At 39.7% G+C, this 72,089-nt stretch overlaps 1 protein-coding gene and 1 long non-coding RNA gene across 2 annotated transcripts; both read right to left on the bottom strand.

Annotated features, from left to right (window-relative positions):
- Positions 1-16,678: 16,678 nt before the first annotated feature.
- Positions 16,679-20,952, bottom strand: LOC150039271 (uncharacterized). Its single transcript, XR_016534385.1, has 3 exons — positions 20,586-20,952; positions 17,389-17,468; positions 16,679-16,830 (listed from the first exon to the last, which is right to left on the bottom strand). It is a non-coding gene; the product is annotated as an uncharacterized LOC150039271 (long non-coding RNA).
- A 25,869-nt stretch (positions 20,953-46,821) lies between these two features.
- LOC150039270 (biliverdin reductase A-like) lies at positions 46,822-69,980 on the bottom strand. Its single transcript, XM_090327805.1, is given in 9 exon segments — positions 46,822-47,356; positions 47,359-47,423; positions 48,678-48,849; positions 50,391-50,498; positions 53,669-53,766; positions 55,421-55,540; positions 57,590-57,711; positions 62,679-62,711; positions 69,708-69,980. Coding segments are annotated over 9 exon segments (1,023 nt in total). The 5' UTR covers positions 69,822-69,980; the 3' UTR covers positions 46,822-47,165.
- Between the last annotated feature and the right edge of the window lie 2,109 nt (positions 69,981-72,089).

Here is a 72,089-nt window from a genome sequence, read left to right as displayed (position 1 = left end):
ACCTAAAATAAGTCTTCAGGAGATGAATAAGTCATGTCCATAGAATCCTCTTGTGTGGAATTCTTGCCATTATATGAAAGAACTCAGTGAGTATCTGGATCCTTCTTCTCGCTAATGACAGAGTGAAGATATAGCCAGCTGTTGATTAGCAATCAGACCCTTACCAGATATTGAATCTGTGAATGCCTTAGTTTTTTTATTTCTCAGGCAGAAGAGGCAGAGTTGAAGTTTTTCAGTTGATGGTGATTTTGTTATAGCACAATTCAAACTGACTTACACAACTGAAATTCCAAAGGAAATTCTCCATTTGATATAAAATCAAGAGTTCCTATCTTTCAAGTCTTGTCCTATAAGACTACTAATAATGTGGATAGTTTCTATTTTAAAGAAATATCAGTTAAGATGCCCATATTGTTATTAAGAATCTCAAGGAGAATTCACAGACAAAGCTGAGGTATTGCATCATAACGATGGCTTTCTGTTGAAATGCAAGACTGTATGAAAATTATCATCAGAAATGTGATGGAGAAATCTTTATACATGATTTTATTTCAATGAGTATGGGCAGGAGTAGAGAACTCTTCTCTGGTATTCAGTGTGGGGAATAACAGCTTCTTAGACTTTTGTTTGAGTTCTTACCAGGTAATTAGACATTGATGGAATATTATGTTTATGTTTTTACATAGAAGAATAAATTCCATTTAACCAACAATGATACCTAAATCATCTTTAACTAATATATCTTTTGAATTCTAAGTTTGAATTACTTATGGGGCTGAAAACTAATAGAGATGCACAGAAATGAAATTAAGAAGGTAACTTCTGAAGCCTGAGCCATCTTCTTTGAATAGACAGTGAGTGTACACACAAAAAAATTGAATAACAGAATAAGTGTCCTACTCAGTAGTGGACTTCACAAAATTAATGTCAATGGCAGTGGGCTTTCCCTTGTCCAGTATTTGATGGCTAAATCTAGTAACACTACCTGGCTTGTGGTAGCCAGTAAGTGTTTGACTAGAACAAATACTTGAATGGACCAAGGAAAGGAAGAGAGAGAAATACTAGTTCTAAAATATAATAAAAGCATAGTACAAAGTAGTGTCTGAATAATGTCATTTGCTGATAAATGAAGTTAATATTTTAATAGCTCAAGAAATAACTACTAAGAAGACTGAACAATTTAGTTAAGAGCACCCATCATGATGTCTGATACCACTAAATCCTAATAATTGTTAGCTACTAAAATCTGGTATGGTATTAAGTAAAGCAATTTCATACTAGATGGCTGTATGGTCAGACGCACAGATGGACAGATGGATAGACAGTCAGACAAACAGATAGACAGATATATAGATGTGGAAGTGAAGATAGACATTATAATTTAGGAAATAACAAAGCATCAAATTCTCATTATCATAGCTAATGAGCTGCCAGACATGGACCACTTGCTCATTTAAGTAACTTTGTTTCCTTTTTAATTCCATGATTTTCTTTTGAAATATGGCCTGTAATTATCTTTCACCAGTGCTATTATTTTGTACTGCATTATCACTTAGCTAGTTGCTTGAGTCCATTCTTTTCCATCAGTGACTTTTGTTTTAACTTAGTAAATATTAAATATATTCCTTCCAAATGTGCTGTGGATTGCCGCTTCTCAAATGTGCCTCTTTGTGTACAGATATTGGTAGGGCTGCATTAAAAAAAATCCATTCTTTGTTCTGGTAATAATGTTACACCTAGCCACTGTGGGTTGCCATACAATGCAGCTGGGAAATCATTTTAGTATATGGTATTTGTTCTCACACACTTGCCTGTCACTTGGAATAGACACTTGTCTTTGATTTCATGTCATTTATCACATTTATTTATTTATTTCACAGTGATATAAATTATACACTTTGAGTATAGTTTAGAGGACCCATCTCTATGGGCACTGAGAACATTTGACTCAAAGTCACAAATCAGAAGAATATTGGATTCTCATAAGAGAGATGAGATGGCTCCATGTTATTTGAACAGATAATGATGAGAGCAATTGTAGCTATACTAAATACCAAATGAAAAGAAGCAGAATGGAGTGCTTTAAGCAAAAATAGGGTTAAGAGAGAATTCACAAAACATGAAACCAAAAATAAGAAAAAGCTGCACAGAAATGAGTGTTGAGTTGTGCCATGACAGCTCAAAGTGGAGAAGAGAAGAGGAGAAAGAGCATCTGATAAATATAAAAAGAAAGTACAGTGAGTAAAATGAGAACAAAGGCAAGAGAGCATAAGACAAGAGACAATGAGACCATGTTTAAAAAAAAGCTATGATGGAAATATCATGTGGTGATGTTAAAAGATTTGGGAGAAATTAAATTGGAAACAAACTTGCAGGAGTTATTTAAATATATAGACCCTCAACACTAATACATCATTTTCTTCTATGATTTAGACAATGACCCTAAGAGAAACATTTTTATTATTTTTAATTTTATTTTATTACAATAAAATCAGGTTAGATTAGTTGACCCTCAATTAGTTGACACAATATTAGAAAGTATCTGTGTAGAGATGTAAATGCAGGTACATCCCTAAATCTGACATTCCCTTCACTATTCCCCTTAATTATATGAAAATATGAAAAGATTAGTCAGTACCATCTGATTGAAAATGATACTCTGTTCTGCATGATGTTAAGAAAATGAAACTTTTTTTGGCAAGGTAATACCATTGAGTGGATGAAAACTGAATTATCCCTTGAGTAGAAGAGATTGATTAATATATAATGTGTACATTGTCTTTAATAAAATAGTGGGTTTTTTTCATTCTGTTACTTTACCAATGAGCAATTCTTGTATAGATTTTAACCTAAAATTCTCTGAGAATATTCTAAGCTTCTCTATGTCATTATAACACTGAAAGAGTACTTTTTTAAAAAACTTTTTCCATTGGTTTCACATTTCTTTTTTCCATTGAATTATTATAATTCAATATTATAATAATATTTAATTGTCCCTCTTTCACAGATATGTGAAAGCAAACAGAAGAATCTGCCCATTATACTTCTACTGTTGGGCTAAGCTTGGTGTCTTGATTAACAGAGACCAGCAGCTTCTAGCTGCCAGGTCATTCTCCGAGACACTCAACACAGTTTGCAACTGGTGGTGCAATTTAGCAATTATGACAAGGGATGAAAAGATAATTGAGAATTTAGTATATTTGGATTCTGTTTGCAAAGGTGCAATTTCTGAGGAATCCCAAGCTCACTCATTGTACTTGATCCTTTAGGATAAGCCAATTAATACTCATTTACTCTTGGGGCCAGGGGTTTAGCCTAGTGGTAGAATGCTTGCCTAGCATGCATGAAGTCCTGGATACCACATACATAGAAAAATCCAGATGTGGTGCTGTGGCTCATGTGGTAGAGCTCTAGCCTTCAGAAAGCCTAAGAATAGGGCTCAGGTCCCAAATTCAAGCCAGAACTGGCAAAAAAAATATTCATTTACTTTTTAATTCCAACTACTATATCCTCTATGGCATTTATCTTGGCTAATGACTAATGTGAGATAAAATAACAGTGCAGCAGAAAATTGGTCACAATCCTGATTTGAGGCCCTATCAACCTAGATTCTATTCTCCAGAGCTAAGGAAGGGTTACCTTGACACTGAAAAAAGGCTAATATCCCATAATATGTTACAGAATAGTCTGAATTATGGCTTTCTTCTGTTCTCCCTCTGGCAGTATGGGAAAGGTTTCATTTGGCCTCCTTCAATTTCCAAGAGGATTAAAGTAAAAATTATATAGTCAAGGGAACCATCGGTGGCAATAGAACAGAGTTAGTTAACCTTGACTAAAGTTAATTTAGCCATTGGAAATAGTAACAGTTTGGGGTATGAAAGACAGATGTCATTTCATACTATTCTTTATCAAATGTCTTTTCACCAGCTATAATGTGTTAATAATTAGCCTCTGATTTTTGAGGTAAAAGCTAAAGAACTTATCAAATGAAATATAATACAAATTGTACACATCACTCTGTTTCTTTGAAATTTTTTGAAGTTTATATGGTCAGTGTCAAGGATGAGCTTGCTGGTCTAAAGAAAATTCAGAAAATTCAGAAACATTTTGTTTTACAGTATTTTTGAGTTATAATAAGCACATTGAAATTATCTTACATTACCTTACTATTATAATGTTTGTGTTTCTGTTTTTATTTTTGTTTTTTTGCAGTCGTGGGACTCTGGGCCTGGGCCCTGTCCCTAAGCTCTTCAGCTCAAGGTTACCATTCTACCCCTTGAGCCACAGCACTTCTTCTGATTTTCTGGTGGCTAATTGGAAATAAGCATCTCATGGATTTTAGTGCCTGGGCTGGCTTCTATGAACCGTGATTCTCAGATCTCAGCCTCATGAGTAGCTAGGATTACAGGCATGAGCCACTGCATCCGGCTACTATTATACTTTTTTCTTTTCTTTCCTTTTCTTTCTTTCTTTCTTTCTTTCTTTCTTTCTTTCTTTCTTCCTTTCTTTCTCTCTTTCTTCTCTTCTTCGTCTTCTTCTTCTTCTTCTTCTTCTTCTTCTTCTTCTTCTTCTTCTTTCTTCTTTCTTCTCCTTCTTCTTCTCCTCCTTCTCCTCCTTCTTCTATTCTCCTTCTCCTCCTCCTTCTTCTTCTCCTTCCCCTTCTTTTTCTTCTTCTTCCTCCTCCTCCTCTTCCTTCTCCTCCTTCTCCTCTTCCTTCTCCTCCTCCTCCTTTTCCTCCTCCTCCTTCTCTTCTTCTTCTTCCCTTCCCCCTTCTTTTTCTTCCTCCTCCTCCTCCTTTTCTCCTTCTTCTTCTCCTTCTCCTTCTTCTTCCTTCTTCCTTCTTCCTTCTTTGTGGGTCATGGGACTTGAAATCAGCATGGGCTCTTTCCCTGAGCTCTTCAGCTCAAGGCTACCACTCTACTCCTGTGCCTTGGCCCTGTCACTGAGCTCTTTAGCTTAAGGCTACCACACTACCCTTGAGCCAAGGCCCACTTCCTGTTCTCTAGAGCTTAATTTGAGATAAGAGTCTCAGGTCTTTTTGTGCTGGGGCTGGCTTTGAACCTTTATCCTCATATCTCAGCCTCCTGAGTAGCTAATATACTTTTCTAAGAAGGGCAAAGATCTTATTACGTTTGATTTGGGCTAATAATAAACTCATCTGATTATGCACTATTCCTCAATAAACCAGACACAGTTAACATTTAGATGCAATATTATATACATTGTCAAATACTACTGATAAACAGTTATAGAATAACCTCTCTACATTTTCTTGAAATGTCTAAGTATATACACATACATTCACCCTGTATATACTCACACGCATCTATATATGTGCCTAACCAATTTATTTTTATACATTTACATTTGTAAATCAAAAGTAGAGAAGACATTGTAAGTTAGACTGGAAAGGGGATGAATGTGATAGGATTGTTTGACTCTTTGTATTGAGCTTAATTCAGGTCAAGTCAATTAACCACAGTGGGTTCCTTCTTGAACTCCTTTTTTGCAAATCCAGCCCAGGGTTGAAACTTATTGTTTGCATTAAGTACAATTGTTCAAAGGCTTCTGAGAAACTTCTGTTGTCCTCTGTAAATGAATATAGTAGTTCAGTACATTTGTGCTCAAAGGGGCATGGTGCTACAATTACACATTGTAACTATAATCCTTTAATTTTAATGTGTCTGTCAAAGATGCAAGCACAACTGTTGGGAGGCTCCAATCTTGTGTGAACAATATCAACCAAATGAAATGTTTAAATTTGAATTAATTGAGGAACAGTTTTTCTTCCATTACTTATTTTTCCAGAGAAGAGTAATGTCAAGACATTTCAATCAGATTCCCAATGAATGTCACCTTCTGCGGATAGGCTGCCTCCCTGAGATGAAGGGACAGTCAGGAAGTTACACAGGGATATAAGCCCAGGGCCAGGGAATGGCTGACATAATTTCTTCCTATAAAAGAAAATTAAAGGCTGGTGGGATGATGCCTCGAAATGAAGAAGCAATGGGAGAACCCTGTTGTGAATTTTTGGTATTAAGAGACAAAAGATGTCATCTATTTTGTGTGATCTACTTGTGTTGTTAGAAGAGTCAAGTGAGATAAAATATCTAAAAGCCCTTGAAAAAGTGTGGAAGGTGATATAAGAACACAGGGGTCCCTGTGTGGCCTACATAGAAGCTAAGATCTCTGATTAGTGTAGAAGCTGACCCCTGGGTAACCGAGAATCTGAGCCATCATCCAACTTTGATAATGCAGTGGTTAGTGGAAGGACTAATTTTCTTTTTTATTAAGTGAGACAAAAGCTTTTTAAAATTTAAAATTATAGTCATATTTTTGGGGGGAAAATAGTGATCCGTCAAATTGTTCTGGTCAGTACAGTCATTAAAAAAAGGAATTTGGAATCTGATTGATAGCTTTTATTTAGAAAGTGATTTCCTGGCCACACTGTGGAATCTTTGTCAAGCTGAATGATCTGGACCCATGTAAGGTATTCAATATGTGATGCAGTTACAGGTATGAAACCAATGGACATAATATCTAGTATTTACCATGTGCCTGGAAATAAATATGAGGACAACTTTAGTTCCCTTTTCTACAATAATAGAGGTCAGCATCTTGCTTAGTTTTGGACTCCTATAGGAAAATATCAAAGATTGGTTCATTTATTTTGAAAAAGACAGGTCCAAGATGAAAGCAGCCTCCTCTGTTACCTAGTGCTTTCTCTCCACACTGTCACAGGGCTGGAGGCAGAAAGGCAAGCCAGGAGGAATGTTATTTGCTCAAGTGTCAGAAGAAACATGCCATACTTCTTTTCTGTAAACCTTTAAATATAATAGCACTAGTTCATTTATGAGTTTGAAGAGCTCACCTGAGAACAGGGTTGATTTGGGGATTATTGCCCAACCACAACTTCTGGGGACACACTCAGAAGAGAAAAGCAGTAAGTGATGACCCGTGTGTGTTGTCTGAAGAATGGGGTCACATGCATGCATAGAAACAATGTTTCAGGCCGATGGTGGATGTCTGGAGGTAGGACTTAGATATGGGCTTTCAATTGTCCTTAAGAATCAAGCAGTGCTGAATCCTACCAAAGTTGACACCTACTAATTTTGAGAAAAGTCACAAGGAAAGCTTGTGTTTTCTATGAATTGATGTTGAACAGGAGAGTGCAGGAGTCTTAAGTCAAGACAAGCTAGACAAGTACATAGAAGTTTTCATAATAATGTTATGCTTTGTGTTATTATTTGCTTTATTATGTTTATGCCAACATCCACAGAGAGACTCTCTGTTATTGCAGATTCTTCCAAGGTATAGGATTCCAAAGATTTAGTGCTCCTGGTTGTAATTTAATGTGTTTGGTATGATTGTCATCACAGTCGATGTGGTATAAGACACTGAATTGGAGATATAAAAAAACAACTTATTTAAAACTTTTAAACCAGACTAACACAGTCAGCTAAACACTAGTAGAGAAACAAAAAAAATAGAAAAATTAAGTATGATCCTTCCTGTTCACTCAGCAAAAAAGAATTGAATGTATTTTTTAGTATATGTAAGCAAAATGTTTTATTTTATTTTTGGCATAGTTTAATGTTTTTTTCATAAATTTTTATAATGATGGGGAAGTATATTTAGGTTAAAAATGTCAACTAGGCATTAATTTAAAAACCTTATCCTTTTCAAAGAATAAACTACTAAGATTAAGATAGTAGAAAAATATTAATAATGTGGTATATTGAGAAGTAAAGAGATCATAATTAACAAACACAGAAAAATAATGAAGGCACTGTGTGTGTGTGTGTGTGTGTGTGTGTGTGTGTGTGTGTGTGTGTGTGTGTATGGTGGAAGATACCTCATGAAAGAAGAAATATATATTTATAGCAATGGGAACTGAACTGTTCTCTTCAGATGCCCAGAGGTAATACATTACATGAGCAAGGTGTGAGTATGAAATTTTCTACTTTTGAAGCTTTATCAATTATCAAGGCCCTTCTGTGTTACTATAGGTCTACAAACACCTTTCGAAATTCTGTTTATGACTGTGCAAATTTGTTAGCAGTTGACTTTTCCTGCTTTCCCAGGCTTCAATAACCTTTAATTATATACGAGGGCTTCATTTAGTTGTTGCGAATATTCTAGTAGGTGATTTCTAAGCTCTAAATTAAAGTCCCTAGATTTTTCCAGAGTTGTTGATCAGTGAAAGTATGGTTTTAGATGTATCAACACAAATCTTATCTTCTGGAATTTCATTGTTGGACAACTGATGTACAAGCCAGCATACTAGCCTAGCTCTTAATAGTCTTGTGGTCTTATTATCCATTCTAGGGTATTCTACAAGATGTCAGCACTTGAATCCTCTAGGAATATTTAAATAATGTAATATTTGGACATAGGCCAATAGTTCATTCCTTTTCCATAGAACAATAATCCTTGGCCAATGGGTCCAGAATTTAGACAGGATCAATTTTTAAAAGGATCCCACGTAAGAGGTAATCCTAGGTATTTTTACTTGTTCTCATTCTTCCCAATTTGTTTCTGTAGATCCCAGGTACACTAACCAACTTCTGGTCTATATTTGTTACCCTGTGGATGCTTGTTAGTGGCAATCTGTTTTCTCACATGCTCCACTGGGATTAATAACCTTGGCATGCCTAATAAACCACTTCCTTAGGAAAGTCTTCTGACGCTTTGGAGTGTAGTAGACCTTGTTGTACTCTTCCACATGGTTATCTGTTTCTACTTTACTGTAATGTCTGGAATTGCAGGTCTTTTAAAAAACTATATACACATTTTTTTCTTGCTAGAAGGTAATCCTCTTAATAGCAAAAAATATACATGTTATGCTGGCACTTCAATGCCTAGCAATCATTGTTCAAAAATAAACAAATCCATAGGCCTTTGATGATGGAGCCTAGAGGAGTTACCCATGGAAAAATCTGGTGCCATCTGCAGGTGCTGTGAGAAAGTGAGAGGGGCGTGATGTCCTCTCTCAGAGGCTCCTGAGAGGAAAATCCTTTGAAACTAGCCAAGGATTTAATATTGGTAGAGCATTTGTATTCACAGCACAGACTCCTCTCACAGATTGTTTTTTTTACTGTTATTATAAAGGTGATGTAAATTGAGATTATAGTTACATAAATCAGATAGTGAGTACATTTCTTTTGGACAGTCTCACCCTTTTCTTCACTCTCTCTCAGTTTTTTCCTCCCACCCCCACCCACAAGTTGTCTAGTTCATTTTCAACGTAGTGTTTAGTGATTACCACTGCTGCACTGGTTCACTTCCTTACCCTCCCAATGACATATAAATGAACATATGACAAAAAGAAGAGAAAACTTACAACAGCGACAAAGAAAAGAATCTCTAGTTTCCATTTCTTGGAGCTCACTTAGATAAAAACTTGATGTGCTCAGAGATACATAGGCCATGGTACCTTTGTGTTCTGTTCTTAAGTCTATCTGCCTTTGTCTCACTGTGTGGGAATGACTTGAGTCTTGTCCCAGTGTACTTTAGACCTAGCTTCCCCATGTGAGATACAAGTTGTGTCGTTTGGGTCTCTGAACTTGCCTAACCTCCATTAACATGATTTGTTCTAGGTCTATTCATTTCTCCACATCTATTGCTGATTCTAAGAAGGCTGTCTAACTTTGAGCTAAGCCACTTAGTGGTTTTGACTCTGGCCACTGTAATCTTTTTACCACCTTACCTTGCATCCCTACCCTAGTATCTTATTTTAGTGATCAGGGGTCAAGAAAAGCAAAGTGAAAAGAGGGCACAGGAAGTAGAATGGAGACAGCAGATCAGGTCCTGCTCATCACTACAGATTTTCTTTCTCCTTGGCATGGCTTCATACCTTTTTTCCAGCTTTACAGGCTGTGGCTGGCTACAGGAAAATAAGGCTTTCCTCTAGATAACATTTTCTAGTCTTATTTTGATATTTTTATGAACATCGTATTAAATTATCTAGGGACATGCAAGCCTATTCTTCCTATAAGGGCTTGTGAAACCTGTACTATGAATCATTATATCTAATTTTCTTTCAAATCTACAGGCTTTTTATCAAAATTTATCAATTTTATTAATATCACTTGTAATGTACAAGAGTCATGGCAAACCTAAGAACTTTTTAACCATATCATGATTATCTTAAGAGTCTCCTTGTTGGGTGCTGGTGGCTCATTCATACCTGTAATCCTAGCTACTTAGGAGCCTAAGATCTGAGGATGGCTGTTCAAAGCCAGCCCAGGCACTACAGTCCATGAGACCCTTATCTCCAATTATCCACAAGAAAACCAGAAGTGGGCTGTGGCTCAAGTGGTAGAGCACTAGCCTTGAGCTGAAGAGCTCAGGGACAGTGCCCAGGCCCAGAATTCAAACCCTAATAGTAAAAAGGGAAAAAAAATAGTCTCCTATTTTTTTAATTTTTTGTATCAATGCTGGTCTTGGGCTTTGAACTCAGGGCATGTGCTCAGTCCTTGAGCTTTTTTGCTCAAGACTAGCACAGTACCATGTGAGCCACAGCTCCAGTTCATTTTTTTTTAGAGAATGGAAAATACGAGTCTCATGAGAATTTTCTGTCCTGTCTGGTTTCAAACCATGATCCTCAGATCTCACTTCCTGACCAACTACAGGCAACAGTGCCTGGCTAGGTCTTCTGTTCTTATATAAATCAGAGCGTAATAGATTACTTTTTTACCACACCTGAAATTCTTTTGCAAAACTAAGTGCTCAGCAATCTATTTTCTGAAATAAGATGCACATTAATGATAGACAATTCTAACCTAGTTGGCTAGGGATTATGAGCTATATACCTGATTATAGAGATTTAAATGTAATCAATTTTAATAGCCTCAAGAAAATCTGTAATATTTTCTAGAAGCTAACGTCCCAGTGGTGTGATACTTTATCTCTAGGCAAAGGATGAAGAGGGAAGCATTTGTCAACTAGATAGGATATTCTCTTCTATAGGATACCCAGAGTTCATTGCCCCTGGCTTCTTTCTAGATCGATCCCATTGTTCTAAATGAATGATGCTGTCACAGCTGTGAAGAATGACTAGGAGTTTTGTAGTCAGGACTGGATATAATGGAAGTGCCCTAGCAGCTTCCTGGGCTCCAGCAGGGCAGCAAGATTAAATTTGAGCTCGAGTTTTGAAATGATAAAAAAGCTGTTTGACTGCATTTTCAATATGTTTATCAGGAGAAAGCTGTAAATATGAGATAACTCCTACAAGAAATTTAGAAGTTGAAATGAGCATCTAACAGTCTGAAAGGAATCTGCTGCCGTTGAACATTACTCATGTTTCTATTGCCGAGCACCAACACTGCACTTTTCCTCCCAGAATTATTTTTAACTAGCTTGGAAGTCATCCAGGTTTAACTCCTCTCCAAAGCAATTCTGTAAATGTGAGAGAGGCTAGCTAGGTTCTGATTCAAAAGACAGGTGTACCTGGATGTCTTTTGTATAGCTGTGAATATCGACAGGATGGTTCTCACTTATCATTCTGCAGTGGAACAGCTTAAGTGTGAAATGCAGTTCCTTCCAAAGGTGATGAAACCAGCAAGGCAGCTCAAAGGTAAAGCCATGCTAATGCACACATGCTTATTTTACTTTTTTCTCTCCTCAGAAAATATTCAGGTAATAAAATGAAAGCTTTAAGATGGGAGACATTAGAGACAGCAGTACATATTCAGTAGGAATGACAGTTCAAATTTAACATGGAAAACATGTTCAATACACCAGTGCAAAATAAATACAAGATAAGCCACATATAACTTCATTTGAAACGTGCCATGAAATAAATTGGCTATTACCAACTCATGGTTTATCAAGAAAGAAAAAAATGACTATACATTAACGAATGAAGAAAAATAGGTGGAATCTGATCTAACAATTATTTCTGATGGTCCTTTGCTTCTTATTTAAAGAAAAAAAGCTAAATTCCATTATGTCTTTTTCATCTGCTATCACATTGATATTTTAAATATTCAAACATTATAGCATTCTCACTTATAGGAATATTACAGACTTCATAGGAAACTTAGACATTTGACTAAGTATGTTTAAATAATGGGACACCAAAATAGATTATATATTTAGTATATTGAATATATGCTACAATGAATATATATATATGTGTGTGTGTATGTTTATTGTTTGTGAACATTGCTTTTAAAATAAATGTTCATCTTGAGTAATGTTTTCAAAAGAGTTTGTTTACCAAGTGGGAAATCTCCAATTTATTCAATTTTTAGGACAGTTTCAAGAATATACTGTTAATTAAGACCAGTCCCAGTGTAAAACCTCACATACCATCCTTACCATAAACTACTCAATCACCTGATTAATTTATTATTACTGTTGATACTATCTGTCTGGTTCAATGCAATCCACTGAAAGGATTGGATTTATTCACTAATTTCTATGAATAAAATAGAGCTTAAAGGAACACCTGTCAGGCATGATGGCACATACCTGAATCCCAGATATCCAGTTGATTAAGACAGGAGGTTCTTTTAAGCCCAGGAATCAACTGGAAGCCATTCTGAATAACAGAAAGAGACTCTTTAAAAAAACAAAAGAAGAGATGGAAAGAAGAGAAAGAGGAGGAGGAGGAGAGGAAGAAGAAGAAAGTTGGAAGAGGTGGAAGCAGAGGCAGAAAGAATAGGATGAATTAAATAAGAAATTAGATTTGGGAGTAGAGCTGTGGCTCAAGCTTCTTGATCTATCCTTGAGCAAAAAAAAAAAGCACAGGGACAGACCCATGTCCTGAGATCAAAGTCAAGGAACATCCCTCACTTACACACACACACACACACACACACACACACACACACACACACACGCACACACACACACACACATGCACACACACTAGAAGTTTATGTTATTAACACTGTAAATCAAGCAGGCTTGAAAAAACAAAATGTGACTTTTAAATTTTCTATTGAGCTGGACCTGTGGGCTCACACCTGTAATACTAGCTTCTCAGGAGTCTGAGGATCAAGGTTCAAAGCCAGCCTGGGCACAAAAGGATCTGAGACTCTTAGCTCCAATTACCCTCTAGAAAAGTATGAAATGGGGCTTGGCTCAATGGTAGGTTGATAGATGGTAGGCTGAAGAGCTCATGGACAACACCCAGGTCCAGAGGTCAAGTTCCACAACCTGGATATCTTTATCAAAATACCATTTTATTGCACATTAGAAATTATTTACCTATGAGTTATAATAGAATTATGCTAGGAATCATCATTTCACAGGAGGTTTGTGTTTGATAGACACATATGTGATGAATAAATGTTCCTCATAAGTTATCATTTTAGTAACAACACAAATCATTTTCATTTTCAAATGAAACCAATCCCTATGAGAAGGCTTTCACAAAATTGTATGACACAATTTGAAATTACCTTTATTTTTCCTCCTTTCTGGAAATTGATTATTGCACCACAATTTTCCCATTCCTTGAGCTGCCATCTGGATATTTCAGACTTTGTGGTCCAGAAGTCAATCAACCTAATGCACGACTGTAGCCATCTGGAGAAAATCCTCACCTGCAGCGTAAAACATGATTAATTTCTTGACAGGTACACTTGAGTCTTCCTCTTGTCCCCCTAGTCTATCCTCACTCTTCGGAGTTTTGTGTGCTTTTCTTTCATCATCTACATGGAAGAGCCACTGTTCATAAAACTGTCCTTGTGAAGATTTATCTCTTATTATTAGTTTGCTGTGCTGCAAAATCTACCTTATGTACAAATAAATGAAATGAGCAATCTGAACTGTAATAAAGAGATTTAACACAATATTTGAGAATATTGATTGAGACTGTTGGTCTTTGTTTTCTTCTTTTAATTTTTTTTCTCATTTTAGTGTAGATTTAGGCATCTCTTTACTATACCTTTTTACAACTGGGGAGTGGAGGGAATTAACTTGGTTTGATAGAGGCATTAGACAAAAAAAATAGGGAATTCTGGAGAAGAAATTAATGACAATTTTCAAAATTTAGGAAATAATTATAACTTGGATAATAAATAAATATTACTTTTATATGGTACGTTGCATAAAGACAGTCCTATTCACCAAGTAAAACATATTGGTTATGGTATATTCTGGTGAATTTATCTGTGGATAAATAGGTAAAATATCAATACATGAATGCATGATTTCATCCTAAGGGATGTTTTGTGGAAAAATGTATGAAATACTGGTTAAAATTCATTAGTCTGAAAAAATAGAGGTTAAATCATCATAAATTCAGTAAGTCTATATGTGTATAGATTACACAGAGAAAAATAACCATGTCTGTTATACTATATAATTCTGTGGAGCTTGTGAATTGGCTATGCTTGTAGTTTTCTCAGATGTTTCTTGTTGTCTGTGCTATAAGCCATACAGGATACAATTGAAAAAAAATACTTTTAAGTGTGAAGTACCCTTCGTGACAAATATATTTGGTGACAGTTTTAACTGTAGAATGATTCACAAAGGTGACTTCTAGGATGGCTTCATGTTAATAGAAAAATAAGTTCCATGCACAGTATGTTTGAGAAGCACTGACCTAGTGGCTTTCCTCATATTTTAGTGCTTGTGCAAAATGGTAGTGGACATGGTGAGTTTTCTTTTGTTTTTGTTTTTTTTTTCTTTTTCTGTTTTGCCAGTCGTAGGGCTTGAACTCGTGGCCTGGGCACTGTCCCTGAGTAATTCAGCTCAAAGCTAGTGCTCTACCACTTGGGCCACAGCACCATTGACTTGGTAAGTTTCTAAGAATGTGTCCTTTTCTAAAAGTCATGAAACCAGGTGGTGCTTTTTTTCAAGATAATATTAGGCTTTCTTTTTCTGTGGTGTAGGCTTTTTAAAACTAGATTAAAGAATTCTGGAAATGTAGTTATCATTTTCCATCACTGGTTATACAGTTGAAGACATTATTAGCAATTATTTGTTTTATGTTAACTATTTGTCAGATATATCACAATCCAAACATGACCAAGTCTTGAGATCCTTTGAGAGATTCTGTAGAAATGATTGAGCAGTCAGTATGCAAATTCTAAGTGGAAGATGTATAACTGTAATATCAAGCAGAATTAGGTAGGTAGGTAGGTAGGTAGGTAGGGAGCAAAAATCGTGTTCTCCTCCCTTCAGGGTTTAATGACTTACTGGAGGCATTCAATCATTGAAGAGGCACCGAAGAAAGTTTCTTTAATTTTTTTGAACCTAAGAATCCTAATCTCTGCAATTGTCCTAACAACTGCCATCCTTACTTTTTTTTTCTTGTGTCAGTTGTGGTGCTTGAATTCTAGGCCTGGGTGCTGTCCCTGAAATCTTCACCTCAAGGCTAAAACTCGAACCCTTGAGCCACAGCACCACTTCCAATTATCTGGTGGTTAATTGGAAATAAGAATCTCATGGGGGGCCTAGTGGTAGTTTTGCCTAGTGGTAGAGTGCTTGCCTAGCTTGCACAAAGACCCAGGTTTGATTCCTTAGTACCACATACTTAGAAAAAGCCAGAAGTGGTGCTGAGGCTCAAGTGGTAGAGCTCTAGCCTTGAGAAAAATCCAAGGACAGTGCTCAGGCCCTGAGCATAAGCCCAGGACTGGCAAAAACAAAACAAAAAAAACCCACACACACAATTAAAATATCTGGGGCCGGGAGTTTGGCCTTGTGGTAGAGTGCTTGTCTAGCATGCATGAAGACCCGGGTTTGCTTCCTCAGTACCACATATGTAGCAAAAAAAAAAGCCAGAAGTGGTGCTGTGGCTCAAGCGATAGAGCCCTAGCCTTGAGAAAATCGAGGGACAGTGCTCAGGCCCTGAGCCCAAGCCCAGGACTTGCAAAAAAAAGAAAAAAAAATCTCGTGGGCTTTCAAGCCTGGGCTGGCTTTGAACTATGATCCTCAGATCTTAGCCTCCTGAACTAGGATTAGAGGTGTGAGCTACTGTTGCCTTCCTTTCCCTTTGGAAAAAGATGACAATAATACATTTGGAGATAATTTTATGTGTTTGAAGATCTGGAAAGTAATAGTAATAACTATAATATATATGAATATATGTATATATGCATATATGTAATATATATATAAATATATATATTATAAAGGATGGTAGTAAGGCAAGGAAAAAAAGAAACCTGGACTGATAAAAAAAATGATGAGAGAAAAACTTTTCTCTGTGTATTTTCATACGAAAGAAAACCTTATAGATGTTAGAAATGCCCCTTATTCCAAAAAAATTCTTTTGCAATACCAGTTATGATGAATAACTTTGAGACAGTTTACCTATAGGAAGAAGTGCTTATTTAGCACTAATTTAGTGAGATTTGGGCTTTAAATAGCCATCTTTAGTTAGGACCAGGTTTTATTCTTCTCTGTAATATACTGGAAGGGGTAGGTTTGGACAATTTGAGAGATGATTTTTAGCTTGAGTCTTGCTCTTCAGGTACCTTTTAGTTTAAGCATCAAAATACAAATTTATTCTTGAATATTTTTTCTCTAAAGAGACTGAAAGATCAATACATTTTGTCAATCTTTGCTTTTTAATTCCAAGATCTACCCAACAAATTGACATACAGGGAGAATAAAATCTGTTTTCTGCTAGCCCTTAGTTAATGGTATCTGCAATAGGAGGATTCCAAGGACTTTTCAAGTTGGTGCTGTTATTATTCGTATAGCAAGGTCACAGAAACTTTGAGCTTAATAGCAGGTAAAAGATGGCTTAAACTTAGGAGTCCCAGGGAACCTTTGATCTTACCTTTTATCTCCCCTGAAGTCTTCTTTTATTCTTTGTTTGGCTCCACCATTTACCAACTATCTTGTCCGGGAAAAATTGCCATTGGCCTGGCAAAGGACACAGTCAAGTCGATACTGATTTTATATAAATTAAATAAAAGGGTTGTGCTTCATCTCTTTGACAACTAAATTACATGAGGCTCACCGGAATATCAGAGCTTGTTACATTCCCAAAAAGCTGCATAGGAGGAGCAATGTCATTTGATGCTATTAATGGCTTAAATGCCTTCAGGTTTGGTCATTCCTTTGGATCTACTTCTAACTTTACCAAACCAAAATGTTTAAGCATGAAGAAGTCATTGTAAAGACATACTCAAGGATACTTTAGAAAATGTGAGGAAACAATGATTCTTTTAAATGATAAGTACTGCCTGTATTTGTTAATCACAGAATGTACCTACTATCTGTGTAACTGGTATACCAAAGAAAGCAGAAAAAAATGACTGGAAGAATGCCATGTAGAGTTTAGAGCACAGGCTGTTTTTCTTTGATATAAGGAAAACAAGAATATAATATACTATGGACAGGACATACCATGTATTACTTTCCTGCTTTTTTATATAAAAATGTCCACAAACATATCTTAAAGCAATACCAATATATTACCGCACTCTCAGAAGTCTGGGTACAGTGTGTCTAAGGTGGGTCCTTTCTTGGTACCAAGATGGTGGCAAAGCTGTTCCATCCTGGAGATGAGGAGTGGATATTAGTTTGTGTCGTCATTCAGCTTATGATTAAATTTAATTCCTTTCAGGCCCTAAGGTCTACTTAAACCTTGAGGTCTACACTCTTGTTGGCAATCATCAGTAGCTGCATATTACTTTCCCTCCTTTCTTTTCATGTCCTTTCTCATACCTGCCCTCATGAACAAGTCAACATCCTCTTATACTTTACATCTCTCTGATTCCATAGCCTTCTGAATCTCTCTGAACTCCACAAACATTTCTCTGTTTTGTGCCATTAGGTGGATCCCACTAGAGTGGGATCCTCTTCTTATTTTCACATCCATAATATTAACTACATCTTCAAGTGACTTTCATCACAAAAAGTTATATTCATAGGAACCCAGGACTCAAGTAGTAGAGTGCTAGCCTTGAGCTGAAGAGCTCAGGGACAGAACCTAGGCCGAGAGTTTATGCCCATGACCAACCAAAAAAAAATAGTCTGCACAAAATAGAGATTTCAAGGGCCTGGAATTTGGCCTTTTGGTAGAGTGCTTGCCTAGCATGCATGAAGCCAGCATGATATAGAAAAAGCCGGAAGTAGTGCTGTGGTTCAAGTGGTAAAGCTCTAGCCTTGAGAAAGCCCAAGGACAGTGCTTAGGCCCTGAGTAAAAGGACTGGCAAAATAAAAAGACATTTCAAGAGCTGCATAAGGGCAGCTATATTAGGATCCAAGGGGACCAGTATACTCTTAGGGAGCAGATGGTATAAAAGCTCCACAGTGTTGACTAATATTTACAATGTCTCAGAACTCTTGAAAACTATCATATTTAGAATATTTTATTAGTCAAAGTTGACTTTCACTTTTTGTACAACTTTTACTTTTTTCATATATTTTTTATTGTAATTAATAGAAGGGTTACATGATATTTGCCAGATAGATGGTGCATTAATTCCCATACACTGATACATGTCTTGGTCCCCTATAACTTTTACTTTTTATTAATTACAATTTACCATTAATTAAGTAATTATAGTTATTGCTAGGAGAAAAAATGCAAGCAATTGGTCTATGTATGTCCCACTTCCTTTCCCAAAAGAAAACATCTTTAACTAATCTCCTGTGAATTTGGTATCTGGTAAATAGATTACTGACTTTGGCTACAAGCAAAAGACTTGTTGCTCTCCTTAAAAGGATGTCACTGGGTGAGGATTAACTGTAGTGAAGACAGCATGAATATAAAGCAAGGATATTTGTGTATATCCTTTGCGCACTGCCACCAGATGGCATGTCAAATGTTTATCTGAAACCCTTAATAGCTATAACCTTGAAGTCACTTAGTAAAGGTGGAAAATAAGTAATTTGATTCCTTCTAGATGGATTTGAAAAATCTAATACTCACAGCTATTGGAGATAACACAATCACATACTTAGAAATTCAAGTACAACATGGACATAAAGATATATTCTAAGTTAGACACTGGTGATTCATAATTGTAATCTTTGCTCCATTGGGGGCTGAGTTCTAAGGATCATGGTTCATAGCCAGCCCAGGCATAAAAGTCTATAAAACTCATCTGAAACTAACAACCCAAAGGTAAAAAGCAGAACTGGGGTCTACGTGGTAGCCTTGAATAAAAAAGCTAAGAGAAAGCATCCAGGCTAAGTTCAAGACCTAGTATTTGCACACACACACACACACACACACACACTAAAAATAATAAATTATTAGGCACATTATAGATTTTGCCTGTACCGAGAGGAAATGTTCCTAACTCAATATGTTGGTAAATAATTCCAGTCTCTCTCATACAATGGTAAAATCAGAGCCACTTTTTGAAGCAGTGAAAATGCCTGGTGTAATTTCAATAGTTATAAATCAAAATTAAGCCTAGAAAACTGGACTCATAAATAAGTGCAGAGACTCCAGCTGGTTTTATTCTAAAGGCACTCTCAGATCCATTTGCATGAAGCTGACATGAGTATGGGAAAAGGGAATTCTATTTTAGTACAATCAGTTAGGAGCAGTCCCCAGGATTTAAATTTCCTAATAGGGAAATATACAGCAATTAATTTTTAAAGATTGAATTACTAAATGGAGAAATACAAGTTCTTATTTGCCCTTTGATGATTGTTTCTGTTCTGTGGAAAATTTCTAGGATTATAGATGAAGATTGAGGATAAGGAATTCTTTCATTCAACCACAAAGTCAGTAAGACAAAGCATGTAACCTACATTTTCTTCTAATCAAATCTGCTGTTTCTTTGATGAAATTGGTTTGGTGGGCTTTTTCTCAGCTTGAACTTAACCACATAAAATGAAACTTCATAGATTCTGACTCTAAATTCTAAAGATTAGAGAAAAATTAACCATCCTGACTTTTCTGTTTTAACCAGACTGCTCTAAGACTTAGAATGAATTACTTCAGTAAACAAACTGAGAAGATTGTGAAAGACCACAAAAACAAATAATTTCAAGAATTTTTGTTGTTTATATCAAATGTCTTATCTGTGGCAGTTAATGTAGAGGTTCACCCAGTTAGTTCCAATTGTATATTAACTTTTCCAATGAAAGAGAAAAACGACTCAAAGAAGTAAAATAACTAACCTAGCTGACACAACATGTAAATGTAGGAGACAAAGTTAGGAAATCCAGTCCCCTTTCAAATTCCTAGTATCTTTTGTTTTTCTTAGTCAACTATATGAATATTAGGAGTGTCATTGTATTTATGTAGCCATTTATATGTTTATACCTGATGTCTCCTACTTAAAAGTACTATAAAATCTTTACTCAATACACACTTTTATTTTTATTCCTCAAAGTCTAAAATGCAATGCCATAAAATACACTTTTTTTTGCCAGTCCTGGGCTTGAGCTCAGGGCCTGAGCACTGTCCTTGGCCTTTCTCAAGGCTAGAGCTCTACCACTTGAGCCTCAGCATCACTTCCAGCTTTTTTGTATGTATGTGGTACCAAGGAATCAAACCCAGGTCTTTGCTCATGCTAGGCAAGCACTTTAACCACTAGGCCAAACTCCCGGCCCATGAAATACACTTTTAAGTTACTATTATATCTGCACTTTTAGAAATAAGCAAACTATATCAAGTTGAGTTAATAATGCAAAAATTTGATCCTACTTACTGTCCTTTTCCTTTTCCATATTTTCCTTTGGTAGTTAATGGTAGTAGAACTATTTTTTTAAGTTGTAGAAATATCACAGTTCATTTACTCAGCATGTATTTCTGGAGCACAAACCATTATGATGTTCTGTTTGTAGTCATGTGTTTGCTTATTTGCTGATTTATTTTGCCCTTTGTACCAAGTGTAGATAGGAAGAAATGCAACAGTCCCCCCACAATGAGCAGAAGGGACATGATTGTATCCTGAAGAGAACCTAGAAGAAGCAAGGAGGCAGCCAAAACAGGCTAGTTAATACCCAACTCTCAATGCCAGATATGGCTATATTTTGCCAGCTCTAATCTTGATACCTCCTATGTAATTGGTTAGGTAGAATTAGTTTAGGTAGATTTTTTTTTATTACCAGGTATTTGCTCTTTACCATATCCTCATTCAGTGTTTTCTTACTTTAACTTTATTCCTTGGGGCTTTATCTATTCCTTATTCAGATGTTTTTACTCTTTTGGATGGATTTTTGTTGTTTTAATGTTTGTTTTTGTTTTTGTGCTGGTCCTGAACTCATGGATTAGGTGCTGTCCCAGGGGCTTATTGCTCAAGGCTTGTGCTCTACCGCTTGAACCACAGCTCCATTTTTGAATTTTTGGTGGTTAATTGGTGATAGGAGTCTCCTGGACTTTCCTGCTTGGGTAGACTTCAACTGCAATCCTCAGATGTCAGACTCCTGAATAATTAGCAAATAACTAGCATTACAGGCATGAACCACCAGTGCCCAGCTGGATTGCCTTTTAAATGTGCATTTTCCTGTGATGAAAGAAGCCGTTCACATAGCCTACAACATAGTCTGTGGGAGCTATTGCTTTCAGGACATGCAGCAAGCTAATGTTTATTTCCCTTACCTTGTTTGTTATTTTCCATTTCAATGTTTCAATACTAGTAGCAGAGGCACAGATGACTTAACATTTCCCACTTATGAAACCCCTTTACAGAGTTTTATCTCTTCCAGATCGAGCATTTAAAATTAACTATGAGACTTTTCTATTGTCCTTGATTGGAATGCTGGTTCAGTATTCACAAAATGAACATTTTGGCTGGCAGCTGAAGAAACAATGATTGATCATGGTACTTTCAAGTTGTACTAACATGAAAGAGCTGACTGATGAGAAGGGATGAGAGTATTTGTCTAAGTACTGCCCCAGTAGAGTAACTCACAGTACCCAAAGAATATAGAAGGAACAGAGAAAAGGAAACAAACAAACAAAAAAACCCTCCCCTTAATGCTTAATATCAGGTCATTATTGCTGACACATTTGATGAGATGGGGAAAATAGGCTTTTTGTTAATGTGTTATAAAATAAATAGGAACGACATAGTGGCAGATGAAAGCTTTTGCTTCTCTCCATTTTATCGCTTTTAAATGTGGCTTTTCACATTCTGATTAGAATTTTAAACATGCATGGGAATTAAGAAGATATGGAATTTATGAAAAAATGATCTCCACCAAGTAGTTTCTTAGGCAGATTGGAATGCTTTGACCTTGAAAAGATAAATCCAGAACAAGTTAAAAACAGTGCATTATATTGCTGTGAACATATACAACTCCTAGCGTGGTGTATATCACAGATTAACAATAAAATAGAACAATCAGAAGATGAGGATGAGACTGACTTTCAAAACATGATTTACTAATGCAATTTTGAATGATCCCAACTGTATTTTGTTCCATTTATGAAAGAGATCTTGCCTTTCCTAATAAAGATCATTCAGATATAAGATAACCAAAAAGCAAATTTTTCTAAGTTCGGCTTATTTATGTTCTAGTAAAAGTAAAGGAAATTAGTAAGGATTAGGATTTCCAGTAAGGATTTGCTAGTTTTCTTTCTTGTTAGTTTCTAAAGCCTTCCCAAATGAGTATGAGATAAAAATTGAAAGCTTTATAGATGAGTTTGGGTAACCTCCCAATAGAATGCTTCAGTTGATGCGCAAGAAAATTCATCTATTTTCAAATAGGAAAGACCTTCAAGGATGTGCCTTGAAAGTAGTCCTCAGTTTGTTCCTGGGTTCTTATTAAGGCTGATTATAACTATAACAGGCTGGTGATATGCTATGAAGACCAGTGTCGTAAAGAGAACCAATGAACTGACTGATGCAATCCTGATCATGAAAAAAGAGAGAAAAGAAGTATCACACATTTTCACAGTGCCATCTTGGAATAACACTGCTTTATTCCTTTATATTGCTCTGTACATAGAAGGTTGGGGGGGTGGCTTATATTTAGACCTTATTATTTATACTTTCTTTTTGCCAGTCCCGGGACTCGAACTCAGGGCCTGAGTGCTGTCCTTGGGCTCTCTCAATACTAATGCTCTACCACTTTCTGGCTTTTTCTGTATATGTGGTATTGAGGAATTAAACCGAGGTTTTGGTGCAGGCTAGGCAATCATTCTAGCACTAGGCCAAAACTCCCAGCCCTTTTTAGACCTTACTAAAGAACTAAAATGAAGGCTTCAACAATCTTTCATTTTCTTCAAACCTAATTTTTTTTTAAAAAAAGCTCCTGTGTATTTGGATGGCTAACAAAATATTTTATGGGATAACAGGTCACTGTGAACCTGTCATGGTGGGTGAGCCTATAAATCTGATTTTGAGAAAAAGCATTTCCATTTACATGGCATCAGAGTATTGAAACTAGTTCTGTGCTCCTGAGCCCCTCTTCCTCAAATCCAACATTTCACTCCTTTCTTTATTTACTCTTGAGTTGAAAATCTTTACACCTAAAGATTACTGAGGGTGTGAATTAAGCAAGGCCGGGCTTCCCTTTCATCTTTGCATTTATAAATCTCTCTCTATATATCTACCTACAAAGATAGCACCGCTATTAGAGATTCCTTTCCTGCCTCCATCTGAAATGTAGTTATTGACTTTTGAAGTATTAAAAGAAAATGCCTTTAGAAAAGTGTCTTCGCAGAACCGTGAAGTTATTGAGATGGTATTGTAAATTTTCCAACCCAGCTTAATCCATCACATAATCTGTTGTGTCCAATAAGAGAACAGATATTTCAGATGGGTCTTTGGAATCACCATAGGTAAGTGGTCTGTGTGATCAGAGGGCAAAGAATGGAGAACAAGGTGGTTAATATTCATGTTCATACATGAAATCACCAGTGAAAATATTAACATTTTAAGTTTGATCTGTAACGTTCTTTTTCTTTAGTAATTAGAATTAAAGTTAGGATCTCCTCCTGCATTCCAGGCAAATGTTGTGGAGTTCATATTCACAACTATTTTTGTACTTGCTTTTTGAGACAAAGTCCAATTAAGTTGCTTAGCTTAGCCTCAAATTTGTAATCCTTGTGACCCAGCCTCCCTATTAGCCAAGATTACAGAATCAAGCAACCATACCAGTACTGTCCATTTAAATAACAAATTATGATTTTCTTTTCCGAATCTTATTTTTATTATGTTTAAGTGGCTTTGCAAAGAAGTTGTCATTCTACGAAGCAGTTTATGGATACAATGGCTTTGAACCAACTCCACCCCTTTTATCATTCTTCCTATCTCTCCCAAGGCTACCCTGTCCCTCCATTTCATTAACTTGTAGGATATGTACTGAATTTTAAGACTTCATACTCCCGTCTGAAATACAGTTTTCAAATGCGTATTCAGATCTAGTTTGTGCTATAAGATGATACTAGAGCTATGAGTGCTTCAGTGTATGTACATGCCTTATTTATACATAAATACATTTTTTTTAAATGCCAGTTCTGTGTGAATGTGCACATGCTAGTATGGAAGTCTGAATTCAAAGCCCTGCACTCTCACTTGGCTTTTTCCCTTGAGGCTGGCAACCTTCTGCTATACTTTGGCTTCTGGCTTTTTGCTCATTAATTGGTGATAGGAATCTCTTGGCTTTCTCTGCCCTGGTTGGCTTCAAATAATGATCCTTAAAATCAGCTTCCATAGTAGCTAAGATTACAGGAATGAGCCATGAGTATTTGGTATCAGTGGTAGTTATTTGATATACATTGTAGTCCCATCCCAGCCTACTCAGTATGACACTATGAAGATAATTGCTCATGATATTTCTAAGCAAAGAAAGAAGTCCAGAGATGTAAAAAATATTTCCCTTTTCCTAACTTACATCATCTTTGGTCCAAGGCTTTGGTGGCCTGATAATAAAATACATTGGGAAATCATTCTGTTGTGTTATCCCTGGGTATTTTTTTAAGCTCAATACATAAAAAGTACCAACTGACATATGTTTTATGGCTATATCACTCATACCATAGACACTTCTATGAATACTTTTATATTTTGGAATGTTCCATTTTATAATGCTCATGCTTTACATTATGCTTTGCATTTCAGGCTAGGTACAGATACTTGCTAATTGTGCAAGAAAGCTAATTGTGCAAGTTAGAAACTTAGATATGACCTAAATCTTGATGTAAAAGTGACATGTTCACCTCACAGCATTCTGTTTGCAGTTTGTTCTTTGGAATATGAGTTGATAAAAGGGTTTAGATTTTTTAATTGCTATCCTTTTATTCCCTTCTTTCAAAATAATTGTTTTATAGATAAAAGTCTTGCATATAACTCATTTTTCTACTTTAGACTCTCCTCTAGGCACTTTTCAAGACCATAGAAATGTAAAGTGTTTCCTTCTTTCCTACCTAGGATCTTCAAAATGAAAGTGACCATATAGTAGTAAAAATCAACACAGTAAAAACAAAAACCCACAAAAATAAACAAAAATTAAAAAAAATTCTAAAAGGGTAAGCCAAATAATTCTGGCTCTTCAGCTCAAGGCCACCACCCAACCCTTGAGCCAAGCACCACTCACCCCCATTTTCTAGAGGTTAATTGGAGATAAGAGTCTCAGATTCTTTTGTGCCCAGGCTGGCTTTGAACTTTGATCCTCAGATCTCAGCCACCTGAATAGCTACGATTACAGGCGTGAGCTACCTCAAACCTGGTTTTGCTTATCTTTTTAAAACTGAGACTTCTGTAGAGAAATATTTTAATACTAAATACTGATATGTTTGACCCATTCAAATAGCCATTTCCACTGTCTTAATTCCAGAGTTGGTTTATTTATTTATTTATTTATTTTTCTACAAAAATAGGTTCTACTTATCCCAAATAACTTTCAAAATTAAAAAAAAAACACTCCACATATAAGTCAGGTGTTTAAATTATCAGCTCCCACTCTGAACCTTACTGATTCCATTAGCATGGCATTCTAATTGACTTGGTTATCTAGTTTCCTAGACCACAACAGATTAGAAACAGTAAAGAAGTAAAGCGTAGAGACACAGTGACAGCAGAAATGACAGCTGACATTGCAAAACAAGAGAAAAATAATGTGGGCATAGAACTATATAGCCACATTGTGCAGTAATGGATGCTCACAAAGATGAGCCCTAAATCATTAATTAAGGGGATTCAACAGATAATATTATGTTTAGAGAGCTTTCTAAGTGAAAGAAGGAAGTAATTACATGTCATAGAGATTCTTATCTAATGTTTCTTCTTGAAACTGATAAAAGCTGAAAAAATACAATTCTCTAGACTAGTCCAGCAAAATGAAGTGTTAGTAATCCCATCACTAAATTATTCTACTGAGTTTCTAACAACTTGGTCCTAGTTTCCATTTTTACTGGATTTTAGTAGCTGCCTTGTTAGAAGAAAAAAGAAACCAAAAGCAATTCTGAAGAAAGTTATTTTCTCATCCTACACAATGCTAACAACATAATGATTCTGAATAGAAGGAATGGAGAAGGCACATACCAATGACCTAATTATGGAGTTGTGGAAAGTCTTGCATTCTCATTTTAACCCGGACTAAAAAAAGGACCAGTAGAAAGGTTGAATACAGAGTTTCAATTTTACCAAACTCAACAAAATCTGCAAATATTAATTCTCATTTAGATGCATAGTACTGAAGAGGCCATGACCTAATCAACCCATCATTCCAATACATCTCGAAAGAGAGAAAGTCTTTGTTTCACCAACTTAGTGGCAGCCCCTACCAGTGACCAATAAGTCTATTATCTTCTCCCTGGGGAGGGAAGAGGGATATGGAGGGTGTAGTAAGTGCTTTCTAAGAAATTGCATTTGAGAGTATGGACTTGTTGGATGTTGACTTTTATGTGTCCTTTTAATGTGTTTTTATGTAACATTTTACAGATTACTTTTTTAAAATATTGTTTCCATTTATTAAAGAAGATAACAGCCGTATTTTGCAGAAGGACAGAGGACTGGGAACAAGTGAGATAGGTTTTATTTTCTGAGTTATGTGATAATATGTTGCAGAGACATGATTCTTTTTCCAAATATATATTGTAATATTAATTTCTACCAAAGAAACTCCTGCTAGAATGGCTTGAGAAATGTGAGGAAGATGTGCTATAATTTCTGCTTACAGATTTTAAGTACTTGCATGCTGTAATGCTGTAATTTAGAACAGTGGAACTTGACCAACAAAGCATTACATCTTCAGGGAACCTATGTGAACATGAATGTATTACTGGAATTTACATGAGCATCCTGAAATGTTCTAACTCCACTTGGTGTAAAAAGGACCTTATCTTTAATGTTGCCTGTTTGCTTTTGATTTGTCTGGCTATCGCCTGCCAAGAGGCTGTATAGCTTTAAAAGAATAATTTGTTAATAGGATTTTATTTAATCTAAGCATTTTTATTTCAGGTATGGCTCTTGTAATAGAAATAAATGGACTGAGACATCACAGAATGTTAAAGTGGGTCAGGGTCAACCTGTGTTTTTTCTCAGAGCTGTCTGTTTGAAATGCTTGCTCTTCTCCACTTTTGTATCTACCTGTTTCATAAATTACTATAATATAGTTTGATTCTGTTGAACCAACCCCTAAAGAAACCAGTTAAATATTATTTTAGAAAAAGACATAAATGGTTAGTAATATAAAGAAAGGTTCTGTGAATCAAAGACCCTACAGATAATGTAGATGAGGTAAGGAGATTTGATGTATAATGTTAAGTGTGGTAAAGTTTGTAAATCAGAGAATGTCAACTCCCTTGAATTCACCATGGGAAACCAGTGCAGTTCAAGAATGCAGACTCAACATGCCTACATGCTTTATTTTTATTTTATAAATGCTTTTCACTTTCTTCATTCTCCCCCATTTTCCCCTTTGGCTATACTGAGATTTGAACTCAGGGCTTTGTATTTTAGTTAGATTATTACTCAGCTAACATTTATCGGGACATAGTTGCAATTTCCATGCTGATTTCCAGCTGTAATGTAACAGTGACCACATCTAGTAATTCAAATTCCTATAAAAGTCATTGACTTAACATTAAGTCACTTGCTGTTATTAGTGATAGAAGTGTCATGGCTGCCAAATGCACTTATTACTATTAAGTAGTTTATCAAAACAAACTTCCCTTTTTCCCTTGTACTTCAAGATTTGGGGGCTTAAACTTTAAGGTAGGAAACTACTAACCACAGTAAAATTTATCCAACATCCAACAGACTGGAAGTGATTAATATGAGAATATTGCTTTTAGACTGGAATTTATACATTTGGGCTCAATGCATTATTGTCTTACTAATATTTACTAAAATGCATTTAGTACATAGAATGATGTTCTATGCCTGACCAAAGAATAGATACTTATTCATAAGCCTGTCTTTCATGGCTTGATTCTGTAGAGTGATCTTTAATTGTACACTGGCATAACTATATCTCAGTTCACTTTTGCTTGACCTCCAAGTAGAACACATTGTTCAGCTCAATGTTTAGACTGACTGGCAAAACAAGATAATGAGAATAGACAAGTTCTTGTGTTTAGTATCAATTTTTTTTAAAGTGATCATCATTCTATTTGTACTTAATCTTGTCTCTAATGCAAGTAATCTGTACATCATAGACATGAGACATTTTGATAAAAAAGTAAAGAATCAAATAGATTTGTGTATTATTCTTACTATTAGTTTCATAAATTTCAAATAAAGGCAAATCATGTACAAACTTATTTCCTTGAGAGACCAGCTTCTCTGGTTTTAATGTCTTAGATGTAAGCTCATGAATAACTTCTTTGGGGTTACAATACACAGTCATAGAGAAATAAGGGTATTCTTGGGCTCACTTCATGTAAAGACAGAGTGGATGTTTGTAGGTACTTATTTGAAAATAAAGTATTCTCAAGTGAAGTAACCTCCTTCATCCTCAGGCAGATCTCAGTGAGCTACTAGGCCACAGCTGATAATCATTTGGCTATAATTGCTGCTGGGCCATTGTAGAATTGAATAGCATAAATTGAATCTTAACAGAGTATACTTTTTCTTCCCATTGCTTGCTTCATCTACTCTTTTAAAGTAGCTTTAACTAAATTCATCCCCCAAAAGGCAAATTCCATACTCTATCACAAACTATTTTGATAAAGCTGTGCTAATTTCTTCTCTATAAGATGTCTGTCTCTTTGAGGGTGAATATTACCTTGAGTGCTATTCTATATACGCTATTATTTTTCTTTTATTGTCAGTCCTGGGGCTTGAACTCAGGCCTGAGTACTCTCATTGGCCTTTCTCAAGGCTAGAACTCTACCACTTGAGCCACTTCACTATGCTGGCTTTTTCTATGTATGTGGTACTGAGGAATCGAAGCCCGGTCTTCATGCATGCTAGGCCAGCACTCTAGTACTAGGCCAAACACCCGGCCCAGTCTACATTATTTTTGACTCCAAAATATCTTACCTTGTTGTTGTTTAGTTCTTTTTATTTTTTTCATAAATTTATTATTGTAATTAATAGAAGGGTTACATTATATTTGCCAGATAGATGGTGCATTAATTCCCATACATTGATACCCTTTCATATGTCTTGGCTCCCATTTCGTTCTTTTTAAAATATTCAATACAAATACAACTTTCCTACCCCCTTAAAATGCTAGAGTGTGTGGTGTGGCTAATGAATTTGAGAAAAAAAATCATGTAATTTAAAAATGTTAAGTATGGGCCAGGAGTTTGGCCTAGTAGGAGAGTGCTTGCCTAGCATGCACAAAGACCTGGGTTCGATTCCTTGGTACCACATACATAGAATAAATAGTCAGAAGATAGAGCTCTAGCCTTGAGAAAGTCCAAGGGCAGTGGTCAGGCCCTGAGCTCGAGCCCAAGACTGGCCTAAATAAATAAATAAATAAAATGTTTAAGTATGTATGTAATTCAGAACTGTATGTAGTCATTAGAGGCACTATAATTAGGTACTTAATGTCCTGTTTCAAACAGATAATGCTATGTTAAATTTTCTTAAACTTAAGTTTAAAAAGAAAGTCATTGTGATCCTAAGGTGACCTGTAGAAATAATATAACCTAAAGAGTAGAATTCTATCATTTTCTTTTTTTTTTTTGGCCAGTCCTGGGCTTGAGCGCAGGGCCTGAACACTGTCCTTGGACTTTCTCAAGGCTAGAGCTCTACCACTTGAGCCTCAGCACCATTTCTAGCTTTTTTTTTCTATGTATGTGGTATTGAAGAATCGAACCCTGGTGTTCGTGCATGCTAGGCAAGCACTCTACCAGTAGGCCAAACTCCCAGCCCCAAATTCTATCATTTTCAACCTTGAAATGCAGGGAAATTACTTCAACTTTATGAGATTCATTTCTTCATATATATTTCCTTAAACAGTAAAATGAAGATAATTTTCTTTACCTTTTAGAATTTTATGAAGATTGTGAAAGTACAGAAGAGAAAACTCCATGGCTTACTGCCATTAGTTTTAATCATCAATAATAAGTATTCTAACTGATTGCAGTATGTAGACTTTGTATGAAGGAAGTTTGTAATCACTCATGACATAAAACCACACTAAAACCTTAATTTGGGGAGAGGCAAAACACTTTATATTTTGTTTGTTTATCATTTATTATTTTATTCATATTGATTATATCATTTTTATTTATTATTTATTTTGATTTTCTTAAATATAGAATTTAGCTTTCTTCCTTCCTTATTCTATATTCTCAACAAAAAAATACTTCTTTTTAATTTTTAATTCTATATAGCCTGGTTATCTCCTGGCTTAATCCTGACCATCCAAGGGAGAAACAATCTAAGCTTCTCTCTGGAAGTCTTCCTAGGGAGAGGTCTACCAAAGCTCAAGACCAGTTATCATCTGCATCTATACTGATTGTCTAGCACATCGTTTCTTTATAACTTTGTGACTTCTAATTTTCATTCATCTTGCTTTATACTTGCACATTTACTCTTCCCTTGGCTTTCCTCTCTCCCAATGGCCCTATTCATCTGATGATTCATATTGGTGCTAAATTGGAAAACGGAAGAGTATTGCCTATTTAGTATCACTTAAAAATGTCTCCACATTGTTATATGATCCTATGTGATATAAAAGATACGTGGGAAGGCTGATGTGGCTCGTACTGGTAGGGTACTAGCCTTTAGCAAAAACTGTTCAAGGACTGTGCCCAGCCCTGAGTTCAATATCATGATGGACTTCTGTGACTAGAGCTGTATAATTACTGTCATGAAGATCCAAATTTAAAAGATGCTAAGAAATTGAAAACAAATTGATTTTTTAAAGCCAGATTCAGAGAGACTCACATGTTTTCTCTCTTGACTTACCTGGTAGTGAGAGCTAGAATTTTAAAAACGCACTATGATGTTTATGCATGTAGATATAAGCAAACTGGCTGAAGGATGGTATAGTTAGGAGAGAAATCCAAAGGTATGACTCCTATGAAGAAACTGCTGCACAAAATGAATACCAGGAAACAGAAACTTTTTTGTGGGGGAAGTTCAATAATGGGGAGCCACATAATAGAGAGAAAGCAGGTGAAAAAAGGTTTTAATCATATCCAATACATATTCTGTGGAACTGAGTTATGTAGCCTGAGAATAAGTGTAGATCTGAGAAAATGGAAGAGAATGAAGGAAGGAGTACCACTGAGCCAGATATATATTATTCATAATCTGACATGGAATTACAATCTCATTGTACAACTCCTTAATAATAAAAGCTAAAAAAATACATTTGCCAACTTTGGTCTTTGGTGTGGATGGCTAAAAAAATTTGTAAGAGTTGCTTCTAGTTGAAATATGGAAAATGAACATGTCCTAGCCCCTCAAAGCATCACCTTATGACTTTTGCCATTGGTATTAGAGCTGTGTGTGCCTCATTATTACAAGGTTGTCATTTAGACTAATAAAATCCTTTGTAAAGATCATCATTGACAACCATGAAACTCATCTATATTCTGCAAGGAAGAACACTTTTCAAGTGAAATAGAATGAAAATTGTGATGCAGGTGTACGCATTTGTGCTGTATTAATCTAAACAATACTTGATCAGAATGTGTTGGTGAACATGCTCAACAAATGTGTTCCACCAAACAAAACAACAGATGCAGAGCTGAGAATGGTGACTTGTTAAAATTAGACTCATTGGGTAGAAAAGAAAGTGGAATGCTCTAAATAAATACCATCAGCATTTCAGGGAATGGAAGCAAATTATCCTGATAATATCTCTGACCTTTTCTCAATTGACATCTTTAAAAATTGTATTTTGGGTGCTAGATAAGGTGGGAGAATAAAAAGTACAAATAAAATTTTACCATGATCATTTTTATAATAGTTCCTCTTCCTATCAGCTGTTTCCAATGTATTTTTCACATATAGGCTATTTTTTCAAATGTAAAAGTTCACTAATAATATTTCTTTCATGATATACTTCAACTGAAAGAAAGAGTGGACATACACATGGGAATAGAAAGAGTAGAGAAGGAAACTTTTCCCAAATATTTCCCTGTGAAAAGGAATACCCATTTTTGTCTTATGTTTGGACTGATTTCCATGAAAATATACATGACCTGAGATGATTATAAGATGTAAGGGGAACAGTAGTCTCTTTTTTTATGGCCTTGAAAACTACATTCAAGTACTCTGGTGTTAGCCAAGTGAGGTTTAAAAAAATCAATTAATTAAGTGAAAGTTCTCCAAACGAATTCAATTAAGTAAATCGATTGTCTGTGTGACTGAATTAGGCCTGTAAATTTCATCAAAATGGTAGACTTTTTAACAGAAAACTTTCTAATTGACAAAAGAGTTACAATGTTAGGGAACAGGAAAGCCAGATTCAGACATTAGTGTATTCAACTTAAAATATTGCATCTGACTTGCTTCACGGTCTTCCAAACATGCCCTAGTTAAATTATAGAAGAAATATCAATTACTCATGAATGATCACATATTCATTCATGTCTCAAGGTTTTCTAAAATGAAGCGTTATTTACTGAATCAAACCTATGTAATATGTCATGACCGTTAGTACCTGATCTCAAGCAATGATTCAATGTTTTCACATGTAGTATTAAAATATATTAGTGAATAATTAATGAACCAGGGACTTGTAAATAGCTTCTGTTTTCTTTTCACCTCACAAAGCTTATGTGGTTTTCCAAGATTCAACACAAAACCCATCAGATTCAGGCACAATTTTCTGTGTTTTTTGAGAGCTTTTTGCATATCATCATCATTTTTCTCTTTAATTAGTACAATAATAATTATGCTAGAGAAAATATTTAATGGTTACTATGCATAAGGCACATAGTAACACATTATCACAGTCCATATCTTTTTGTCTGTAATTTTCATAGCAACTTGGGAAGTAGACAGAACATCACATTGTATAGATGAGAAAAATAGGGGCTCACCAGGTATAATTACATTATTAAAGTTACACAAGAGTGAAACTGAGAGTCAATCCCAATAGTCTACATTAAGGCCTATACTTATACTATTTTCTTCTTAGGGACCATTCTCTCATTACTTTGCTTTAATGCATATTTTGTCTTCTTGATTATATCTTAAGTTTGAGTAACTCAGTCTGAGCAGAATCTTCATAGAGCTAGCCACAGTACAGATTAACATTTACATATCTTCTTAGCTAACATTCCTCCATTTGATTTTTGTTGTTAATAGTTACTAAAGTTCAGGTTTATTAAAGAGTAATGTGCTTATCTAACAATGATGATAAAGTAATTCATGGTTCAATTATCCTTTCTGCATCTCCTGTGGATTGACCTCAAGTTCTCCTGGATGCTCATACACATAAACTCTACCATTGATGGAATTTTGAGATGATGGAAAATATCACCTTATTTACACTGCATAGTAATAGCTTAAGTTAACATAGTTTCATCTTGTTTTAAAGGAATCTTCTAGTTTGTTATCATTTCACTGGCCAAGTGCAAATGCTGAAATCTTTTTTTCCAAATTATGCTGCTTATTTATGCAGACAAACCACATCTAGTTGCTTTCTTGTTTGTTTTCCAAACAGTAGTAGTCTAGCACAACAAATGACATCACACACTTCAGATCTGTCAGTGTTTCTGTAATTGACTGGTAGCCCAAAATACTTGAACATCTTTTAAAATTGAAGAGCAATGCCAATCAGTTTGAAAATTTGTTGAATTCCTCATATTTGTGGTTTATGTGATTGATGATTTATTGCAATTCTTTTTTCTATGTTTTATTCTCTTACTGTTAAGAATATCTGCCGCTGAAGCTATTATCTTCCCTTCAAATATACCCGTCTTTGTTTTCATTGAGAAGGCTCCAGAGCCACCCAACCTAAGATCACCTTATTCCCTTTGAAATGGCTATGAGTTCACAATGTGTTCCTATTTCTGCTCCCAAGCCCTCTCAAATGTCCGTCCTCATCTCCATTCCATTATTGCTGTAACAGACCTAGCATTCCTCTTTACCTTAGTCTCCAAGCTTGCCTCCCTGACTTCTATTAACTTCCTTTACATTTTCTACTTATTAAAACTTCATCGGAGCTATGGAACGCTATTTAATTCATGTGTTCCTGTATAAGAGTTCCTGATACTCGTTGGTTTGCCGTCTACCTATCCTCTACAGTACTTCCCCTTACCATCCTCCATATCTAATCCCTGCTCCAGGCATGCAAATTGTACTTAGCAGTTCTTCATCGTTGCCACGTTGGCGAAGCCTCATTTTGTTGTTAATTAGGCCGCAATTGTCTAAAAAGAAGAAATCACCCTTACTTTATTCTACCTTTCTCTTTCCTGACACCATCACCAAAGATCACCAAAGGTGCCTTATTCTTGTTTGAATGGTTTTATCCCTCATTTCTGTCACCTATCAGGCTTCTATTCCATTCCATACTCTGCTGTTTTTTTTTCTAGTAGAACATTTCTTGAAATGTTCGGTCCAGAGCCGCGGCCACAGCGACCCCTGCAAGCACGGCCTGAGGGCAGGTAAGGACCCCAGCGTGGCCCCGCGGGCTGGGACTGCCAACCCCGCTCCTGGAGGCGCTAGGCCTGGACAAACTGCTCCGGGAAGGCGACTCCGCGATCGCAGCTCTACACCGGCCTTTTCTTGCCTTACTACCGTCCCTTATAATATATATATATATATTTATATATATTACATATATGCATATATACATATATTCATATATATTATAGTTATTACTATTACTTCCCAGATCTTCAAACACATAAAATTATCTCCAAATGTATTATTGTCATCTTTTTCCAAAGGGAAAGGAAGGCAACAGTAGCTCACACCTCTAATCCTAGTTCAGGAGGCTAAGATCTGAGGATCATAGTTCAAAGCCAGCCCAGGCTTGAAAGCCCACGAGATTTTTTTTTTCTTTTTCTTTTTTTTTTTCTGCAAGTCCTGGGCTTGGGATCAGGGCCTGAGCACTGTCCCTCGATTTTCTCAAGGCTAGGGATCTACCACTTGAGCCACAGCACCACTTCTGGCTTTTTTTTTTTTGCTACATATGTGGTACTGAGGAAGCAAACCCGGGTCTTCATGCATGCTAGACAAGCACTCTACCACAAGGCCAAACTCCCGGCCCCAGATATTTTAATTGTGTGTGTGGGTTTTTTTTGTTTTGTTTTTGCCAGTCCTGGGCTTATGCTCAGGGCCTGAGCACTGTCCTTGGATTTTTCTCAAGGCTAGAGCTCTACCACTTGAGCCTCAGCACCACTTCTGGCTTTTTCTAAGTATGTGGTACTAAGGAATCAAACCTGGGTCTTTGTGCAAGCTAGGCAAGCACTCTACCACTAGGCAAAACTACCACTAGGCCCCCCATGAGATTCTTATTTCCAATTAACCACCAGATAATTGGAAGTGGTGCTGTGGCTCAAGGGTTCGAGTTTTAGCCTTGAGGTGAAGATTTCAGGGACAGCACCCAGGCCTAGAATTCAAGCACCACAACTGACACAAGAAAAAAAAAGTAAGGATGGCAGTTGTTAGGACAATTGCAGAGATTAGGATTCTTAGGTTCAAAAAAATTAAAGAAACTTTCTTCGGTGCCTCTTCAATGATTGAATGCCTCCAGTAAGTCATTAAACCCTGAAGGGAGGAGAACACGATTTTTGCTCCCTACCTACCTACCTACCTACCTACCTAATTCTGCTTGATATTACAGTTATACATCTTCCACTTAGAATTTGCATACTGACTGCTCAATCATTTCTACAGAATCTCTCAAAGGATCTCAAGACTTGGTCATGTTTGGATTGTGATATATCTGACAAATAGTTAACATAAAACAAATAATTGCTAATAATGTCTTCAACTGTATAACCAGTGATGGAAAATGATAACTACATTTCCAGAATTCTTTAATCTAGTTTTAAAAAGCCTACACCACAGAAAAAGAAAGCCTAATATTATCTTGAAAAAAAGCACCACCTGGTTTCATGACTTTTAGAAAAGGACACATTCTTAGAAACTTACCAAGTCAATGGTGCTGTGGCCCAAGTGGTAGAGCACTAGCTTTGAGCTGAATTACTCAGGGACAGTGCCCAGGCCACGAGTTCAAGCCCTACGACTGGCAAAACAGAAAAAGAAAAAAAAAACAAAAACAAAAGAAAACTCACCATGTCCACTACCATTTTGCACAAGCACTAAAATATGAGGAAAGCCACTAGGTCAGTGCTTCTCAAACATACTGTGCATGGAACTTATTTTTCTATTAACATGAAGCCATCCTAGAAGTCACCTTTGTGAATCATTCTACAGTTAAAACTGTCACCAAATATATTTGTCACGAAGGGTACTTCACACTTAAAAGTATTTTTTTTCAATTGTATCCTGTATGGCTTATAGCACAGACAACAAGAAACATCTGAGAAAACTACAAGCATAGCCAATTCACAAGCTCCACAGAATTATATAGTATAACAGACATGGTTATTTTTCTCTGTGTAATCTATACACATATAGACTTACTGAATTTATGATGATTTAACCTCTATTTTTTCAGACTAATGAATTTTAACCAGTATTTCATACATTTTTCCACAAAACATCCCTTAGGATGAAATCATGCATTCATGTATTGATATTTTACCTATTTATCCACAGATAAATTCACCAGAATATACCATAACCAATATGTTTTACTTGGTGAATAGGACTGTCTTTATGCAACGTACCATATAAAAGTAATATTTATTTATTATCCAAGTTATAATTATTTCCTAAATTTTGAAAATTGTCATTAATTTCTTCTCCAGAATTCCTATTTTTTTGTCTAATGCCTCTATCAAACCAAGTTAATTCCCTCCACTCCCCAGTTGTAAAAAGGTATAGTAAAGAGATGCCTAAATCTACACTAAAATGAGAAAAAAATTTAAAAGAAGAAAACAAAGACCAACAGTCTCAATCAATATTCTCAAATATTGTGTTAAATCTCTTTATTACAGTTCAGATTGCTCATTTCATTTATTTGTACATAAGGTAGATTTTGCAGCACAGCAAACTAATAATAAGAGATAAATCTTCACAAGGACAGTTTTATGAACAGTGGCTCTTCCATGTAGATGATGAAAGAAAAGCACACAAAACTCCGAAGAGTGAGGATAGACTAGGGGGACAAGAGGAAGACTCAAGTGTACCTGTCAAGAAATTAATCATGTTTTACGCTGCAGGTGAGGATTTTCTCCAGATGGCTACAGTCGTGCATTAGGTTGATTGACTTCTGGACCACAAAGTCTGAAATATCCAGATGGCAGCTCAAGGAATGGGAAAATTGTGGTGCAATAATCAATTTCCAGAAAGGAGGAAAAATAAAGGTAATTTCAAATTGTGTCATACAATTTTGTGAAAGCCTTCTCATAGGGATTGGTTTCATTTGAAAATGAAAATGATTTGTGTTGTTACTAAAATGATAACTTATGAGGAACATTTATTCATCACATATGTGTCTATAAAACACAAACCTCCTGTGAAATGATGATTCCTAGCATAATTCTATTATAACTCATAGGTAAATAATTTCTAATGTGCAATAAAATGGTATTTTGATAAAGATATCCAGGTTGTGGAACTTGACCTCTGGACCTGGGTGTTGTCCATGAGCTCTTCAGCCTACCATCTATCAACCTACCATTGAGCCAAGCCCCATTTCATACTTTTCTAGAGGGTAATTGGAGCTAAGAGTCTCAGATCCTTTTGTGCCCAGGCTGGCTTTGAACCTTGATCCTCAGACTCCTGAGAAGCTAGTATTACAGGTGTGAGCCCACAGGTCCAGCTCAATAGAAAATTTAAAAGTCACATTTTGTTTTTTCAAGCCTGCTTGATTTACAGTGTTAATAACATAAACTTCTAGTGTGTGTGCATGTGTGTGTGTGTGTGTGCGTGTGTGTGTGTGTGTGTGTGTGTGTGTGTGTGTGTGTGTGTGTGTAAGTGAGGGATGTTCCTTGACTTTGATCTCAGGACATGGGTCTGTCCCTGTGCTTTTTTTTTTGCTCAAGGATAGATCAAGAAGCTTGAGCCACAGCTCTACTCCCAAATCTAATTTCTTATTTAATTCATCCTATTCTTTCTGCCTCTGCTTCCACCTCTTCCAACTTTCTTCTTCTTCCTCTCCTCCTCCTCCTCTTTCTCTTCTTTCCATCTCTTCTTTTGTTATTTTAAAGAGTCTCTTTCTGTTATTCAGAATGGCTTCCAGTTGATTCCTGGGCTTAAAAGAACCTCCTGTCTTAATCAACTGGATATCTGGGATTCAGGTATGTGCCATCATGCCTGACAGGTGTTCCTTTAAGCTCTATTTTATTCATAGAAATTAGTGAATAAATCCAATCCTTTCAGTGGATTGCATTGAACCAGACAGATAGTATCAACAGTAATAATAAATTAATCAGGTGATTGAGTAGTTTATGGTAAGGATGGTATGTGAGGTTTTACACTGGGACTGGTCTTAATTAACAGTATATTCTTGAAACTGTCCTAAAAATTGAATAAATTGGAGATTTCCCACTTGGTAAACAAACTCTTTTGAAAACATTACTCAAGATGAACATTTATTTTAAAAGCAATGTTCACAAACAATAAACATACACACACACATATATATATATTCATTGTAGCATATATTCAATATACTAAATATATAATCTATTTTGGTGTCCCATTATTTAAACATACTTAGTCAAATGTCTAAGTTTCCTATGAAGTCTGTAATATTCCTATAAGTGAGAATGCTATAATGTTTGAATATTTAAAATATCAATGTGATAGCAGATGAAAAAGACACAATGGAATTTAGCTTTTTTTCTTTAAATAAGAAGCAAAGGACCATCAGAAATAATTGTTAGATCAGATTCCACCTATTTTTCTTCATTCGTTAATGTATAGTCATTTTTTTCTTTCTTGATAAACCATGAGTTGGTAATAGCCAATTTATTTCATGGCACGTTTCAAATGAAGTTATATGTGGCTTATCTTGTATTTATTTTGCACTGGTGTATTGAACATGTTTTCCATGTTAAATTTGAACTGTCATTCCTACTGAATATGTACTGCTGTCTCTAATGTCTCCCATCTTAAAGCTTTCATTTTATTACCTGAATATTTTCTGAGGAGAGAAAAAAGTAAAATAAGCATGTGTGCATTAGCATGGCTTTACCTTTGAGCTGCCTTGCTGGTTTCATCACCTTTGGAAGGAACTGCATTTCACACTTAAGCTGTTCCACTGCAGAATGATAAGTGAGAACCATCCTGTCGATATTCACAGCTATACAAAAGACATCCAGGTACACCTGTCTTTTGAATCAGAACCTAGCTAGCCCCTCTCACATTTACAGAATTGCTTTGGAGAGGAGTTAAACGTGGATGACTTCCAAGCTAGTTAAAAATAATTCTGGGAGGAAAAGTGCAGTGTTGGTGCTCGGCAATAGAAACATGAGTAATGTTCAACGGCAGCAGATTCCTTTCAGACTGTTAGATGCTCATTTCAACTTCTAAATTTCTTGCAGGAGTTATCTCATATTTACAGCTTTCTCCTGATAAACATATTGAAAATGCAGTCAAACAGCTTTTTTATCATTTCAAAACTCGAGCTCAAATTTAATCTTGCTGCCCTGCTGGAGCCCAGGAAGCTGCTAGGGCACTTCCATTATATCCAGTCCTGACTACAAAACTCCTAGTCATTCTTCACAGCTGTGACAGCATCATTCATTTAGAACAATGGGATCGATCTAGAAAGAAGCCAGGGGCAATGAACTCTGGGTATCCTATAGAAGAGAATATCCTATCTAGTTGACAAATGCTTCCCTCTTCATCCTTTGCCTAGAGATAAAGCATCACACCACTGGGACGTTAGCTTCTAGAAAATATTACAGATTTTCTTGAGGCTATTAAAATTGATTACATTTAAATCTCTATAATCAGATATATAGCTCATAATCCCTAGCCAACTAGGTTAGAATTGTCTATCATTAATGTGCATCTTATTTCAGAAAATAGATTGCTGAGCACTTAGTTTTGCCTAAGAATTTCAGGTGTGGTAAAAAAGTAATCTATTACGCTCTGATTTATATAAGAACAGAAGACCTAGCCAGGCACTGTTGCCTGTAGTTGGTCAGGAAGTGAGATCTGAGGATCATGGTTTGAAACCAGACAGGACAGAAAATTCTCATGAGACTCGTATTTTCCATTCTCTAAAAAAAAAAAATGAACTGGAGCTGTGGCTCACATGGTACTGTGCTAGTCTTGAGCAAAAAAGCTCAAGGACTGAGCACATGCCCTGAGTTCAAAGCCCAAGACCAGCATTGATACAAAAAATTAAAAAAATAGGAGACTATTTTTTTTCCCTTTTTACTATTAGGGTTTGAATTCTGGGCCTGGGCACTGTCCCTGAGCTCTTCAGCTCAAGGCTAGTGCTCTACCACTTGAGCCACAGCCCACTTCTGGTTTTCTTGTGGATAATTGGAGATAAGGGTCTCATGGACTGTAGTGCCTGGGCTGGCTTTGAACAGCCATCCTCAGATCTTAGGCTCCTAAGTAGCTAGGATTACAGGTATGAATGAGCCACCAGCACCCAACAAGGAGACTCTTAAGATAATCATGATATGGTTAAAAAGTTCTTAGGTTTGCCATGACTCTTGTACATTACAAGTGATATTAATAAAATTGATAAATTTTGATAAAAAGCCTGTAGATTTGAAAGAAAATTAGATATAATGATTCATAGTACAGGTTTCACAAGCCCTTATAGGAAGAATAGGCTTGCATGTCCCTAGATAATTTAATACGATGTTCATAAAAATATCAAAATAAGACTAGAAAATGTTATCTAGAGGAAAGCCTTATTTTCCTGTAGCCAGCCACAGCCTGTAAAGCTGGAAAAAAGGTATGAAGCCATGCCAAGGGGAAAGAAAATCTGTAGTGATGAGCAGGACCTGATCTGCTGTCTCCATTCTACTTCCTGTGCCCTCTTTTCACTTTGCTTTTCTTGACCCCTGATCACTAAAATAAGATACTAGGGTAGGGATGCAAGGTAAGGTGGTAAAAAGATTACAGTGGCCAGAGTCAAAACCACTAAGTGGCTTAGCTCAAAGTTAGACAGCCTTCTTAGAATCAGCAATAGATGTGGAGAAATGAATAGACCTAGAACAAATCATGTTAATGGAGGTTAGGCAAGTTCAGAGACCCAAACGACACAACTTGTATCTCACATGGGGAAGCTAGGTCTAAAGTACACTGGGACAAGACTCAAGTCATTCCCACACAGTGAGACAAAGGCAGATAGACTTAAGAACAGAACACAAAGGTACCATGGCCTATGTATCTCTGAGCACATCAAGTTTTTATCTAAGTGAGCTCCAAGAAATGGAAACGAGATTCTTTTCTTTGTCGCTGTTGTAAGTTTTCTCTTCTTTTTGTCCTATGTTCATTTATATGTCATTGGGAGGGTAAGGAAGTGAACCACTGCAGCAGTGGTAATCACTAAACACTACGTTGAAAATGAACTAGACAACTTGTGGGTGGGGGTGGGAGGAAAAAACTGAGAGAGAGTGAAGAAAAGGGTGAGACTGTCCAAAAGAAATGTACTCACTATCTGATTTATGTAACTATAATCTCAATTTACATCACCTTTATAATAACAGTAAAAAAAACAATCTGTGAGAGGAGTCTGTGCTGTGAATACAAATGCTCTACCAATATTAAATCCTTGGCTAGTTTCAAAGGATTTTCCTCTCAGGAGCCTCTGAGAGAGGACATCACGCCCCCTCTCACTTTCTCACAGCACCTGCAGATGGCACCAGATTTTTCCATGGGTAACTCCTCTAGGCTCCATCATCAAAGGCCTATGGATTTGTTTATTTTTGAACAATGATTGCTAGGCATTGAAGTGCCAGCATAACATGTATATTTTTTGCTATTAAGAGGATTACCTTCTAGCAAGAAAAAAATGTGTATATAGTTTTTTAAAAGACCTGCAATTCCAGACATTACAGTAAAGTAGAAACAGATAACCACGTGGAAGAGTACAACAAGGTCTACTACACTCCAAAGCGTCAGAAGACTTTCCAAAGGAAGTGGTTTATTAGGCATGCCAAGGTTATTAATCCCAGTGGAGCATGTGAGAGAAGGGCCCACATTGGAAAACAGATTGCCACTAACAAGCATCCACAGGGTAACAAATATAGACCAGAAGTTGGTTAGTGTACCTGGGATCTACAGAAACAAATTGGGAAGAATGAGAACAAGTAAAAATACCTAGGATTACCTCTTACGTGGGATCCTTTTAAAAATTGATCCTGTCTAAATTCTGGACCCATTGGCCAAGGATTATTGTTCTATGGAAAAGGAATGAACTATTGGCCTATGTCCAAATATTACATTATTTAAATATTCCTAGAGGATTCAAGTGCTGACATCTTGTAGAATACCCTAGAATGGATAATAAGACCACAAGACTATTAAGAGCTAGGCTAGTATGCTGGCTTGTACATCAGTTGTCCAACAATGAAATTCCAGAAGATAAGATTTGTGTTGATACATCTAAAACCATACTTTCACTGATCAACAACTCTGGAAAAATCTAGGGACTTTAATTTAGAGCTTAGAAATCACCTACTAGAATATTCGCAACAACTAAATGAAGCCCTCGTATATAATTAAAGGTTATTGAAGCCTGGGAAAGCAGGAAAAGTCAACTGCTAACAAATTTGCACAGTCATAAACAGAATTTCGAAAGGTGTTTGTAGACCTATAGTAACACAGAAGGGCCTTGATAATTGATAAAGCTTCAAAAGTAGAAAATTTCATACTCACACCTTGCTCATGTAATGTATTACCTCTGGGCATCTGAAGAGAACAGTTCAGTTCCCATTGCTATAAATATATATTTCTTCTTTCATGAGGTATCTTCCACCATACACACACACACACACACACACACACACACACACACACACACACACAGTGCCTTCATTATTTTTCTGTGTTTGTTAATTATGATCTCTTTACTTCTCAATATACCACATTATTAATATTTTTCTACTATCTTAATCTTAGTAGTTTATTCTTTGAAAAGGATCAGGTTTTTAAATTAATGCCTAGTTGACATTTTTAACCTAAATATACTTCCCCATCATTATAAAAATTTATGAAAAAAACATTAAACTATGCCAAAAATAAAATAAAACATTTTGCTTACATATACTAAAAAATACATTCAATTCTTTTTTGCTGAGTGAACAGGAAGGATCATACTTAATTTTTCTATTTTTTTTGTTTCTCTACTAGTGTTTAGCTGACTGTGTTAGTCTGGTTTAAAAGTTTTAAATAAGTTGTTTTTTTATATCTCCAATTCAGTGTCTTATACCACATCGACTGTGATGACAATCATACCAAACACATTAAATTACAACCAGGAGCACTAAATCTTTGGAATCCTATACCTTGGAAGAATCTGCAATAACAGAGAGTCTCTCTGTGGATGTTGGCATAAACATAATAAAGCAAATAATAACACAAAGCATAACATTAGTATGAAAACTTCTATGTACTTGTCTAGCTTGTCTTGACTTAAGACTCCTGCACTCTCCTGTTCAACATCAATTCATAGAAAACACAAGCTTTCCTTGTGACTTTTCTCAAAATTAGTAGGTGTCAACTTTGGTAGGATTCAGCACTGCTTGATACTTAAGGACAATTGAAAGCCCATATCTAAGTCCTACCTCCAGACATCCACCATTGGCCTGAAACATTGTTTCTATGCATGCATGTGACCCCATCCTTCAGACAACACACAGGGATCATCACTTACTTCTTTTCTCTTCTGAGTGTGTCCCCAGAAGTTGTGGTTGGGCAATAATCCCCAAATCAACCCTGTTCTCAGGTGAGCTCTTCAAACTCATAAATGAACTAGTGCTATTATATTTAAAGGTTTACAGAAAAGAAATATGGCATGTTTCTTCTGACACTTGAGCAAATAACATTCCTCCTGGCATAACCACTCAAAAAATGAAAGTGGAGCTGTGACTCAAAATGATACAGCACTAACATTGAGCAAAAAAGTCAGGAACCAGCCCCCAGGTCTTGAGTTCAAGCCCCATGACTGACAAAAACAAAAACTCTTTCCAAGGGGAAAAAGTGGGAGAAAAACATGGGAAGTGGTAACAATGTTCAAGAATGCACCTTGGGTTGGGAGTTTGGCTTATTGGTAGAGTGCTTCCCTAGCATGCACAAAGACCCGGGTTCAATCCCTCAGTACCACATAAACATAGAAAAAAACATAAATGGGGCTGAGGCTCAAGTGGTAGAGCTTTAGCCTTGAGAAAGTCCAAGGACAGTGCTCAGGCCCTGAGTTCAAGTCCCAGGACTGGCAAAAAAAAAAAGAATGTACCCACTACCTGATGAATGTAACTGTAACCCCTCTATACATTACCTCAACTATATTAAGAAAAATCATTTCCACAGGTCAAGTATTTACTATAACATTTTTATAGTATTAATTCATTTTCCTTTAGAAATAAAGAGCATACAAGGTCTTTGAAATTCTACTAATATTTACACTCCTTGGATTTCAGTTCTATTAGTATTTAATAATTTTTATTTATTTATTATTTATTTATTTATTTTTGCTAGTCCTGGGCTTGAGCTCAGGGCCTGAGCACTATCCTTGGACTTTCTCAAGGCTAGAGCTCTACCACTTGAGCCTCAGCACCACTTCCAGTTTTTTTGCCACAGGAGTCCCAGTGAGCAGGCTCCCTGTGCCAGTAGCTGCAGCCCCCGCCCCGCCCCGCCCCGCCCCCGCACAGGGCGCAAGGGGCGTGGCCCGGGGAAGGGGCATGGTTTGGGAGTTGCGGGGTGGGGGAGCCCGGGAATTCCCTCCTCCTGAAGTCAGGCATCCCGGGCCAGCTCCGCAGTTGTCGCTGCAGCCTGCCGCCCCGCGACCCACGCCTCGCGCCCCCAAGCCTAGAAGGTGGTCCGGGTGGACCAGGAGAGCGGGAGGGCCTCGGCGGGCATCTTCTCCGCCTGCCGCCCCCTCTCTGTCCGGGCCTGAGCCGCGGCCACAGCGACCCGTGCGAGCGCTGCTGGAGGGCATGTAAGGACCCCGGCGCGGTCCCGCGGGCGGGGACTGCGGATCTGGTTCAGGGGGCGCTGGGCCCGGGCACCCTGCTCCGGGAAGGTGACTCCGTGATCGCCGCTCTCCACCGGCCCGGAGTCGGGAAGTTGGGGAGAAACTTCTCCCCTCCCCCGGCCCGGTGGCGTGTGTCTTCTGCCAGTGCTACCTGCTCGCCTCGGCCACGGTCCCCGCCCCACCCCGGGCTACCCGGTCCCCGCCCGCGTCCTCCGGGGCGTCGTGTGCCCACCCCGTCCCCGACGAGGTGTGCATGTTGGTGGGGGAGGGAGGTTGGGTGGGAAATGTGTGTGTGTGAGTGGGGGCGGGCATTGAACCTTCATTCGGATCCCCGAGCCCGATCAGGGTTCGCGGGGAGCAGTTCCTTTCTGCCCTGGAGAGTGGACGGAGGTCCGCAGGCCTCCGGGCTGGGGGGCCGCTGAGCCGGGCTGGGAGGACCTGGGCGCTGGGATGAGCGGGGGTGGGGAGAGCTCCGGGGCGGCCCTGGGTTGGATAGAAAACCGCAACCTGTGTAAAGTTTTCCTTTGTTTTGCCTGGGGGGTGGGAAGATCCACCCTTCTGCTGCCTGGAGTGCAGGATTTGTGGGGCCATTTTCAGGGCTCATTCTGTGCACTGATGGAGTGAGGACTGAGGGCACGGAGAGCCAGTGATTTCTGTCCCATGTTCATGGCGGCGGAAGTGGAAAGTAGACACATTATTGGGCTACTGGAGGGGAATGAGTGTATCTTAACTCATCTGTGAGGTTTTCTTGTGGGGTGTGTGTGTGTGTGTGTGTGCCATTGAGCATGGAGAGAGGTGCTGGAGAGGGACTGGATCCTGAGCTTGGAGTTTGTTGGTGTGAAGAAATGTGGCAATGGGAGGTCTTTGCTTTTCTAGGAAATGGGGAATAGACAAGCATCTCTACTATAGGGGATCTTCGCAGGGGAGGGGGGCCTCTCTTCCTTCTGTCTCTAGATTCCTTAGCTGCTACCTTCACCCTTGTTCGGGAGGCCACAGTGCTGAAGGCTCTGATGATAGTAAATGACTCATAGGCAGTGTTCACACATACCTATAGTCTAGGTATTTAGCCTGACTTGGAGCCAAACTGTGGGCATTTTCACAAGAAATGGAAGCCAGTGTTTCCTGCTCTAGAGAGACTTAACAGAAGAACCTGAGGCCACCCTCTAACTCAGGAACATGCTGTAGGTCCTGCTGACCATGGCGCTGGTCCTGCACTCTATCCTGATGCTACAATGCCTGACTCCTCCTGTCTGTTCTGAGGAAGTGACAGCTATGTTAGGGCTACAAGTGGAATCTGGGTTTGTAAGAAATCACTTGATGCACCTTTTCTTAATATTTTATAACACTATTTTTTATTAAAGAATTTATTAACATTGATTTTTACATCGTATTTCAAATGACATGTATAACACTATTTTTTTTTTACTGTCTGAAAGTCAACACAAATGACAACAGTCAACCTATCAGGGTGGTGGGGAAGAGAAAATGGAACAGTCAATTCAGCTCCACCACGGTCAATGCTTTTCTTGACGCACCCCCAGGACTCTTTCCCCACATGTCACTCCCACAGCCAGCAGGGGCATACACAATGTCTTTCTCCAAGAGGTTCCATGGTAAAGGGAAACTGATCTGAACACTGAACTGTGATGCGGCAATGCAGGTGCCCACTGCTTCCTGTCCTACTTCTCAGGGCGGCAGCACATCCGGATGGCCTCTGCCACAGCCAGGCAGTGCAGGATGCGCTTTCTTTCTGCACACAGCTCCTTCTCAGACACCTGGCCCAAGAGCTTCTGGACAAACAGAGTTTGATCTTTGAGGAAAATTTTCTTGTCCATTCCTACAGTTGGCACATTTTCCAGAGACCCAGATTGAACTGGAAGTTTAAATATCTCTTTCGCTTTAAGCCAGGCCCTTTTTCCTCAATCCAGGTTAGTGGACTGCAAAAAGACAAGAGAAATGTCATGTTAGATAGCCCATGGTGGGGAGCAGGTGGGGAGGCTTGCTGACCTTCTGGAGACAGGGCCTCCCTGGGCTCCCAGCTTCCTTGCATATGAGGTGTCTCCATGACATTTAGACTTCCACCCCTCCATAAGTGATGAGGACTGTGTTTCCAACTCTGCTACTGCTGATTGCTCCTGACTTATTTGGCCTCAGCATAGCAGAATCTACTTAGTAATTCTGTAGACACAGGTTTGTCATTCAGGCCTTTTCTGATAGTCCTGGGCCTTGAACTCAGAGCCTGGTCACTGTCCCTGAGCTTATGTGCTGAAGGCTGGGCTATTGAGTGCTCTACCGCTTCAGTTACAGCTCCACCTATGGCTCTTTAGGTGTTTATTTGGAGATCAGAGTCCCATGAGCAATTTTCTATCAAGCCCTGCGGAACCAGGCAGGGCACAGGCCTGCCATCCATGTCTGTGGCATCCTCATGACTGTGATGCAGGTGAGCTTGTCATTACTCATATACTGGCTATCCATATAAGTTTTGCTTGAAAAAAAACCCTAAATGTATTATTTTTTTCTTTGCCAGTCATGGGGACTGAACTCAGGACCTGAGCGCTGTCCTTGGGCCTTCTCAATACTAGAGCTCTACCACATGAGCCACAGCACCACTTCTGGCTTTTTTTCTATGTATATGGTACGGAGGAATCGAACTCAGGTCTTAGTGCATGCTAGGCAAGTACTCTACCAGTAGGGAATACAAAGAGCCTGATTTATCTAAGACAATTCCTCATGTCCTTTAGATGTGGGGTAGTGTAAAATGCCAAGATATTTCGTACACCTCCATTTCCTCATCAGTAAAGCTATCTGAAAGTAGCTGAGGATAGGGGTGCAGGTCTAGTGTCTCAGCTACTGGGAGGCTGAGGCAGAGGATCATTTGAGCCAAATAGCTCAGGACCCTCCTGGGAACAGTGAGGCCCTATCTCTAATATAAGTGCACTAAGAAATACACAGTAAAGCTTCTATTGACCACTCATATCACTTGGGCAGCATGCTTCAATCATGTAAGCCACTATTCACTTACTGGCAAATGGAGGTAGCACTGGTGAGGCTACTTTCTAATCTTTGGAAGCTGACAGCTCTTCTGCAGTGGGGCACTTGGCTAGGCCCCTTGGGGTTTTCTCTGTTGTCATCCTTGTGAACAATGGACACATCCCAAAGTCTTCTCCTCATCACTGTTTCTCCTGACTTACCATTTGTCCTTGGTCTCCAGATGCACAGTCATTTTCATATACTGCTCTTCTTTGTGCTCTTCCAAAGTGGCAGATACCAGAGAAAGCTCACCAAAGAGAGATACCAGCCACGTCAGGCGAGAGATGCCACTAAATGCAGGAAAGCCAAACTGCTCTTCTTCCAATGGGCCAGCTGTGGGGAATCATAAATGCTGTGAGTACTGGCAAGAAGGGAATGCCTGACAAAGGGCAGGGCTCAGAGGCCATGGGAGAGCAGATAGAGAGTGGGACCTTGCCTTACCAGGTGGGTAAATATAGACTCACAAAAGCATCTCCCTTTTAGTTTTGATATTTGGTTTACTATTAAAATGTGATATGTTACTGGCAATATCACTCAGTTCAGCTTAACAGAATAATAAAATAAAAAAGTTCTAGATTTCAAATACAGTGAGCATATTTACATTTACCTGTATAGCTCCCCTGCCCCCCCACTTACACATATGCCTTCTCTTCAATAAATGATTTAGTCACCCAGCAGTATCCAGCATGGTGGAGCAAACCTGCAATATCAGCTACTTGGGATTGTGGTTCAAGGCAAGCCTAGGAAAATGTTAGTGAGATTGTATCTCAAGAAATCAGGACCTCTGGTCCCAGATCTTTGGGAGGCAAGGGTAAGAAGATCGCTGACCAAATCTGGCACAAGGTAAATGTTCAGGATCCTCTGAAAAACAAACTAAAGCAATAAGCACTGAGGCATGGTTCATGTAGAGGGTATGAATCCATGAGTTATTCCCCATGACCCCCCCCCAGAAAAGAAGTCTTATGGCGAGTGAAGAAGAACCATTATCAGTCCCTGAAACCCTGATTCTTATACGTTAAGTGTGGAATGGCACACATCATGATAACTTAGAAGGCTGAAGAAAACAGGAATACCTTTCAGCTACTTCCAGATCATCAAGATGATGGGGTACAAAAAGTTTCCTGAGGTCTTCATAAAAGTACACTGAGAAGAGTGTTCACATTAGTTTCTGCTTGATCACGACACCGACTGCTCACTTCTATCCTTAATCCAAATCTTAAACAGAACCTCAACTTAAGACTTCATAGCGGTTGTGTTATGTTTACCAAACATTTCCTATAACTGTGACATTAACACTTAAAACAACGAGCATGTTCTCTAAAAAGACCCAAAGAAGTTGTAGCTGGGTACAGGCAGTGTCTATACTCATATGGAGTTAGGAGACTGAGATCTGAGAATCATGATTTGAAGCCAGCTGGGTCAGGCAAGTTTTCTCTCCAGTTAACCACCATAAAGCCAGAAGTGGAGCTGTGGCTCAAGCGGTCTTGGGGGAAGATGCTAAGGGAAAGCACCCAGACCCCGAGTCTGAGCCCCAATATTGAGATACAGAAAAGAAAAGCACACAAAATTTAGTGAAAGCACTATGACTGAAATGAAGCAGTCACATGACTGGTTTGGGAGCTCAGTGCCTGTTAGCTTCTGTTTAGTTTCCTGTGCCCAAGGGTAACGATTACACATATGAGGATTTATCTAACCAAGAGAGCAGGAAGTGCTAACAGAATCCTTTCCTAGTGTTTATGCCTCAAAGAATGACTATCATACAGTAACTAGTCCAATGGAAAGCACATGAAATGCTGTGCACCCAGCCAAGGTTCCTGTAACTTTGTGAGAAGGAAAGGTGAATGGGTGTTCATGCAGCTGCAGACTAAACTGACCTGTGAAGAGAAGAGACCCTTTCAGCAGTTCTTTCCCCGTGACTTCTTTCTTCAGAAATGCGAATTCCTCCATCAAGAGTTCTATGTGCTCTTCATGTAAGACTTTTCCTGTCATGAAAAAAACAGAATACACAAGCCAGTTAGGACCACTGTTGCACATCTTGAGAGGCTGTGCCAGCTCAAGACAGGAGACAGGCCCCTTATGAATATTGTCTTTTGCCAGGTGCAGTGGCTTACATCTGTAATTCTTGCTACTCAGACGGCTGAGATCTGAGGTTCAACTGAGGATCAAAGCCAGCACAGGCAGGAGAGTCTGTGGGACTCTCATCTTCCTTTAATCAAAAACCAAGTGCAAAATGGAGCTGTAGCCCAAATGGTGGAACAGTATCCTTGAACACAAAAGCTCAGGGAATGCACTCAGGCACTGAGTTCGTGTCAGAACCAGCACATAAACAAATTCTGCCCTTGGCAGGTGTCTGGATTGTCTCCATCACTCCCTCCCACGGGCCAGATGCCTAATACAGCAAAGATATCCATACTAATAAAGAGCAAAGTCAGACTGGTTTGACATTGCTGCCTATAGGGAAAGAGAGCATAAGCATTTGAGCCTATTTTCTAGCGGCATCTTGTGCCTTCTGCACAGACATCACTGCCAGGGCAAACAACTTGCAAGGTGACAGCAACAAAAACTCCATCGCTTCTTCCACTTCTGTATTCACCCAGTCATGTGTTTGTTTCTTCTACAAACAACTCCTGAAGGCTACTCTGTTGTACACAGGGTACAGCTCTGAGAATGCAGAGGTAGAGGAAGAACTCCAGGAGAGAGTTCATTACTTGAGAAACACAAGCAAGAACTTCGACACAGCACTCTCAGTGGTAACTGCAAGGTGCTTTCTTTGTGATTTTTGATATAATTCTGGACATACTCTAGTAAAATAGTAAAGAAAAATGTTGGTTTAAACATGAGTTAACTCATCAATCGCAAGACATTCTTCTGCTCAGTTCTAGTTGGCTGAATAGAGAGGTTCACCAGTATAAAATAAACATAAAACCCCTGGAGGGCAGCAGGATTAGAGGAGCAAATATGGATGGTAAGGTCTGTTAACCCTTAATGGTTGTGATGGTTGGTGTGTCGTGTGAACTGCCACAAATACGTGGCTTTGTCCACATAAGCTAGAGAAATTGGTACTGCTATGACAATTTTAGTTTTTATTTATTCTCTCCAAAGCTCACCTTTCTACTTGGTTTCAAACATGGTTGGAGGGGTCTGGTGGGAGAAATCTGGGCCCTTCCTCCCCAAAATTGATTTTTATGCTTTTGTTTTTCCCTCACAGGACTGGGGTGGCACCTAAACTCTTTTCTTTGTGAATGTGCCAGCCTGCCTTTCCACATTCCCAGCATACATGGGAGAGAAGGAGGCCCTCTCCACATGGTAAATGGACACAGCTGGTAAATTCTGGAATGACAGCCTTCAGTACTGAGCACTACGTAGTTACCCAGACTCAAGGGTTCTATTACAGTAGCAGCAAGGGAAACCCCTACTGCAAGATTTGATTGGAGCATTAGGCACAGTAAGTGCATCGAAGAGTTTTCATATTCTTGACATAGACTGAACATTTCTAAATAGTAGTTACTTTGGTGTAACAGTAGAAGCCACTCAAAATGCACACAGGACAATCAAGTAGTCTGATTGGAGCACTTTTCTATTGGCAATATAACCAGGAAAAAAAATCCCAAAAGTAGCACAGGTGGAAATTAATTCCATTTTTTTCAATGGAGAACAAGAATCATTAGGGCTCCATCAGAAGTTTACACATTTACTGAAAACAAAAGCAACCCTGAGATACCATATTTCCCAGTTAGACTGGCCAACGCTTTGAATTCTAACCAAACAAATGCTGTGGGAATGTAGGGAAAAAGGAACCCTATTGCACATGTAACCTAGGACAATCATTATGGAAAGAAGTCTAGAGGTTCCTCAAAAAACTAAACATAGGGGCTGGAGTTTGGCCTAGTGGTAGAGTGCTTGCCTAGCATGCATGATGACCCGGGTTTGATTCTCAGTACCACATACATAGAAAAAGCCAGAACTGGTGCTGAGGCTCAAGTGGTAGAGCTCTGAGCCTTGAGAAAGCCCAAGGACAGTGCTCAGGCCCTGAACTCAGCCCAGGACTGGCAAAAAAAACACTAAACATAGACCTTTCTTACCCACCCAGCCATACCACTCCTGAGCATCATAACTCAGGATATGATAAGGATACCTGCACAGTCATGTTCAATGCCGCAATATTCACAAAAGCCAAGATATGGAAACAACCCAGATGCCCCTAATAGATGAGTGGATGCATTAAATGTGGTACCTATACACAGTGGGATTTTACACCTCAGAAAGAATAAAATAATATCGTTTGGGAGGAAAAAGATGGAACTAGGAAAATCATGTTTAGTGAGATAAGCCAAGATCAGATAGTCAAACAACCTCATATTCCACATGATAAGTGGAAATTAGATCTAAAAGGCACAGGCACATGACAAAATACACAAAATTTTAGATACTGCACATACAGTGGAGCAACAGAGGCTAGCCTTAAGAGAAAATCACAAAGGTGCAATACCCAAGTGCCTCCTCATATGTATATAAAATAATATACATACTGAAACAAAATCCAAATATATATAAACAAGGACTTTTTACTTAATTTGTTATTTTTTCTTTTTTGTTGACTCTGTATCCTTTACTATATATACAGCATATTCACATTCACATCTGTAGGAAGGAGAAAGGAGGGTACAGAATCAGAAGAAAAGGGTGAAAAAGTGAAGCCATGAAGTGCGCTGGCTGCACGCAACATTAATGAAAGTGAACTATGCAATTCGTGGGTGGAGATGGGAGAATAAGAATGGGAGAGAATGAGGGAAAAGATGACATTATGTGAAAAGAAATGTAGGTATTTTTAAATGAGTGTAAAGGTAACCCCAGTGTATATCACCTCTAAAACAATAATAAATTGGAAAAAAAAGTTTAAACATTTCCACCCATCCCTGCAGCCTTCATGTCCCTGTGAATAATTTTCTTTTCGGTACTGGGGTTTGAACTCAGGGCCTTGTAGGTGCTTTACCATTTGAGCCACACTCTCAATCCTCTCCATGTCCCATTGACATGTGTCCATAGTATAGATAGAGCAAAGCTTGAAAGGCACAAAAATGGAGTCACAGAACTCCAGGAGACAGAAAGCCTTAGCAGGGGGGTCTATGTGCGGACAGAGAGCATACATCACCTTTCTTCTCAGCCAGGTCCCACAATTCCTGAGCAGCTGCCAAGGACAATGTCATGGGGTATTCCACAAGGACATGCTTGCCAGCACTTAGAAACTGCCTTGGAAAAACAAGAAACACAGCAAGAGAATCAGTCCTTCCAATGAGCATCACTCACGGGCTCCTCAAGGTGGAACATAGGATGCTGTGAACACAGGAGTCTATGTGTGAAAGCACCACCAGAGGGCTGGAAGAGAGTACTGGGAGAACTAGTGGAAGACTCAGCTCATATAGTTTCTGACCACTCTTTGAGAGAATGCATCTCCAGTTCTAATGCAGAGGTTCAATCAGTGTCTTTCAATTCAATTATTTTCCAGTTACTCTGGAAAAAAACATATATTCTCAGATAAGCCACTTCTTCCACAGTATGAGAAAGACAACAGAGCCCCTGGCAGTGATCTCTTTTTGAAGGAGTCTGACCAATGTCACCCAGGACATCTGAATTCTGTCCTGAAGTAGAAGGCATTTCGCAAGTTCACTTTTGCCTAACATGCTCTTTGGCATTCTGTGAGCTATTCCCATTTGCAATCTTTGGTGTGCCCAAGGCTGGCTAGGGAGATCAGGATGGGGGGTGCTGGTAAAGCTTCTGGGGACCATACTTTGAAAGACTTCAAATCCTGTCCTCAAGGGTGTGAATATGATTATCATGACAGCAGGCAGCAGGCATTTATAAATCGTAGAAAAACCAAGAAGTTGAAGGGGCCACAGAGAAAAGTTTTTGTCCCATTCGATCGCCACTGAGTGGCCTCTGGATTTCTTGTGAGAGCCCAGAATGGAAGCTGAACCTCAGAGGCAGTGGCATGTCCTGTCACCTAGGCCTAGGTCCTCCCTGGACTCCTCCCTCTGTACCAGGCCCCACCCAATGCTTGCAAAGCTTAAGGTTGTGCATTTCCCAGTGGAGATGCACCACTGTGCTTTCTCTGCTCTGCATTAAGACTGTCTCCTCTCCTCAACCACACCCCTGGTCTCTTTATCCATATGACAAAATTGTTTCAATGTAGAGGAACAATGAAAGAGCCAAAGGAGTTTTTGCACATGTATAAAATTTCCTCTCCACTCAGGGCAAGAAAGTGGTTTTAGGGGATCAAACAGACTTCCTAGATAAAATGCAAGAAAACCTCTGTCAGGCTTCTCCCCACAGGCTGTAGACCCTTCCTCCAATCTCCAACAGGCCACAGGAGCTTCTCAAAAAGAAGGTTACTTGTGGTCTCAAGATCCTTGAGCAGATTCTGAGTGCCAACCAGACAAGGATAGTGGTTGTACATTCCAGACTCAGCATGCTGGCCCAGGGACAAGGAGGAAGTCACCACAATAGCACACACCATCTCAATGTGCATCAATCCCACACAAGTATGCTACCAGTTTTTTTGTTGTTGCTGTTTTGGGTTTTTTTTTTTGGCCAGTCCTGGGCTTAAGTTCAGGGCCTGAGCACTGTCCTTGGACTTTCTTAAGGCTAGAGCTCTACAAATTGAGCCTCAGCATCACTTCTGGCTTTTTTCTATGTATGTGGTACTGAGGACTCGAACTCGGGTCTTATGCATGCTAGGCAAGCACTCTACCACTAGGCTAAACTCCTGGCCTATGCTACCAGTTTTTAAAGACTCCAAAACAACCATAAACCTTCCCTTGACCTTAAACACTCACTTACAGGGTTTTAACTTGCTCAGTGCTTGTTCCATACACAAGTCAAAGACTGCCTACAACAAAGAACCCACCTGATGTAGTGCTCATGGCTGGAGCTCTCACTGCAGATGAAGGCCACGTCAACCTCTTGGCTGGAAAGAGCATCTTCCAAAGAAATCTGCTGCACTTCTCCAGTGCTTCTAAGCTCCCGTCTACTTCAGAAGAGTACAGAAATGGCACTCAAAAGTAACCACCAATAAATGAGTTCTATGCTTCTCCCTTCTTCCTAAAAACACCGAGACACCAGATTTTGCAAAGGAAGGAAATAATGTCCCTCCCATATCCAGGGAATTTCCATTGTGACTTCGGGTAAAGTCAGGGGATATGGACTCAGGAGCCAATACTACCTGTGCTGGTAAGAAGCTAAGAGAAGTCTCCGAGTTACTATTTCTCTAAAATAAAAATATCTTGTAATATCACAATAAATGATCTTTGTGGTCATTTCCAGTTTCAGGCATTTAGCCAAACAAGACTATAAAACATAACCTAGATTCAACCTAGGAACACTCCTGGGGGGTCAGTGCTGAGTGAGTTCAAGCTCCTTTGCTATGATGCCTGTCAAGCAGAGGCCAAGGGTCTCTTCCTCCTTTGCCATAGAGACTGAGCAACACAGCTGAGTGAGAGCAGGACCAGGGCAGGTACTCAGGGCCTCTGACTCACACAGGACGTGAAAGGTCTTCAGTGATAGGAGAACCGAGTCTTTGCCATGCCCCAGTGCTGAGGCTGAAGAAGAGAGGACCTCAAGAGACATAGAAGGGTCGTGGCAAGCCAGCAGAGGCTCCAGCCAATCACGGCCAAAGCAGGAGGAGGGAATTTGGGGAAGTTGGCTCCCCAAGGGGTAATATGCTACATTTCTTGCCATGGGCCATCTGAGCATGATGTGGCCAGAATTAGTGTGTGCCCACTGTATGCTAGGCCCTATAAAATCAAGAAAATCAAACAAAATCCTCACTTTCCAGTAACACACAGGGCAGAAGGCGCACATATCCCAACAATGGAAAGCTGAGGATGGTGCTGAGAAACAGAGGTTCAAGGCTCAGTGAAGGCAAAGAAGAATGCTAGCTGAGGGTTTCAAACAGGATTCCTAGAGGGACAGCAGAAACAAAGCCAGCAAGTTGAGGAACCCTGTGGTTAGGGCAGGGTGGAAGCTGTGTGGGTATTGGTGTAAGGTATTGGTGTAAGTTGTCCCACCCCAGTGTGTCTGGGGGAAGATAAATTTCACTTTACCCTTAAGCTCAAGAAGTAGATTCCATCCTAGCTAGCTTGAGAGAGGCATACACAGGGCATTCCTCTGTGTGAAAGTCTAAAAATTGTGAAGAAGCTTGGCTAAAAGCAATTCTAGAACTAACAGTTCCCAGGGGTCTCCCTGGGGTTTGAAAGTTCACATTCAATGCTTACATAGGGGCCAAACATTGCAAGAAAGCGACCTAAAAAATTACAATATGAAGCATCTTCAGTATGAACAATTTCAATAGTCTCTATATATAGCTTAGTGTCTTCATCTAGCTGACAATTAGTGCTGATAAATGATATTGCACAGAATCAGCTCAGCGTGCTGTATGGTGAGTCATGTGTGTTTGTGTGTGTGCGAGCAGAGCTGAGGAAAGGAATAAAGAGTGATAGCTTAGTTTAATATGAGTTTTATCTTTAAAGAAAAGTGGGTTTTAAAGTATCAGGGAAAGTGTCAAGTATCAAGAGTACAAAATATCAAGGGAACACAGTGTTTAGAAGACTTACTTTGGAATCAGTCTTATAAACTTAGGTTTTACAGTTCTGCAATCTCTAGAAAACGACTTACACTCCCCATAGCTCGGCATCCTTCTCTTTGAACTAATAGAGGTGACTATGGAACTCATAGTGGCATGTGAATTCTAGGGCCACCATAAGGATGCCTTCTCTGATAAGAGATGCAACAATGAACCCCCACACTTTCAAGCCTTTTCCAGGCCAAACTCAACTTGTTTTTGCTGTGTCCCATCTGCAGCTGACACACTTGGTGCTGTTCTTCCCTGTTCTGCTCTCTGGTCCCCATTTGTTGTACACCCCTGCTCAAGGACCCCTCCATTCCAGTTTCAAGACCTGCCCAAATGTGAAGACTGTGTGTGGTTTTCTCCCTGGGCCTAGAAGATGTCAATGTGTTGTTGCCTTATCTTACACCATGCGTTCTGCAAATTATGGGGCATCAAGGTAATCCAAGCCACCTGGACACGAAGCCAATCAAGTTCACGTACGCTGAGGAACCTTCTGGATTCTGCAGGTCCCTTATCCTCACAGAGCCGGCTCTGCCAACACCAACCCCCACCACGCCGAACTTCCTCATAGGCTGAAATGCAATGGACCAGTTTAGGTTTGTGACCAGTTATTTAGCAGGGGATAGCAAGGATCAAAGGACGGTCAAGGGTTCTGATAAGCAGGAAGAAGTGCAATCCAACAACAGAGGAAGCTGCCGTATCAAGACTGGACTAAGACTCTCCTGGGCTCACAAGAAAATCAGCTCTGTCCAACACATTCTAAAGAGGCTTTTCCAATGTCTTTGTGTATTGGCAAGTCACCCACCTCCAATTGGCTTTCCTTGCCTACTGTCACCTTGCCAATGATGAAGGAGTCCTCTGCTGTAAGTTCCAATGACCAGCTTGGGCTGCAGCCACAGTCTGCTGGTTTCCGAGGACACGAGGCAATGATTCGGCCATCACAGTGTAAGATGCTGCCAGACAATGGCGTGTGGAAAGCAGGACCCGAGTGGTGCAGGTCATTACCACAGCTTTCCACATGTTAGCCACCACTATGGCCACTCTACTATGACAGCTTAAATACCCCCTAAGTGCCCTGCTGGAGGCTGAATGGAAAGACATATCAAGTCCATATTTCAACTTAAGAAATCACTCCATGGAGCCTATATTGCTAAGAATTACTTCCATGTACCAGTTAATCCCAGGGGTTCTTTAGGAATGTCACCTCAGACTTGTACCTTCCCTTCAGCTCTGTGATATTACCATCCATAACCCCCGATTCTGGCCATCTTCCTTTGCCCACTGCTCCAGCCTTAGCTCGGATTTCTTCCAGGTCTTCAGGAATATTCTGGGCATTTTCCTCTGCCTGTCTTATATTCTTTCAATGTTATACATCTTTTTCAAAGTGCTGAGACATTTTTTTCTATGTGTGCCAGAACTGGGACCTGCTGCAGATAGGTCTTTATGCTCTCCCTCCCTTGGCTTTATCACTTAAGGCTGGTACTCTACTATTTGAGCCAAATCTCTTATGCCTAGCTTTTTGCTGCTAAATTGAAGCATCTCTCAGCTTTCTCTGTCCAGGTAAGCTTAAAACCAGGATTCTCGGTTCTCAGCCTCCTGAATAGGTGGTGTAAACGATGAGTACCCATCTCTGAGACAAGTTTTGTGATCTAGAATAAGGTTTGTTCTGGTGCTATAACCTGGATCTGAAATCTCTCCCTACAGCCCAGGTGTTCTGCAACAACAGCTCAGCAATCCTAGAAGGTGGGGGAACTTGATGAAGCAGGCCCTAATGGGAGGTCACCTGGACCTGCCTTCAGAACTATAGAACCCTGGCCTCTCCCCTCTGCCCAGGAGTAAAGGGCTTTCTTCTGAGACAGGTGTGCTATAATGCTAGGTCACCTTGCTACAGGCCCAAAGGCAATCAGGCCAAATGATCATTGACTGTATCCTTCCATTTCTGAGGCAAAACAGATTTTTTTTTGGTATGAACTGATTATCTCTGGCATTTGTTTCAGTAATCCAATGTGAATAACCTATTTGGAATGTTTGGAGCATATTGGAGAAATTGCTTTGAAAAGAAATAAATAGGTGTGATTTTGAGACAAGCAGAAAAGGAATATATCTAATGGGTTACAACGGAATTCAAGAGCGTATGTTCCACCAACTTGGAGAAAGGGATCTTTAGGAGATGAAAGGTGGGGGGTGGAGGGGGTTAGACCTGTCACTGTAGAAGAACTTTAAACTGGCACAATGAAGTGAAGTGAGGGCACCAGAGGTGGCCATGGAAGAGACATTAGAGCCACAGCCCCTTGCTCTCTTTGCTTCCTGGCTGCCATGAGATAGAGATCTTTTACTCCACGGGCCGCTGCTGTGATATACTAGGATACTACAAACCCGAAACAAGAAGGACCAGTGACCTCTGAAACAATGAGCCAAATTAAACCTTTTCCTTTGTAAACGTGAGAACCTCAGATATTTTATCACAGTAACAGAAATCTGGTGAACGTAGAAAAAAGGCAACAGGAGAGCAAGTTAGAAATAACCATCACAATATAAATCACAACTACCTGTTGGCTCCAGCAAATTGTACACTGAGAATGAATCCTACAGAGCTAACTGGTGAAATGAATTTGGCTTACATCACCCTTGTTTATAAGAAGCCAAGGATAAAAATAACCTGCTAATAGCAAAGTGGTTCTGTAAGTAATAGCTGTGTTTATAAAATTGAATATGATACAACTACACAAAAAAAGAATACCATGGTTATACATTGGAGGTAAATGCTCTCCAAGATATATATTAGAAACACAAAGATATAGAACAGTGTAATTTCTGTGCTACTTTATATATTGCTAGGCAGCTGGTAGCTCACAACTGTAAACTTCGGTGCTCAAGAGGCTGAGATCTGAGGATCAATGTTCAAAGCCAGCCTGGGCAGGAAAATCTGTGAAACTCTCTCCTTCAATTAACGCCACTCCCCAAAACAACAACAACAACAACAACAACAAACCAGTGGATACAGAACTGTGGCTCAAGCTATAGAGTGCTAGCTTGTGCCCAAAAGTTCAAGGATACTGATAAGGCCATGAGTTCAAGCCCCAACACTGGGACAGACAGACAGACAGACAGACACACACACACACACACACACACACACACACACGCACGCACGCACGCACACACATAGACAGATGAAGGGAGGAGTACTTGTATACAATTATAGACTTTTTGAAAGGATGGCCAAAAAGAAACTAGTACCACTGGTACAACATGCATTGAGATCATGAGATATTGGGTAACTGAAAATGAGGTAGGAGAAAGAAGCTCATCCCCTAGTCTTTCCATGCCTTTTATCTTTGAAAAATGTATGAAAGTCATTTCCTTCTGCCACATCCAATTCCAAGAGATATTGCAAACACCTTCATGCTGTCTCACTACCACTGAATCTTCATGCCCCGCTGAATTCCAGGCCTTCCCCTACCTAAACGACAGTCTTCTCAACTTCTGGGCAAAGGTTCATGGCCACAGGAGTTCTACTAGCCTGAAATGCTTGTCATCCAGTCATTCCTTAGGCAATCATTCTCTAAGAGCAAAAGGCTGAGTGTTTTTGATGATCCTCTGCCCTTTCCCCTCCACTCAGCATCTGAATCTTCACAATTTCTGCCATGTGATTTCCTTCCTCTGAAGTTTAACTGAACATGCCAGTCCTGGACTGGATTAGTGCGTTGTTGAACAATCTGGGAGTTACTCTGCCCTTTAGTCAACCAACATTGAGGGCCAAGTATCTATGAGGCATCAAGTTAGAAACCATGAGAACACATGGAGAGAAGTTGAGGAGAGGTTTAAAAAAAAAACAACAGAACAACGATGGAAGAGACTAGAGGGGTGCTGTCCCCTCCAGATAGAGGGCCCTGAGCAAACCCTTCACCTAGCAGAAATGGAAGAACTGGGTGGACAGGATTAGCTGGATCTGGACATAAACAAATACATTCATCCCTGCCTGCATCTTAGCACGCCAGTCCTTAAAGCAATTTGTGTAACAATCACTTTCTTCATCCACAAAACACAGATGACAACAGCATCTTGTGAATAGGAAGAAATTCAAGCACAACCTGGTGGGCTGAATAGTACTTAACTGTATGTTACACTTAGAACTAGAGCACCGAATGGGAAAATGGGAAGGAAAATGACATAGAAATGTTAAGAAAACTGAATAATACCAATTAAGGGCACACGGCACAGTGGATGCCAATTGTAAGGAGCAGGGAGAAACTGTGACTACAATCTGCTGATATGGTGATATTACAGGATTACATCCATGGGTTGTACCCACAGAAGAAACTAGTTTTATTTTATGTCACATTAAAAGTTATTGGCAAAAAATACACATTTTAGAAAAAATACCATAATACAAGGGAAAATATTTAAGACATGAGAACAATTGTTTATCAAGGTGAGAACAGGATGGAGAAAAAGAAAAACAAAAATAAACACAAATGAGAGACTTTCCATGCACAACAGGGACAATGTGGGATACAGGTAGAAGGAGGGCACCTCTGTGCTGGGAGGAGAGGGCAGAGGAGGGAGAGATTGGTACAGGAGATTAAGTAAGGAAAGAAGTGATAAAGTGAGGAGGAGGTAGAATTAAACATCAGAAGTAAACAAGACTTGAGATGTAACTATGACTGCAATTACCAGCAGTGTTCCAAGAACAAAAGTTCTATATCTGTAATGGTTTTTACAATAAAGATAAAAGCCTAGAGACACAGTGTGGAGGGACACAAACTTTCATTAGTGGTAAACTCAGGGAAACAGTAGGAATTTCAGTAAGCCTCTGATGTAGTGAGGTCCCTGAGAAGCCCACTTGAGACTGGTGACACAGTGAGACCAGGTTATGGTGTCATGAGATCAGGGACCCTATGGAAATATTGGGTGTGGATAAGCAACCAGCTGCTGACTCTTGGTGTAAAGATCTGCTCCAACAGAATCCCTTAGCACTTCTTTAAACAGAATGAAAACTGTGGAATAGATGAGTGCCACAGGTCATGGGGAGGACAAGAAGTTCTTGGGGAAATAGAGACTTAAGTAAAGGGAGCCCAAAAAAGAGCTAAAGTAAAGGGAGTGTAAGAGAGAGCTAAAGGAAGGGAGCAGGACACAGACCTAGCCCTGATGCACAAAGTGTCAGTAGTTCTTCAAGCATGTGATGATAGTTGTTCAGTGACAGCATTCCATCAGTAAAATAAAGAGCTAAGAAAGCCAAGGCAAAAAGAAGGAAGGCTCACAACAGTGGAGGTTCCACTCTATGGCTGGTTGCTCCTTGTTACCTGAGCCACCCTTAGCTCCTGAGTGTTTTTTTAGGATTAGAAAAGGTGGCTAACTCCACCTTAAGCTGAATGAACACAGATAAGAACCCAGAGGGGCCTCACTCTTCTTCTACCCTTCTGTATGTACCAGTAGATGACAAGACAGATGTTTTCATAGAAAGCTCTGCAGGAGAGAAGAAGTAAGAGGCGCTGAGAACACAGCATGCATACTATGGTAGTGGTAAAGGGCTCACCTGGACATCCATCTTGATCTCTTCCTTCAGGGCCTGGGAAGACAAAAGCAGTTATTCAGGCCCTGCTGACATTGCTCCAAACCCCATAATAAGTTTCTCCTAATATTTTCTACTTTCTCCTCCAATACTTTCTCTCCTGTTCAGTCCCATCTTCTTTAAATGTCTTTACCACCTCAGCCCCTCCAGGCTGGTGCCAGGGTGGCATCTTCTACTCTGAGGCTGATGGCAGTCAACTACTCTGGGACATCACATCAGCTACATCTCTTCCAAAGAAAGATTCTCAAATCCTGAGGTCCATCTTTCTCTAGGATGGCAGCTAGAAAAACGAAGCCTCCATGCAAATGAAATGTTCTCACAGTTGATGCTTGAAGATGTCAGAGTCTCACCTTATTTCCCTGGAGACAAGGCAATAAGAAACAGTTATCTTGTTTTTCCTTTGCCTCGCTGAGTATAACATGTTAAAAGAACAATGCCAGATTACTGCGGACCCTTCACATGAAGGAGGAAGGAGCAAACAAATAAGTGAGCAGAGGTCAGAGAAATCCATAGACAAAAGGGGAGAGAAGACACAGAAGACAGAAGGAACAGAAGTAAATAGCCCATAATGGCACAGTAGTAGTACCAAACTTTAGTGCACTTGTGGGCCAGCTGAATTAAAATGTAGTCCCTAGTTCAGAAGGCCTTGAGTAGAGTTGAAGCTAATAATTTCCATGTTCTCAGTCATTCAAATGGTCATTACACAGGTCAGAAGTCCTCCTTGGGGAAACACCACAATTGTGGAAAAATTAGTTTTATATTCATTGTTCAGGGCTGCTATGCCAAAAGAGGATAAGAAGGAAGGGAAGAGGCCTCTGGCCTCTGAAAAGAGAAGAGAAAAGCAGCCTCAACTTGCATTCCAACTGTGATTCCTTTTAGTTATATAGCAAGGATGCTAATCATGAACAGCAGTGAAATATTTAACCCCATTTAGTAACAAACCTTCACTCTGGCGAATGCTAGTGAGGTGCTGAGAAGACCCAGCCATCCCTTCCCTTTCCTTTGTTCCTTCTGCTTTCAGAGTGGGTCTCATGTGCAGGTGGGCACACCAGCTGTACAGACACCTTTCACTGCCTGGGACCTTTCCTCACTTATGGTAAATTATACTACATGTTTTAATAGGTGCTAGAACTCCTAAGTCCTATTTCTACAACAAGACTATTTAGGTTGTTCTTTATGTTATGGACTTATTATTTAAGTGAGTAAACATGGAAACACTAAGTTGCCTTAAGAACTGAAACTTTTGGTGCACGTCTGAAGGACTTTCTTTCCTAGAGAATTTTCTGACTACAGGTCAATGTTAGGTTGCTTGTCTAACACTCATAAAGCTCTATGTTTGATCAAATTAATAAGCTGTGACTGTGAGTTTATTGAATTTATAAATTAAATGTGAGCAAATGAATAAGCCTTTCCATCTACAGAATGGAATTCCTGTCTAGGAGAAGGGATATGGAGAACTCTTGAATAGGTTCCTGAATTACTATAAGGTTAAAATGATAGCCAAGGTTGCAGTCATTCAGTAGAAATAGTAAGTGAAAGGTCTCCACATTTGCAAACAACAACCTGTTTCAAGAAGTGAAAGTAGGCTTCTCCTCCTTCTGTAACAACTGTATCAGCCTTGAAGTGTGAGTCTTTTATTTGCCCAGGGACTTTGTCAACCTATGACTACAGAGATAAAGTAGTTCCCCTAACTTAAAGGCCAGAGATGAAGGCCTGGTTGAATACTCACTGGCTTTGGGAACCAGGCTCAGGTATGTGGTCTTTGGGTATCTCACAAGGAGAACAAAACATATATGAGTTTCCATCACTCCTCTTACCTTACTTCCTGAACCTAGAAATAAGAGATTGGACACAAGTACATAGATAAGCTTCCACCATTCCTCAAGCTTTGTTCAGTGCTGATATCCCCACTCTCTTGTTCTCTTTTAGCTTAATTTTCTTGGGTGTTTTAGTGGCTTAGTCAGCTGAAAGTTCTTCTGTTTCAGTTACAGGGAGGGTTCAGGCAGACAAAGTAAACTAGGTTCAGTTATGAAATAGGAAGCTGAAGTCATCCAGGCCCCAGGTACAAAATTGAAAAATGGATGGAACCACTTCCTGGCTTTGCATTTTCCCTCCACCAAAAGCCACTCCTTCCTCAACTTCCTTTCTCAGCCCCTCCTACCTGCTCCACATGCTCAGTTTCCTCCTTAGCCTCACCACAAAAGTTTCTACCTTTTATTGAAAGGAATCTTGATGCAATAAAAAGGAAATAAGATAATTATTCTTACTAGGGAATTATTCTTACCAGGGAATACATTTCTAATATTTTTAAACTTGAAGCATCTGTCCATATTTGAGAAGAGCTGCTTATTAAGCAAAACTATTGGGGAAAAACAAAAAAACAGACAACTGAGGCCAGGACTTTGGACTAGTGGTAGAGTGCTTGCCTAGCATGCACAAAGACCCAGGTTTGATTCCTTGGTACCACATACACAGAAAAAGCCAGAAATGGCACTAATAGAGTGCTAGCCTTGAGAAAGCCCAAGGACAGTGCTCAGGCTCTGAGTTCAGTCCCCAGGACTGAAAAACAAAACAAAACAAAACAAAAAACCAGACAGCTGGATTTCAAAACTGGGCTGTTCCTCGGTGTGGACTACCCTCATATTCCAGGTGACTGCTGTAACTCTAGCTCATCCCAGTCAGGGGCTACAGGCACTGCCAGACCACCAGTGGGGCCCAAAGGAATGCAAATAGTCTGCATAAGGCAGGGGCGCGTGGCTCCTACCTGCCGGCGAGCCTGGCTACTCAAGAGCTGAGAGCTGCAGATCACCTCGTGAAGCCAGCACGAGCAGTAAAAAGTCTGGGAGGCTGATCTCCAACCAGAGGGGGAGAGGCATAACCGGAGCTGTAACTCAAATGGTAGTTTGAGCAAAAACAACAACAGCAACAAAAGCACAACTCAGACGGCATCCAGACCCCGTAGCTCAAGCCAGACCACCTGCACAAATTGGAATTTTAAAAAGGCGGGGAGGCGGACAGATACTTGAGCGCTCCCCCCCCTGCCCCCCGTTTTGGGAAGTGGCCTGTGACGGGACACGGGCGGCAAGGTCAAGGCTGGGCTAGTGGGAAGGCTGCCTGGGGACCAATCCCCGGGAGAATCGGGTCTGCACCCTCCCCGAGTGCCCCTCGGTGCAGGCACGCTCAGAGCCTGCCCAACCCCAGCGCGTTCCCCGGAACCCTCAGCAAGCGGGGCGCCCGACCCCCCTCCCGCTGGAGCCTGTGTGCTTCTCCTGAGGGTCAGGGATCCCCGCGAGCTTACCGCTGAGAAATGTACAGCCTTACCTGTAATTCCCAGGATAGCAGAAGTGACTCCATTTTGTGTAGCAGCTGCAGTTTAGTCATAAAAAGAAATTGAAAAATAACCAGCAAGATGTTCACGGTCAGAGTGACCGAGAACTGAAATTGTATAGAGAGGATAAGGAGTAAGATAAGGAGTATGTGAATAACATGTTATGACCAGAAGAAGGACACGTAAGCCCTTCTCTAGCCAAAAAGGAAAATTCCACTACTGCCCAGAATAAACCCCCAGCCTTATTTGAATTAACCAATCCCTACACTGTAACCATGCTTCTGCTTCTGTAACCACGCTTCAGCTACCCATAAATACTCCCCTCTCCCCAGCCTCGGCGCGCAAGTCTTCTAGGAGACTTTGTTGCCCCGGGCGCCCGTGTACCCAAATAAACCTCTTGCTGTTTGCATCCGACTGCGTGGATTCGCTGTTCCTTGGGAAGGGGGCTCCGTCTGGAAGACGTCCCGCTGAGTCGGGGGTCTTACATTTGGAGGCCCCAGCGAGATAGGAGACCCCCACCCAGGGACCACCGACCCACCTCCGGGAGGTAAGCTGGCCAGCAAATTTTTGTTGTCTTTTGTGTGTCTTGTCTTATGTTAAGAGTATTTCTGGAATCTGTGACTCGGCCGTGTCAATCTGTATTCTGGCGGACCCGTGGAGGAGCTGACGAGCTCGTACTCCCGACCGCAGCCCTGGGAGACGTCCCTGAGGCATCTGGGGTCAGATTTCTGACCCGTCTGGTTTCTCTTTTTGGGGCTTCGCCTCAGTCTGAGGACTCTTCAGTCCAGCTGATAAGGGAAACATCTGGGTTTCTTCCAAACACCAGTTTACTTTCGGTTTTGGAACGAAGCCGCATTGTGAAGTTTTTTTGTCTGTTGTGTATTTTTGTTTCTTGTTTTAATTGTGACGGGACTGAAACTGACTACTAACATGGGACAGACTGTGACAACCCCTCTAAGTTTAACTTTACAGCATTGGAAGGATGTGCGGACCGTGGCCAGCAATCTGTCAGTGGAAGTCCGCAAAAACAGATGGATAATTTTCTGTTCTTCTGAGTGGCCAACTTTTGATGAGTGTGTGTGAATGAGTGAGTGAACATGTTCAAGGTTAAATTATCAGCATGCTGTATAAAACAATGGATAAATTTATACTTGAAATAAAAAAAAAGGCAATTGGGTAAATCTAAGTCTAAACTTCAAGAAAATTATTAGGTTAAAATGTTTTACAATGTCTCAAAGGGTTATTGCATTGTTTTAAAGAGAAACTGGTAAAAAGTATTTTTCTAAATTAGAAAAAGTATTTTCTAAATGAAATTTGCATTAAAAAATAATTTAATATTGAAATGCATAGAGCTGTTTACATTGTAAACATTGTGTCCTGTTTAGCCCAGAGGTATTAGGGAATTTGGAATCTATTTCCTTAAGTTAAAATTTGGAGATAAATATTAGGAATTAAAATGTAAATTTATTTATTAATGTCAGAGACTTTACCTAAGAGAAAGGATGGGAAAACTTAGGATAGTCCTGTGTGACCATCTTGGGGGGTGAGAGGTAAACTGGCAAAGGTGCAGCTCTGGGTTCCCATGGTGGAAAAGGCCCTAAGGGAGGGTCCACGCATGGTGAAAAAAAGTAAGCTGGCACGAAGGCTGTTCATCTAAACCTGGTCAGATGGACTGCGTGGACCATCTTCGTCCTTTTTCTTTGCAGACTGACACTGAAAATCTGATGGTAAAATGTGGATGATGTGATTAATATTTCTTAAACTGCCCCCTAAAATGTATTAAATCAGGAAAAAGGGTTTTAAAAGGAATGTTTAAAGGTTTATCTCCTTATGATTTGGTTTCATGCTACTTTGGAATTGGTTATATTTTTCAAAAGAAGGAAATTAAGTCTGGACTTTCTGTACACGGATGATGTTTGTAGTTCTTGCATTAAGGAAAAAACTTATTTGAGTTTAAACTGTTACTGGAGTTTTAGGCAGTAACCTAAACTGCAGGAAAAAAAAATGCCTCTACAAAAAGGAAACTTGAGAAACAGCCTAAGGTCCTACCCCCAGATGAATAGATTTTAGTGGACCTGGGATGATTGCCAACAGTTATTGCAGGCGTTGCTGACATCTGAAGAGAGACAAAGTGTGTTCCTGGAAGCCTGGAAAAAGTACCGGGTGACAATGCACCCAGTTGCCCAATGAGATAAACACTGCTTTCCTCTAGAGCATCCTAATTGGGATTTCACTACTTCTGAAGGTAGGAACCATCTAATTCTTTATCGCCGGTTGCTTATCGCGGGTCTCCATGGGGCCTCCAGGCGCCCCACCAATTTGGCTCAGGTTAAGCAAGTGAAGAAGGGAAAAAGGAGACTTTAATTAAATTAGCCATAGCAACTGGCGTAAAGGATTGGGTGTCCCTACTCCCCTTAGCCTTGTATAGGGCCTGGAACACACCGGGCCCCCATGGGCTAACTCCCTTTGAAATTATGTATGGAGCACCCCCACCTCTTGTAAACTTCCTCCATCCTTATGTTTCTGATTATGCTAATAGCCCCTCTTTCCAGGCCCATTTACAGGCTCTTCAGATAGTCCAGAAGGAAGTCTGGAAACCCCTGGTAGCGGCATATCGGGAGCAGCAGGACCGGCCTATCATCCCGCATCCCTTCCAAATTGGAGACTCCGTGTGGGTGCGACGACACCAAACCAACACAGTCCTGCTGACAACTCCCACCGCTCTCAAAGTAGACGAGATCACTGCCTGGGTCCACGCCTCCCATGTGAAAGTGGCTCGTCAGGATCAGGACAATTCCACCAACCAGACCCCAGAATGGAAATTGCAGCGCACCCAAAACCCCTTAAAGATAAGACTTTCTCAGTTGTAATCCTTTCTTGCCTACTTCCTTTCCTTTTGGCTTCTGATAATCCCTATGTTCCCAAAGCCATCACTTGGCAAATAATATCTCAAACAGGAGATGTTGTCTGGTCAACTACCGAAATTCATACTCCTGGCACTTGGTGGCCCAGCCTTACCCCTGATTTTTGTCAATTGGTTGCTGGAATTGATGAAGGAGGATGGGATACCCAGCAATATCAGCAAATGAAAAATAGACAGTCTTCATTGAATGAAAGATTCCATTCAAGGAACCAGAAGAAAATGGGGGAATGAGAAATGTACAGCCTTACCTGTAATTCCCAGGATAGCAGAAGTGACTCCATTTTGTGTAGCAGCTGCAGTTTAGTCATAAAAAGAAATTGAAAAATAACCAGCAAGATGTTCACGGTCAGAGTGACCGAGAACTGAAATTGTATAGAGAGGATAAGGAGTAAGATAAGGAGTATGTGAATAACATGTTATGACCAGAAGAAGGACACGTAAGCCCTTCTCTAGCCAAAAAGGAAAATTCCACTACTGCCCAGAATAAACCCCCAGCCTTATTTGAATTAACCAATCCCTACACTGTAACCATGCTTCTGCTTCTGTAACCACGCTTCAGCTACCCATAAATACTCCCCTCTCCCCAGCCTCGGCGCGCAAGTCTTCTAGGAGACTTTGTTGCCCCGGGCGCCCGTGTACCCAAATAAACCTCTTGCTGTTTGCATCCGACTGCGTGGATTCGCTGTTCCTTGGGAAGGGGGCTCCGTCTGGAAGACGTCCTGCTGAGTCGGGGGTCTTACACCGCGCCCCCGCCCGCCTGCACAATCCCGGCCCGACCCGGCGCGCGTGCACGGTCCGCAGGGAGTCTGCTGGATGCCCAGCGCCCCCTCTCCCGAGGCCCCAGGCTTGGCCTCATCACAGCAACCGGGGTTCTGCGATGGGCGGTAGCTGAGCGCCTACTGGCTGCAGACTTTCATTGGGCGGAGACACCTAGGAAAGTGGAGGATTGTGTCTGGCTTTCTTTCCCTTCCCTTCCCTTTCTTTCTTCCTTTCCTTTCCTTTCCTTTCCTTTCCTTTCCTTCCTTCCTTCCTTTCTTCCTTCCTCCCTCCCTCCCTCCCTCCCTCCCTCCCTCCCTCCCTTCCTCCCTCCCTCCCTTCCTCCCTCCCTCCCTTCCTCCCTCCCTCCTTCTGTCTCTGTCTGTCTGTCTGTCTGTCTGTCTCTCTTTCTCTCTCTTTTCTTTGTTGTTGTCTTGGCTCCAAGAAGGATCTCTCTAGTGGCTCAAAGGGGTGGAGTGCTTGCTTGAAGAAAAAACTCAAGGACAATGCCGTAGGCCCTGAGTTCAAACCCCAGAACTGACCAAACATAAATAGATAGATAGATAGATAGATAGATAGATAGATAGATAGATAGATAGATGATAGATAGATAGATAGATAGATAGATAGGATCCCTACCTTTGGCTACAGGGAGAGATATCTTTGTATCTTGACCTTAGTTCCACTCCTGTACAGCTAAAGTACTTCACGTTCCTAACAGGATGTTTGTGTCCCAGAGTCACCATCTCAGCAGTTAACCCTGTTCTTCCAGTTGCTCAGGACCAAGACCTTGCTGACTCGTGGGTATCTCCTCCCACCTGGGAGTCAGAGAATTCTCTTGACTGGACCTTTCTCATCTACCCAGCATCCACTCCTCCCGGCATTTCCTACCCCACCTCTATCATCTCCATCAGGAATGTTCATTAGTGTTGTCCTCCCTCACCTCTCCCCAGGCAGCACTCAGACTGACCTGAAACTCTAAGTCACTTCCTATTCTCTAATTCATACCTTCCCAGTGGCTTCTCTTTTATCACTGAATGAAAGTAGAAGTTCTGCATCACCTACTGCCCCTTTATCCAGCAGCATCTCTCACTCCCACACCCTCTCCCTCCCACTGGCTCCTCTCCTCCATTCTGTTCCCCCTGCTGTGCCCTGAACAACATTGGAAGGCTTCTGTGCTAGGGCTTTGGGAATTCCAAAGCTCTAAATTCAAGTCTTCCAGATCTTTGTTCAAATGCTAGTCCTCACTGACAACCACTGTGTCCCCTTTTCCCCCAAGCCCCCCTCCCCCACCTCAAAACTACCAACTACTTTCATCCTGACTTCCTTAGATTGGATGGTTTCTTTCCAAAGCACTTGTGGTCTTCCATCTTACTATTTCATTTATTTAGACTGTAGTCGATTATGTGTCTCTTCTATATCTCAACCCTTCCCCCATGTTGCAGACACACATACACAACTAAGTATTGGCAGTGAGAAGTCACCTTGCTGGGAAGGCCTAGGTCACAAGCCAAATTTCAGGGTCTGAACATGTGAGCACTTCACGTGAATACATGGAGGGTGCTTCCTCCAAATAAAATGCTGAATACTGATGTAAGGAGAAAGGCTGCTGGCTTGACAAAACACATGATGATCACTTGCTGAGTCAGAAGAGCTTTGGGGAATCTGAAAGAGAGACCTACAAGTCCTTGAGAGCAGAGAATAAGCATGTGAGCGCCATACCCCAAATTCAGGGAATGTTGTGTTAGGAATGTGATAGTGCATGTCATGTTCAGTTCTGATTCTGCATGGCGTGTGTGTGTGTGTGTGTGTGTGTGTGTGTGTGTGTGTAAGAACATCCCATTGAACAGAGTAATAAGATGCTGCAGCCTAAAGGACTTTGTAATAGGTTAGGGGTATAGTAATAAGTGCCTTGAGTCACAAAGCACAGTAAAGCCCCACTCAAATAGCATTGAACCATAAGAAAACAGCTGTGGCGCAGCACTGGTGGCTCGTACATGTAAGCCTCGCTTCTCAAGAGCCTTAGATCTAAGCTTAAAGAGGGAAGCCAACACAGATTCCAGTCCACAAACCATTCAACTGTAGGTGTGGAAAGAGTTACAAGACAGCTCAGGGCCCGGAGCACCACGCAATCAACTTTTACCACCACCACCCCTATGTTGGCTGAGATTATCAAGAGAATGCAGCAATACCATGCTGGCCACAACTGTACCAAGAAACCCTCACCAGCAGTTGCTGATTTTGAAAACAGCCACCTTCCCCCCACCGCCAACAGGGGAAGCATTCAGCAACCGTTTAAAGAATTAAATGCATGCTTTAAATTTTTAAGAGGGAAGCCAGCCTAATTTATCTCCAATTAGCTATCAAA

Source organism: Megascapheus bottae, unplaced genomic scaffold (genome assembly GCF_031878675.1).
Source record: "Megascapheus bottae isolate mThoBot1 unplaced genomic scaffold, mThoBot2.hap1 HAP1_SCAFFOLD_40, whole genome shotgun sequence".
Lineage (NCBI taxonomy): Eukaryota > Metazoa > Chordata > Mammalia > Rodentia > Geomyidae > Megascapheus > Megascapheus bottae.
The sequence above is the reverse complement of the archived record's forward strand: the minus strand, read 5'-3'. Positions and strand labels throughout refer to the sequence as shown.